Here is a 72,089-nt window from a genome sequence, read left to right as displayed (position 1 = left end):
TCTGCTTCTTGTCGTGGGGTGACAGTGGCAGAGAGTCTTTGGGAGTGTGGGGGCTCTGTTCTGTCGCAGGCATGTCACATACCACCCGCTCCTCAGACACACACAGCACAGGATTCACCGGATGTTAGCTGCATTATCTGGGGGAAGGTAAGGAGAGGGGAGGACTGTGCTTGATATTTTTCCCCTCTCCTGCTGGTATGGCCATCTTGACTCCTTTGAAAGGCCGTTACCTCGTGCTCTGTGTACACATCTTTATTGGAAATGATGGCAAGCACTTGGCAGTATGGGCTAGCCTTCCTTTTTTGCTGTGAGGACTCTCTGCTTCTTGTCGTGGGGTGACTGTGACAGAGTATTTGAAAGTGCGGGGCTCTGTTCTGTCACAGACATGTCACATACCACCAGCTCCTCAGACACACACACAGCCCAGTATGCACCGGATGTTGGCTGCATTCCTTGCGTGCTGCCTGTGAATACGGCGCAGATTTTGGAAACATCTGCAAGCGGCCGGAAGGGTACCGGCCTGGCATAGTCTACACTTCGGGTTCGAGTCTCAGCAGTGCTGACTCGGTCCTTCATCCTTCCTAGACCGATGCATTGGAACGATTTAGAGCATGGGGCTACCAGCTACTGGATACAGGGCTCAAGCCACCTCTCAGTCATGTGGTGTGTTTGGGTCTGTGCTAGCTATGGACGCAGACTCCTTGTCCTGTCCTCTTCCTCTAAACTGCGCAAGGGAAAGTCAAAGGAGTTGATTTGCTTTTCCCTTGTCCGGCATGGGATTATGGAAAATGATCATGGAAGTAACGGCCATGCAGGGGGTTCACAGTGTCTCTTCTTTTAGGCCCTAGGTCCTCCGGTGCTGACGTGTTGCTTTCACGCCTCTTCTCAGACTTGTGGGAAGGGATAGGGCACATGGTGACACATGTCTGTGCTTAGAGGGGTTCTCAGAGCCCCTGGTGCCGGTGGAGGGGATGTCACTTCAGTGGGTTTTCCAGTATAGGCATACCTCAGGTAGGGGGTTGCCTTTGATGTCGGCTATCCGGGATGGATTGCTTTGCCCCGCTTTGTGACAGTACTCTGCCCTTTTGACGCCAGCCTGGTGGCTCCTCTGTCGGCTGAGGGGGCCATAGTCTGCTGGACTTCTGGGCTGTCCATTATCTTCCTTTTGATAGGTCAAATCTTTTTGTGGGCTGACAAGCATGCTGTTATATTGTGGCGCAGGCCTGTTTCAACGTCCTGTGATTTCCCTCTGGTGCAAGTGCAGTGACTGGCGGTTTTCCCTGGCTCCTCGTCTCTATCTTCTCGGAGGTGTATGGGACCGGTGGGGTTCGGCTTCCTGGTTAATGGGATCCGTCTGGAGGGGGTATCAGTTGCCGTTCCTGTCTCCTCCTGTCCAGGTTTGCATGGTTAGGACTTTGGTACCCAGCTCACGGTCCAAGTAGTTGGCCATGGGATCCGTTCTCTCCGAACGGTTGTTGTGGGTTACCGTCTTGCCCGTTCCTCTCCCTGTTCAGGGTCAAGTTTTCTACTTGCGGGTGTTCCTGGTCCCAATGCCTTCTAGGATGTGTCACCTGCTTATGGGTCTCAAGACCCTGCACTGCTTGTCCGGACATCTGGGGAGAGCGTACTCTGGATGTTGTGCAGGGGGGGCGCTTGCTGGCTGTTCTGGGCTGGGTTCTCAGAAGGCAGTATGTCTCGACTCACCTGTTGCTGAAGTTACGGGGCACGTGGCGTCTTGCATGTTTTCCAGTTCCTTGAGCCTGTCTTCGGTTACGTCTCCTGGTGTCTTATACTCTCTCCCACTGGCTCCCGACATCTCGGCTTTCGTAGTTTTGTTTTCAGTGTCCCCAGCGCTGCGAGTGTCCCTGCTATGGTGGCGGGGGGTTTCAGGTCTACAGGCTGAGGTGTGCATGGTCCTTCCTCCTGTGACCTCTCCTACTACCAACACCAGCAGAAAGGGTATACATTGGGGGTCCTCTCAGCTCAAGGGTTGTGAGATCTGGGGAAAGCCGGTGATCATCCAATTGGCAAGAGTTGTGCCATTGTGCAAGCTCTGGTGTACTTCGAGGAGTTGCTGGACGGTCTGCGGTTTTTGGTCCGATCGGACAATACGACGGCCTTGGCATATGTGAACTGCAAAAGGAGTTACGGCTGTTCCTTGAATGCTCTGGCAGCGCTGATAGGCACCTGGGAGGAATCTCATCTGGTGTATCTGCTGGCCTCACGGATCAGAAGGGTGGACAATGTTCAAGCGGATCTTCTCAGACGCCGGTTTTCACTCCTCTGCAGAACTGGTCCTGTTGGCCCAGGTCTTTGCGGTGACCTGTGTCAGATTAGGGTCCTTGGTTCTAGACCTGTTTGCATCCCCGGCCTCAGAAGAAGTTCCCCTCTTCTGCTCTCGGTTTCAGGTTGAGGGGATTGGGGGATGGACGCCCTCTCTGTACAGTGGCCTTGGGGTTTTCCTTTATGCCTTTCCGCCTATTCCCCTTCTGCCCCGGGTGGTTTGGCGCATCTGAGTGTCCAGGGTGACTGTGTTGTTGTTAGCTCTGTTCTGGTGCCGCCGGAGTTGGCTCCCCTCTCTGTTGGAGCTTCGTTCCTAGGAACCTTGGCTGGTTCCGAGGTGGCCGTGTCCCCTTCAAGGGGATCTGCGGTTAGAATTCCACCGGATGCAATGGGCGGTGTGGCTATTGCTCAGTCTAGGTTGATATCTCAGGGGTTCTCAGATCCTGTAGTTGAGTCCAAATGGATGCTCTTAGACCCTCCACTCTGAAGGTGTTAGGCAGACATTGGGGCCATTTCCGAGACTGGTATGGGCAGTCTGGGATCCCTCCCCTGCGTTCTGGCCTCTGCTATCCTTCGGTTCCTCCAGGAGGGGTTTTGACAGGGGCCTGGCAGTTTTTCCAGGCTTTGCTCTCAGCGGGCCTCCATGAAATTCCTTTTGGGGGACTCTGACGGTCACTTGGATGGGGAGGTGTTGGTGGGGAAGTTGATCCAGGGTTTTTCTTCTTCCCTTCCTTGTGCTGATAAAGGGCTTTCCTTTTGGGATCTCCCTCTTGTATTACGGTTCCTTCATGGGCCTCCTTTTGAGCCCATTTCCGAGATTGATATCAAACATCTTACACTGAAATCTGCTTTTCTTATTGCCCTCACTTCTGCCCGTAGGCTTGGGGAGATTGGGGCTCTCTTATGTCACGCTCCTTTCCTGAGGGTGCTGCCAGACTCGGTGGTGCCGGGGTGTGGTCCGAAGTTTCTCCCTTCAGTTGTCTCTCGGGTTTCACACCTCTCAGGGTCTGGTTCTCCCTGACTTCTTTCATGATCCAAGAACGCCTGAGGAGGTGGCTCGGCTTAACATTGATGTCCGGCGGGACGCGTTGGAGTATTTGGCTTGGTTTGCCTTTTCCACCAATCTGATAGTCTTCTGATTGCTTGTGGTCTGGCTGGGGCTGGGCATAACGCATCTGTGGTTTTCCATTTTCCGGTGGTTCCGGGTTGTGATCTCTAGGGCCTATGTGGCTTCTGGCCTGCCTGTGTCTGCGCACAATCAGGGGCGGTCTACCAGGGGTTTCGCGGCTTCCTGGCCCGATGTAAGGAGGGTTTTTCTCTGCAAGAGATTTGTATGGCTGCCGCCTTGGCTGGTCTAGGCATTTTCATCAACCGCTATGGGTTGAGTTTCTCCCACTCGGGGGTTGGTTCCTTCGTGGTTGGAGTTTTTGTCTGTGGGGATGTGATTTAAGAGTTATTGTGGGTGTGTTTTGCTGCACTGTTTTTGGCTCTGTCTCATTGGGACCTTTTCCCCGTTGATGCTTTGGTATACCTCATGAAGTAAGTACTGGGACGAGGAAGAGTGGACGTGGAGGTAATGCTCTGATTACTTACCGGTAATCTTCATTACTCCTAGTCCTACTCTTCCTCGTCACAGTACTGACGACCCTCCTCACCCTCCCTGCGGGGAAGGTCCCATGCTCCGGCTTGGTAATATGAAACTGAGTGACATGGATGTGGGGGAGGAGTTATAGGGATTTAAAGAAATAGAAGAAGGTCCTGTGTCGGAGGCGGGTGCCTCATGAAGTAAGTACTGTGACGAGGAAGAGTAGGACTAGGAGTAATGAAGATTACCGGTAAGTAATCAGAGCATGACCTACTATTTACACTGCAGGAAATGTGACGGGGAAGACATTTTTTAAGACCAGTTCAGCGCTGATGTTATGTTCGGTGGCTAATCCTACCATGTTTAGCTGTCTTTATTTTCTGCGGATGGAATGTCTGGTTTTGCTGATAGGCCTCTGGCGTTGTTTGCACCTCTTGTGGTAATCTAGTAGCAAACCAAGAGAGAGTTTTGTCCATTTTAACAGCATTTGTCCGTTTTGGAATTGCGGGTAGTCTAGCATCCGCAGTATTTACCACTAACCGCTGCTAATAACATTACCACTGATTCTGGATCGTGGCTTAGGTGCAATCCATGCCTTCCTCGAGGGACGCAGGGCCTTGAGGTGCCGGGAGGAGAGGTGATTCCCCGAAAAAAAGTCCTAAGATAGGCACTTTATTTATTTATTTATTTTGACATTTATGTAGCGCACAAAGCCCAAAGGCACCTAGGTTCTTTAAAACACCGACCGATGGATGCATACTAGAACAATGTTTGTGCCAGTGGAGAAAGGGCGTGGAGGGTTATTACCTAATTTCTCCCAATACGCAAATCACACACTATGGGCCTCATTACGAGTTTGGCAATAGCCATGCAGCAATTAGTTCCATGGCTGCCGCCAAACCGGGCTCCTTTACCGAGTACGGAGGGCCCGGTAATTCCGCCCTCTGGGAACCCGGACCTTACCCATTCCCATTTGAGCCCCCATAGGGCTCAATGGAAATGGGAGAGGGAGCTAACAAGGTGCCGATTACGACTGGCCCGTTGTTAGCTCCCTCTTCCCCTCGCGGGACCCAGTAACGATGCCTGGTTTTACCAGGCGTCCTTACCGGGTCCCACGAGGGGACCTCGTAATCAGGCGGAATGGTGTTAACGGGCCCACCACCATTAGCAGAGCCCGTTAACCCATTCCGCCTGACTTGTAATGAGGCCCTATATCTTTGCTCTGCAGGCGGCGCACTGTCAGGTGGGTAGGAGGCTACAATTCTGGGCCGGGACAGGGCATATTCTATCGACATTGGACCTCATTACGAAGTAGGAGGTAGCCATGGTGCTATAAGCACCATGGCTACCCCCTTACCGCATTCCGTGCTGGATTCCCGAAATAGGGACTTACCGGGTCATTCCAACCTTGGAGGACCCGGTAAGTCCCCATTCCGGGAACCATTTCCCATTCCCATTCGCATAGGGATCAATGGGAATGGGGATGGAGCTAATAACGGTACCGCAATTTGCGGTACTGTTATTAGCTCTGAAGTCCCTTAACGGGTCCCTTCCATTACACCTGCTAAAAGTAAAGTGGAACAGGACTCGAGACGAGTTCCATATTATCTCGAATCGTGTGATAACATACACTCAAAGAGGATGGGCCAGTACACCGAAATGTGTAATGACATATACTATGGTTAATGGTGATTTGGCGTTGTGTTAGTGGAGACAAACAAGGAAAGAGAAACTTGTTCCTCTTCGGGCAATGAGACACAGAATTGTGGCGAATGTCCGCCACGGACAATATTAGGTCGTAATTTTGACAATTGGGGAGATTGGCGGAGGTGTATGTAGAGAAAGTTATAAAACCTAATAGAGTGGACTCAGTACCTTTGCAAATAGTGGGGGTTCCAATACAAGTATGGGCGACATTGGGAATTGACGTGATGGGCCCGATGGAAAGTTTCAGCAGTGAGTGTTGATGTGTAATTGTGCTAGAGGACTACACCTCTAGGTGGACTGAAGTCAAATGTGCGGCCACCGTGACCACCAAAGTTGTGATACATTTTCTGTGGGTGGTGCGTGCTGGGGAGGGATTCCCTAAGTACATGGTGAGTGACAACGGAATGCAATTTGTATCCACTGAGATGCGCAATTTCCTGGTTACACGGGGTATTGTTAACCTGAGAACATCATAGTATCATCCGCAGGGAAACAAGTTAGCAGAGATGGTAAACAGATTGATTACAAAAATGTGCAATTAGTATTAGCGAATGGAACGCCGTGGGAGCCAGTCCAGTCGGAGAGGATAACTACATATAGGGATACTGACCCCCCAGATATGATGAGGAGAAAGGGCATCAGGTTGGATATCGGTCCAGTATGGTTAGTGGACCAAGGAGTGATTGTGTTGGATGAAGGGCAAATTATATACACAGAGCATAGTTATTAGTCAGCATACAAGAAGAGATATGATGAGAGGCGGTAATATGATGAGAGGCGGTGATAAACGCGCAAGTGCAGGAGATTGGGTGAGGGTTTAGAAGCCATTGAGGGGGAGCAAAGGGGAGTATGTATATTTTGAGGCCCGTACAGTAGTGCTCCAGGGTGAGCCGCACCGTGTGATGTCTAGTGAATAGTTGGATCTATGATGTTTCCTCGCAGCAAATTGCACCAGGTCCGTTTTGTTCGAGTTTTATTTTGCCACGTTTCACTGCAATGAAATGTGGTGGGCAGAGCAGTTTCTAGTCCATTTGGTGCCCGGGGCGAAACACTAATAATGCACCCCCGTGCACGACATGCGCCACTCCCTAACTACACTCCATGGTTATGTAACTCCTACTCAACGTCAATTAATCATTGCTATACATATGAAACAGGTGTCGGATTCCAGAAACCATCATGCGTCCCGGGAGGATAGCTCAGCGGCAACGTGCTTGCCTTGGAAACAAGACGACATGAAGCAACACATGTTCGATCCCGGGTCCCCACTTAAAAATTAAAAAAACTCTGGGTATTAAGTGCATTATAAATACACAATTAACAGACATAGGGCCTCATTACGACTTCGGCGGTAGCCATGCCGCTATTGGCGGCATTGGTGCCGCCGAAATCGGGTCCGGGTTACCAGAATGGGGAATTACCGGGCCATTCCGACTTCGTAGGGCCCAGTAAATTCCTCCCTCCCGGAACCCGGGCCCGGACCTTCCCCATTCCCATCTGAGCCCCCATAGGGCTCAATGGGAATGGGAGAGGGTGCAAACAATGGGCCGATTACGAGAGGCCCGTTGTTTGCTCCCTCTTCCCCTCGCAGGACCCGGTAAGGTCGCCTGGTTTGACCAGGCGTTACTTACCCGGTCCCGCGAGGAGAGCTTGTAATGAGGCGGAACGGGTTTAACGGGTCCGCCTCCTTTAGCAGAGCCGTTAACCCGTTCCGCCTCAGTCGTAATGAGGCCCATACTCCTGTAACAGCGCCTCAATGTGCCCGGGCTGTGTGAGTGCTTTAAAAATGCAAATTCAATAAAATAAATAAATAAAATCATGAAGGATTTTGGTGCAACACTACAACAAAATGGTGGTCCGGTTCAGAGAGCCTCACGTAACGTTACGTGGGTCAGAGAGGCAGAGGCAGCACCTGCTGTCCTATACTTGCCCACATGCAATCGTCCCCAACAGTGAAATTTCGCCTCCCCGGGCAGATGCGGCCACCGGGCAGCTGCCCGCTTTGCCCGGGCCAAGAAACAGGCCTGCGTGGAGGACAGCGTTCAGTAGTGAAACGTATGGCAGAGCATGGTGAAAAACGAATCTCACACATTTCTTGTAGCTTCCGTCCCCTCCTGCTGAACCCATCCAGCTCAGGGCATCCCATTCACAAGCATTTGCATTTCATCACAGCAATACCTCATTACTCTCGAGCAATCACTCTCGAAACCAGTTTAATTTGATTGTTTGGATTCTGCCATAGGCATGCACGGTTCCTCTGCTCACCAGGAAATTATTAGTGCCCAACCCCCAGGCTGGGGGCTTTAAGCGGGCCAGGGCTAGGTGCAGCAGAACTCCAGCAGCCTGAAAACTGCCTGCAAGCTGGGGTGTTGCTGGGCTCCCCAGTCCCTGAATAAGCACCAGAGTTTCCGTGGTAGGGGTGACCAAGGACTATTGTGAAAGCAGGAAAGCCAGCACTGGACTCCCAAAAGCAGAAGTTGTCCAAATGGTTGTAGGTGACTTAGTTACTGTATTTTGACTGTTCGGGTGCTACATTAAAAAAAACAGAAACGTGTTTCAGGCTTGAATCGTGGTCATAGATGTGTCATATGCGTTTTCATTCATTAGTTCCCAAAATGCCCTTTGATTTTATGCAAAGCAGCAAGTAACTTACATTGGTGTTCTCATGGGTGATATCAAGGCCAGCTGAAGATGCATCAGGGCTCATGCTGCTCCCCCCTTTTTGCAGCCAGTCGCCTAGGGCAATTACCCATACACTCTTTCCAGATTCTACTACCCCCTGCACTTCCCCTCCCCCAAGCACTGCAGAGGATACAATAGAAGACCCTCATAAAAGAGTTGGGAGCACATGAGCTTTGAATAAAGTTCCTTTGATGCTTTGGAGCTATTGATTGTTCTAAGAGACATCTATCTGGCAATCTCTTGCTACTTTGCTTTGAATTTGTAGAGGACACTACAGCCCACGGGCATCGAGGCGCTATAAACGGAGCATAAGAAGGCTTAAATCAGGGTTAGAAAAAAGCTGCCCAGCAGAAGTAGTCTTGGTACAGGATACATGGCTACATATAGAGAGGTAGAGACGGTACAGGTTACTTAGTAGCTTGTGCCTGCGCGGATGGATCATTATTTCTTGCATCCACGGATGCCTTTCTTTTTGCCATTTCTTTTGCATTTCTTTTCAAAACCAGAGGCTTTAGAAGCACGTGATGTGGAATAAAGTAACTTAACTTTAGATTTGAGACATTGGGTGTCTCTTGGAATAATCGGAAGCACCCTTAAAACCTCACGGATGTTTGGACGTTTGTTATATTCTGTTTCCCCTGTCCTTTACAGTGTGGTGGTGGGGGCGGGAGGTCCCTAGCACATGAGCCTGACCAGCCGAGGGGGATGTGCTTTACGTGGGGGCTGGATGAAGTCGCTCAAGGCCCAGTGTCATTGGCTGAAAACAAATCAATAAACCTCAGACACCATTGCAATCAAAGTTCGCCATCCCCGCGCGGGGGGGGGGGGGGGGGGGGGGTGGCGGGGTTACTGGAAAGAATGGCAGTTTTGAAGCATAGGCCTTGCTGAGGAATAACGCTGGAGAAACGAAACAAAAAAGTGTCACAAAGTCAACATACAGAACCTACAGCCGCAACCCGTGGGGCCCGTCGTTACGACCTCTCTTTTATGGGAAAGTAATGTGTTGACAACATTACAAGCTCCTTAACTTCAACCGTTCACTTCAAGGACCTTCTTGCAAAATGCCTATTATTATGTATCCTAATATTACATCACAATAACATACCTCCTCACTATTAGTGGAAAGAGCGCTATAGGTTGTTTACTTGCACCTAATCACACTGCTTACAATTGTGACAGCGTCTCTATGGTACAGGCCCGGCTGAAAGGAAGCAAGGGTCCATTTGAAAATGATGCGTGCCTCACCATGGCAGTCCCTGCAGCGCAGCCCCAGTCTCTACCGCAATCAAGTTTTCCCGCCGAGTGCACACGCACACTTTCCTTGCGTCCGCCGACAATGTAATTCAAAATATTAGTTGGATTTGGGTAACAGCTGTGCACTCGTTATTCAAGCATACCAATGAAACAGGTGTCGGATTACGGAAACCATCATGAATGATTTTGTTGCAATGCTACAACAAAATGGTGGCCTGTGTTCAGAGAACCTCACGTAACGTTATGTGGGTTAGAGAGGTAGAGACAGCACCTGCTGCCTGAGCCTCTCTGACTCACGAAATGTTACGTGGGTCAGAGAGCTACTTGCCCACGAGCAATTGCCCCCAACAGTGACATTTCGCTTCCCAGGGCAAATGCGCCCTCTGGGGCCATGCTGCCTGCTTCGCCCGGGCCAAAAAAACTGGCCTGGTGGTGGGAGAACCCCTGCAACCCTCCCACATCACACAACACCTTTCTAAATACCTAAACCCAAACCCCATCTATATTTGCGGTGAAACCTTGTTAAATAGAATTGAGACCAAATAGGCCTCAAACAAACTGGTCCGGAAGGAAATGGGTTTGAACGGATTAGATGACAGTGTAATAGGCACAGAGTGGTAAAGAGGAAAGGAGATAAGAAAGGAGAAGTGAGTCACAGGGCACAACACAGGATACCTGACCCTCCTTGATGGAAGATCCTAATATGTATGATGGTGTGAGTGGAGCGTGACGAAGCATCAGCGCTAGAACTGCACCTAGCCGATGAAATCACTATGTAATCGAGTGACCTTGGAAAACTGAGTGTACGTGAAGAGTGCTCTTTGTTCAGTTACAGAGTGCATTTCATTTCCACCACATTCATTCTTACCCTGAACACCCATGTGCTTCTTCTGCTGCTTTAGTACAGTTTTATATTTTTATCTTTAGGAGTTAAGTTACATAATTAAGTTTTCCATAAGTTATTCTTTCACACACCATTATATTGTGAGTTACGTCCTGCAGTTACATGTATTCAGTTTTCGCAGGGTATTTTGGGAAGGGCAAATATTAAAATGCGGAACTTGACCCTGTGGGATGTTTTTACCCATGCATCCAAGCCCTACCATAAAACTGTGCAGTACTGGCATGGAAAACATCATGATGGCCAGAACTCCCCAGAGAGTGCACAGGGAAAACATGAAGAATAGGCTGCCACCCATTTTTGCCTATGTTGTGAGCACAGGAGGGCACTGCCTAAAACCACCATTGGGCTACACACACAGTAGCCTGAAACCATTGGGAATGGCAATGCTGATTGCCAAAAAGCAACTCAGAACTGTGGGGAATTCATTTCCTTAACCCCAAAAATGGTTGCAATACCGGTACTCACCACTATCAGAAAGCCGGCGTTTTAAAACCACCAGACTATTGTGTAAAACTGAACAGAGGAACCCAAACCAGACCAAGGAAAGACTTGCTAAGAGGTGGATACAATGTAAAACTTTATACTGAAATGACTTGAAGGAAGTAATTATTTAATGTATAGGTAAAAATTGTAAGTTTGATTTAAACTGGGAACTAAAGTGACATTTAGCTGAATTCTGCCTGACAACTACCCCCGACAGGAGAAACCTGTTCAGCCACTCTTCCCAGGCCTAGCTGCATCCTGCTTCCCCACCAAAAGGAGTTGACACCTCTCTGATTAGATTAGGGGAGGGGCACCGCAGGAGGTTGAACAAAGCCTTGTCCTGGACTCAGGCAAATGTTATATTGGGGGGGGCCGTAAAGTGGCTTCCTCTTGGGAGAAGTGGGAGGAGAAGTGCCTCTGGGAGCCACCCGAGCTGGAGGCGGGGGCAGACAGAAGCTTCCCCCATGTGCTTTGGAACCTAAACCACACCCATCTGGGCCAGAGCATAATTTTAAAAAGATAGATAACTCATAGTGCGGACTTGTCAGAATTATATAAGTAATATCATTATTCTTGTGATTTTTCTGTGGACGTTTTAAGAGGTGTAAGGACCCTGTGGTGTATGCTGGGGGGTTGCTAGCAGAAAATAGGGTCTTACTCCAAATGTCTGCATGTTAAAAATCTGACACTTCATCAATTAATGTCCATACTCCTTGCCCACATGTGTGTAATTTTTGGTAAATGTCCGATATTGGTAAACCAGTCAAAAAGCGCAAAATGTTGTCATTTTTTAATGCAAGCCCCCAGGAAGATCAGAGGCGGACAAGCATGGACCATCAGGAATATATAATGTGTACATGTAATGTCAACCACTTGTGTATCTGGGAAATATGTATTTGAATCAAATATAGATTTGTGGGCAAACTGACCAGGGGAGGATCCTCTGACCCATAAACAGACCTCATCATGATGACAATCCATTTCCTTCCCCCAATCATGGGAGAGGGGAGAATTGGGCCAATGACAAGTAGAGAGGGGCAGGCTCAGTTATGCCACGCACACACCCACTTCCAAAACACATAAAAAGAGACTGCTGGGACAGGTAGAGACATTCAATTCCATTTTCTGCGGGACGCTCTGCCGGGAGACTCCAGACTTCACATCCATCAATCTTCAGAGACCAGAAATTTACTACAGAACTTAAAGCAAGGGCCTAAACCCACAAACTGAGAACTCTTCTCAGCAGGCCTCAGCATCCTTAAAATCATTTGCAAACTATTCCACAGCCGGGCGAGCTGTCTGAATTCTTTTGCCAAGAACTTTGGCCAGTACCCAGAAAGCAGTGTTACATCCAGAATCCACTTGATCCAGACCGGAAAGCAGAGCAGTATCCAGAACCAGAGGCCGCTGTATCCAGAGAGGCTAGACCAGCAGAGCAGAGCTGACCCGGACCGCTGTGAGCAGAACCAGAGTTCTGGATCGCTGTGAGCAGAACCGGTGCCTGTATTTTCTTTTGTAAATTTATATTGTGAGTTCCTAGCAGAACTGTGCAGAACCAATCTCTTAGTTAAAATAATCTAATTCAAGCTATTTTAACCTAAGTAGAGCTGCCTCCTAGAAATCGTGTCATCTGTCATTTTTAAAGCTGCACAACTGTCACCTGTCAATTCTGCAGCTGCAAGCTGTCACCTGTCATTTTGAGTTTTACTTTAAATCCGAAAATCTACCTTTATTAAATCGTCCGTATCTCTGGGACCGTTTGGGCTAGGAAATTTCATTTTAAAGCTGTGATTCTAGGCTTTCCAACGAACCTAGAACCGACTTCCTACTACTCCCTATACTTTTTCCGCAATCGCGATTTACGCACTCGCGAAATTTACCGCGATTTGCGATTTTGGCTCAATTTCTACACTTGTCAAAATAGCAGCTCCATTCTTTCCTTTGTTAAAAATCCATTTGCAACCTGGTAATAACTCATAGAGCATTGCTAAAGTGAGCCTGAACTAATACAAACAAGCATCTCTCACTCACCCTGAATCTCTAGAGGGAATTAAAATCAGTTAGCACATTTTCCCATCCATTGCCATCACATTTAAAAGCATTTTGGGCCCGTGTTTCAAACTTCTGCCTGTTTCCTCTAAGTTTGCGGGCCGGGGGGACGGGGGGAATGAATTCCGTATTGTATTTTATTGTATTCCCGAAGACTGTCAGGCCGATTCATGTAATTCCTTCCAAAAGTGTTGCACGCGGCTGGCGCACAGCGTGCCCATGCGAATGTCTGCGCCAGCCGCGTGCGATAAAATCAATTTCCGCGCACAGCGTATTCATGGATTCCCACCTCCAAAAGCAGACGTGGCGCAGAGTGGCGCAGCGACCCTGCAGCAGCGCCAGTTACGCCCCCAAGAACGCCCTCGCGCAAGGAAAAGCCATCAAGATCGCAAAACCATCGCAAAGGGCTGCGCCAACCCTGTACCAGTGCGAGAAGTAACACACGCGACCTGGCCTGGGGGAGCGTGTGCGTGTATTTCAGGGGTGCGCGAGAAGTTCCACACGCGATTGGCCTGGGCGCGTGTATTTCAGAGGTGCGCGAGAAGTTCCACACGCGATTGGCCTTGGCGCGTGTATTTCAGGGGCTCGCGGGTGGTTTCAAATGCGATCGGGCCTGGGGGAGCGTGTGCGTGTAATTTAGGGGTGCGCGAGAAGTTCCACGCGCGATTGGCCTGGGCGTGTGTATTTCAGGGGCTCGCGGGTGGTTTCACACGCGATCGGGCCTGGGGGAGCGTGTGCGTGTAATTCAGGGGTGCACGAGAAGTTCCACACGCGATTGCCCTGGGCACGTGTATTTCAGGGGCTCGCTGGTGGTTTCACACGCGATCGGGCCTGGGGGAGCGTTTGCGTGTATTTCAGGGGTGCGCGAGAAGTTCCACACGCGATTGGCCTGGGCGTGTGTATTTCAGAGGTGCGCGAGAAGTTCCACGCGCGATTGGCCTGGGCGCGTGTATTTCAGGGGCTCGCGGGTGGTTTCACACGCGATCGGGCCTGGGGGAGCGTGTGCGTGTAATTCAGGGGTGCGCGAGAAGTTCCACACGCGATTGGCCTGGGCACATGTATTTCAGGGGCTCGCGGGTGGTTTCACATGCAATCGGGCCTGGGGGAGCGTGTGCGTGTATTTCAGGGGTGCGCGGGAAGTTTCACACGCGATTGGGCTGCGTGCGGGTATTTCAGGGGTGCGCGGGAAGTTTCACACGCGATTGGGCTGCGTGCGGGTATTCCAGGGGTGCGCGGGAAGTTTCACACGTGATTGGGCTGCGTGCGGGTATTTCAGGGGTGCGCGGGAAGTTTCACACGCGATTGGGCTGAGTACGGGTATTCCAGGGGTGCGCGGGAAGTTTCACACACGATTGGGCTGCGTGCGGGTATTTCAGGGGTGCGCGGGAAGTTTCACACGCGATTGGGCTGCGTGCGGGTATTTCAGGGGTGCGCGTGAAGTTGTACACGCGATCTGGCCTGGGGGAGCGTGTGCGTGTTTACCAGGGGTGCGCGGAAAGTTTTACACGCGATTTCAGCAGGGTACGTGTATTTCAGGGGTGCTGGGGAGTCCTACATGTGATTTGCCAGTGTGGGTCCTCCCAGGTGTTCCCTGTACACCCTCCACGGCCCCTGCAGGCAGCCCACACCACAGGGGACTACCCTGCATCCCTGGTCATGTCCCGCAGGCAGCCCACCCAACATGGGCATGCCCCCCAGCAAAGGCACATGTCTCCTTGCACTAATGATCACCAACTCATGTCCCCTTGCACCCCCACCCCCAGAATTGCGGAGCACCTGCCAGCAGGCCCCCACCCATGTCCAACGCATGTTCCCCACCACCCCCACCCCCCAGCACTGTGGGGCACCTGCCAGCAGGCTCCCACCCATGTCCAACTCATGTTCCCCACCACCCCCACCCCCCAGCACTGTGGGGCACCTGGCAGCAGGCCCCCACCCATGTCCAACTCATGTTCCCCACCACCCCCACCCCCCAGCACTGTGGGGCACCTGCCAGCAGGCCCGCACCCATGTCCAACTCATGTTCCCCACCACCCCCACCCCCCAGCACTGTGGGGCACCTGCCAGCAGGCCCCCACCCATGTCCAACTCATGTTCCCCACCACCCCCACCCCTCAGCACTGTGGGGCACCTGCCAGCAGGCCCCCACCCATGTCCAACTCATGTTCCCCACCACCCCCACCCCCCAGCACTGTGGGGCACCTGCCAGCAGGCCCCCACCCATGTCCAACTCATGTTCCCCATCCCCCTACCCCCCAGCAGTGCAGGGGCACCCTCCACCAGGCCCTCGCCCATGTCCCATCCATGCCCCCCTGCACCTGGGTCCTAACAATCCCCAATCATGTCCGTAATGGCCATCCTCCCCTGCCAAAAGGCCCAACCAACTGTCACATCCACCCACATATCAAAGGCAATTACATGTTACACACCCAATGTAAATAATTCAAATGAACACATGTCTGTCACACACAATGGCTGCAAGTGAATGTTAAAACACCCAACATGACATGCATGAAAGCAATGAGATGATACGACACATTGAAGGATGAAAATAAAAATGTATTGAAAATCAACTTGAATGGAAATGAAATGAGAAAAACCACAAAGCAAAACAACCAAAAGAAGATGAATGTCCATGAAAAAAATCCAAAAAATAAAAAAAGCCATTGAAGAACTATTTACAAGATAATCCCGGGTCCATGAGCCCAACCAAATGAAACCAAATGAAACCTAACTAAAAACTGAACTATATACAAAAATGTGGCGCATTGTCCAATCGCAACCAAATAAAAAAAAAAATTAAAGGAAACCTAACACTAACTATATAACTATATACAAAGGCAGCGGGCTAGTCCGACGGCTCACTGGTTGTTGTCATGGGCCAGGGCATCATCGAACTCCTGTTCAATGGCTTGGAGGCGGGCATGTTCCCTGGCCCCGAGGTCCCGCAGGGATAATGCAGTGTCCAGCTCCAACTCCCTGCGAAGACCCTCGAGGCACTCAGCCCGCCTCAGCGCCCTCCCGCATGGAGACCTCCGCCCTGACCATTATGAGCCGTTCCTCCTCTGCCCGCTGCCGCTCCGCACCTATCTGCTGGCACAAACGCTCCCACACGGAAGCCACTCCCATTCCAGGGTTCTCCTGCCCTCCGGCCGATGCCTGCACCCCTGATGTTGATGGCCCCGAGCCATGATGCCTCCCACGTTGAGCCTGCTGCTGCCTCCGACGCAACTGCCTGTGCCAGCACGACGGCATCCAGGCTGATGGAAACCACCGACGCCGTCGTGCACGTGCCCTGCCCGATGATGCCGTCACATCCTCCATCTGCTGGGGTCCAGTTGCTGTGGTGTCCACCCCTGCTGGACCTCTGACTCCCACTGTGGCAGGGATGGGATCCCCACCGAGCTGGCTGCATTGGTCAGGGCAGGTCCACATGGGGCCCTGGTGGCATCTGGGCCGGAAGACGGCAAGGAGAACGACTGGCGTATAGTCTCCACAGAGGAGGAGAGGGCCGCCAGATTGGCCGACACATGCAGGAAACCCCCGAACATGGACGATCCCAATTGGGCCACGTCGGCACGGTGCTCTTCGTGATGATGTGCGTGCTCCTCCTGGGAAGCACGCACGGCATCACGAATCACAGCCGTGCGCATCACGACCCCAATCAGGACCTTCTCCATACGGCCAGGGGTCCCCTCGTCCGCAGGTGGAGGGGAGACAGATGACATGGACATCCCCTCTACCTGCGGACGGGCCTGGGACGGGGCATCCCTGCTGGTGCATGGTGGTGCACCCACAGGGTCAGGGACAGCGACATGCACAGGCCCCTCCACGATGACCTGTGCTGCCTTCTGCCCCTGCCCCTGGACTGCACCACTTGCACCAGCAGGGATACCCCCACCAGGCCCCATGTGCGCCTCAGTGGCGGCCTCCTCCTCCTCTGTGGAAACCACCAACCTGGATGGCTCCTCACCGTCTACCGCCGTAGCAGGCCCCTGTGGGGGCTCACCCACCCCTTCCACTGCAGCCGTGGGGGCATCCCCGCCACCTTGCTCCACAGCGCCGTCTCCGCCCTCTTCTTCACTAGCCGCTGCGTAGAGGGAGACATAGAACACAAGCATCAGGGTACTGTACAATGGTCCCCTAGACAGGAAGCAATAGCAGATGAGTGCCACTGTCAAAGTACACTTCCATCATGTCACTCCACAACACATGTGTCAGTCCAGGCAAAACACACACAGTGACAGTCATGGTGCATGCCATGGACATTTCCATACATGTCCAATGGACTCTCGAATCATACAATGTAATGGTACTCACATGCATCATGGGTCATGCCTATCACATGCACACACTTCACCTCAGTCACATCCATCTGGCCCCGTAAACCCCAATCACAGTGCATACAAGGATGACTAGGCTGCATCAGTGAATCTGTAAATTGTCACAGACATGTGTCATGCATCCATGGCATTCACAAGTCACAGACACGCAGGTCAGGCACACAGACATGGATACCATATATGTACCTGGCATCAGCACCTATCCCTCACCCCCACCCATGTCCAGGAACAGAGACTGCCATGCTCTCATGTGTGCAATCTGCATAGGGCTCCCATGTCGCATTTAAACACATGCAACAACCGTGCGGTTCACACATTACTGGTCGCACATGCATTACCATGATGTCCCTGCACACATACATGCGTACATGGCCTATGTCACACATGCAGGCAAGTATCAGACAACCAGCACACTGCAACATTCCCTGTCTCACACAGCAATGCTTGGCCACTTACCGCTCAACTCCAGACGGGTCTCCCTCTCAAGGACCTGGGTGTGGAGCGCTGGGTGTACGCGTTCCAGGACCCTCATCTGGATGGAACTCATGCGAGGCGCCGGGCCTTTATGAGGGTCCTGGACCTCAAGTCCTCCCAGCGCTTCTTGACCTTCTGGATGGTGCGGGTTGCCACCCCCTCCGCGTTGATGGCAACCACACAGTCGGCCCAGATCCTCTCCCATCCTTCCTTGTTGGCGCGGGACGATCCGAAGAGGGCATCATACTGCCCCAGGACTTGCTCCACCAGGACACCAACTTCGGTGGCAGTGAAGCTGGTGCCCCTCTGCCCCTCTGGCCGGGGGTTGCCACTGGTGTCAGATGTTGATGTGCCCGACATGGCAACCCCAGGGGCAGGAGTGGGTGGGCAACTGGGTCCTGGGGCTGGGCTGTGGAGCGATGTTATCTGAGTCGGGAGTCTTCTGTTCCAGCAGGGGTGGACACAGCAACTGGACCCCTGCAGATGGCTGATGTGCAGGCACCAAATGGCAGGGCACGGTGGCAGCAGGCAGGCAGGCAGCAGCAGATGGCACGTGGGAGGCTGCTCGGGGCATTGGGGGGCAGTGATTCGGCCTTCTGGGCAGGAGCGGTGGTCTTCCGTGTGTTTTCACGTGGCCAGCTTGATACAGAGTGATTTGGCACGTGAAAATCCTGCACGTCAGCGTGAAATTCGAGGAAAGGGCCTTAGCGCGTAAGCGCGTCAGCACGCGTACGCGATTTTATTGGACCAAAGGCCCTTACAGCGTAAGCGCGTCTGTGGAGTTTCACGCACGGGCGTTGCCCTGGCAGGGCTTGGAGATCCCGCGTGCCTTTACACTGCTCTGTACGTGCTTTTCGTGCGGTGCGTGTGATTTCCATCCGTTGGGGTTCGCACGCTATTAATTCACAGCGGGTGTTGGCTACGCGTTCTTCTACACGCAAGGCAGACGGTGAGTGGTACCCCGCTCCCCCAGACCCGATCGCGTGAAAAACTTCACGCGCACCCCTGGGATACACGCACACGCTCCCCCAGGCCCGATCGCGTGTTGAAACACCCGCGAGCCCCTGGAATACACGTACCCCGCTCCCCCAGGCCCGATCGCGTGTAAAAAAACCTGTGAGCCCCTGAAATACCCGCACGCAGCCCAATCGCATGTGGAACTTTACGCGCACCCCTGGAATACACATACCCCGCTCCCCCAGGCCCGATCGCGTGTAAAAACACCCCCGAGCCCCTGGAATACACGTACCCCGCTCCCCCAGGCCTGATCGCGTGTGAAAACACCCGCGAGCCCCTGAAATACCCGCACGCAGCCCAATCGCGTGTGGAACTTCACGCACACCCCTGGAATACACGTACCCCGCTCCCCCAGGCCCGATCGTGTGTAAAAACACCTGCGAGCCCCTGGAATACACGTACCCCGCTCCCCCAGGCCCGATCGCGTGTGAAAACACCCACGAGCCCCTGAAATACACACGCCCAGGCCAATCGCGTGTGAAAAGCTTCTCGCGCACCCCTGAAATACACGCACACGCTCCCCCAGGCCAGATCGCGTGTAAAACTTCGCGCGCACCCCTGAAATACACGCACACGCTCCCCCAGGCCCGATCGCGTGTGTAAACACCCGCGAGCCCCTGGAATACACGTACCCCGCTTCCCCAGGCCCGATCGCGTGTAAAAACACCCGCGAGCCCCTGGAATACACGTACCCCGCTCCCCCAGGCACGATCGCGTGTGAAAACACCCGCGAGCCCCTGAAATACCCGCACGCAGCCCAATCGCGTGTGGAACTTCACGCGCACCCCTGAAATACACGCACACGCTCCCCCAGGCCCGATCGCGTGTGTAAACACCTGCGAGCCTCTGGAATACACGTACCCCGCTCCCCCAGGCCCGATCGCGTGTGAAAACACCTGCGAGCCGCTGAAATACACGCGCCCAGGTCAATCGCGTGTGAGAAACTTCTCGTGCACCCCTGGAATACACGCGCCCAGGCCAATCGCGTGTGGAACTTCACACGCACCCCTGAAATACACGCACAGGCTCCCCCAGGCCCGATCGCGTGTGGGCCTTCTCACGCGTGTAGGACTTTGGCGCACATTTTTTCCTGCGCAGGGACGCTACCGCCTGCTTTCGTGTGGCGGACATGTATGGGCCTGTGCGCGTCTTTGGCCGTGCGCTGTTTTTCCCTATTCGATTCCATGAATACGTGTTGTAGGCGAGCGTGTGGGCGTTCTGCGCAATTGCCTCCTGTACTTCCCCCGTGACGCCCACATTTTCACGAGTTGTTCCCCATTCTGCGTGTGACGCCCCGTGTTAAGCCTACTTTTGTTATGTGCGCCGCGCTATGTGCGAATTCGCTGTGGCCTTATCGCACGGCGTTCGATGACCTGTGCGCCAGCCTGCGCCGCGCACTTTTTCAGCGCACATCCCACATTTCGCGCGTGCATGGACTTCCATGAATAGATGTGCAATGTTTTCTGTGCGATAATCGCACTTGCACTGCGATAATCGCACTTGCACTGCGATTTTCGCTATTCCACTGCAAATCGCACGTTTTCGCACGCGTGCGCCATTTTTTCAGCGCACGTTGATTCCATGAATCGGCCTGTGTGTGTGTTACTTCCATCTCCTTGCATTGCATATAGGGGGGGTGAATTGCCACCAGGGGAAAAGTGATTACATTGGGCCTCATTACACGGAAGGCGGTAATCCAGGGTGCTATTAGCACCCTGGACCATGCCGGTAAATTACCGGCACCGCCTTGGCGGAAAGGGGATTTACCGCCCCATTCCAAGGTTGGAGGGGCGGTAAATCCCCCTTCCGCCATTGCCCTTCCCCATTCCCATTTCTGCCCCATAGGGCTCTATGGGAATGGGGAAGGCGCTAATTACGGCACCGCAATTTTGCGGTGCCGTAATTAGCTCCGAGGTCCCTTAGCGGGTTGGTTTTTAACGCCTGCAACAAGCAGGCGTTAATTCCTCCAACCCGCAAAGGGACCTCGTAGTACGGCGGTGAGGGTTAACGGTCACCGTTGCCATTAACGGTGACCGTTAACCCTTACCGCCGTCCGTGTAATGAGGCCCATTGTCTTTTGTTGAAGCCATATCAAGTTATTTTCTGTACTGCATTTCATTCATCATTGCGTTTCCTTGAACCATATAAAGCATTCTTTCCCACCTTATTCTTCTGTTCCTATTCATAAGTTACCTCTTGCTGATTACTGCTCATATTCACAAGTGTAATATCCATTATCAATTTATTTATAGAAGTGTGATATATATATTGTTTATATTTCTCAAATAAACCTTTTAAATTTGCAAAACAGACCTACTTCTTGGCTCAGTGGGGTCAGGGAGATTCTAAGAGAGAGGTGTTATATAAGGGTTGTCATCCAGAGTACATGAACTGGACCTAAAAATATATCAATAAGGGTTTCCCTCAGCATCCCAGACTAGGCATGGACTTAGCTGTAGTGTTGATTGAATATCGCTTACAACCCGTGCCGAGTTCCAATGACATATGTAAGGTTCTGGAGGTGGGGGAAAAGACGGTATGGGAATATGAGGATGTCGGTGTGGGCTGCTTAGGATGTTACTTCTATGTTCTTACTTAGTAAATATGTCATTCAATGCCAGCGCCTTAACCCTCTCTCAACAACTTTCTACTGAAACTACCCACTCCAACAAAAATAAAAGCTGCAGGTCTGAGTGTCACATTCCAGTGGGCCCACAAATAAGTTTATTGTAAAAGGACAAATTATGCAATTTGCAAATACAGTTGCACTCTAATTTAAAGTTTGTTCACCAACTGCAAAATCATCAAACTATTTAAATGCATTTTGGATGGCTTGCGAGGGCACAGAGATTGGGCAAAGCCTGGCCAATACAGTGCAATCCATGGCCAGTGGCTACCCTGAGTAGCTTCCAGGTGCAAAGTGGCCGTGGGCACTGCCTTTGCCCAGTGCACCTTACGGTTGGCCTGGCAGTGGCATGAAAGAAAGTCATCCCAGCGGCCAGTACAGAAGCATTGGGGACTGGAATGATGAGCTTGGCAATGGCCAATGCATTGTGTTGCTCACAACATCCTGAGAGCTAAAGCAACAAGGAGTTCTGTTTTTCATTGCGCCAACTGCATTAGAACTGTGCTCACTGCTTTAGAACCAGGGGCTGCCTTTGGTTCTCACCCTCAAATTTTGAGCTGCTGCTTGCACCTTTGAACTAGTTCAATGCCACGTAAGCAGAGCCTGTCACATGTCAATCTCAAGCATAGGCTTGCTGTGAACTGCCGGGTCACCAAACAAAGCATCAAACCACCAGGTCTTCACATCGCAGCTAGACTAATAACAATATCTTGTCACTTGCCAACCCGAACCAACGTTACTCCTCATTTCGAACCAAACTCGACCTTGTGAAATGTATCTTCTGACTTGGCCTTCAAACTGCAAGGACCACAGCTTGAACCCAGCTCAAAGCAGACCTGCCGCTGAGATGAACACGACTGAACGTCTTCAAACGTGGTGCAGTCTACAAGCCTTGCAGATTGAACCAGAGAAGAACTGTAATCAAGCACATTGAGTGCCGCAGTCTGATATGGCCCATTTGGTGGAACCCAACAGATTGGTTAAACCCCCTTTGTACCTTTTTCATAAAGAAACAAATTCTTTTAGGATACTGGGTTTTTTGTCTTTTCTACACTGCTTAGTATCCAGAGTGCTTGCATGATTACATTCTGAATGTCTTCCTCTACAGGGGTGGGTCCCGTTAGAGTTTTCTGTACAGTTTTTATTGCATTCTAGTGTGTTTAATATATATTTATATATATATATTTATATAGGACCTTGAATGGACATTCCTTTGTTTTGGAATGTTGTACTATTGCTGTTTGGGTTGCTACTGTCTCACATTCACATCCCACTTAAGAGTACAGCCTGGCTTCAGCCGACATTCCCACAGTCACCTGATGTCAGTGCAAGGCTCATTCGCTTACATGCCAGGACCTCCAATGAATGATGCCATTTTTTTGCACTCTGCCTACTTACGTGCTATTTCAGACACAGTGATTCCAACATGGAGACTGTTGCAGGTCTGTCCCAAGGCTAGAATCGACCACATGACCATGAAGGAGGTAGGTATAACTCTTGACTGTGCCCGTTTCATCTTTATGATTTGGATCACTTGTTGAAATGTTAGCGATGAGTCGGCGGTTTAGCCACTGTTGATTCTTGTACTCCTTCTGGACCTTAGGCATTTCATCACACCATTGCACCACATGTTGCCTGGGTTTCACCCTAACGCTTGACTAAATAATGCATTCTTCTTTTTCATTCACTAATTACTTACCAAGTAAATTGTGTATGTAGTCCTGCTCAGTGAACTAAGCAATGGTCCCTTTGCTCTCATCAATGCCTCTGCAGTCTACTGCCTCCCACTGTGTTTCATCAACTCAGCCCTCTGCTACAGCTTATTGTTTAGATTGTGCTCACTGTCACTGTGCTACGTCCCTCATATAAAAGGTCTTTGCCAGGTGGCCTCCCACAAAGGTGGGACTATTATACCTTGCTGTCCACGAAAACACACAACGTTCTTGCTTGGCATTCAACCGGGCTACCCTTTGTTCAAAAAGACACATTTTTCATTTGAATGCACGTTCCACCCTCTGCTGCTCTTTCACGTGAGCTGTTTGATTGCTTCACAGAGTACACCTTTCCCTTGAGTCCGAGCATCTGCATTCCATTGATGCCAGTCACCTGACGTCAGTGCAACGTTCATTTGCTTCCATTCCATGACTTAAGATGGCTGATGTTGATTTTGCATAAGTTGCTCCACTGCTGATTACTTAGTTGCTATTTCAGACACTGTGATGCCATCTTGGAGAGTCTTACGGGTCTGCGTTAAGGCTAGCTATTATCATCTGCATGACCATCAATAAAGGCAGTGCTTTAAGTGGGCCGGGTCCTGCCGGGGCCTGCCCCGGCAGTCTCCAAAAAGTAGGACTGAGCCGGGGCCCTGCCGGGGCCCCCCAGTCCCACCTTAACATTGGCGGGATGCATTACCCCGTCGCGGGCGCAGCCGTGACGGGAGATGCGCCTGCCATGAAGTCAGGCGAGCTGACAGAAGTGCCTGCCAGTCAGCCAGGCACAGCGACGCTGAGGCTGGTTGCCACTTCCGTCAGTCATAGTAACTGCCTCTAGTGACCCCTCGCGAGAGGGGTCACCAGAGGCAGGAGAGAGGTCACCAGAGGCAGTTACTGTCCCTTTGTTTCCCCTGGTCGCCGAGATGTCTTTAACCCTCGGCGAACCTGGGGATTCCTCGACATTTTTCGAGGTTTATAAAAGACGGCTTGAAAAGTACACAATTCAAGCCATCTTCTATAAAGCTTTGCCGACGGACAATTTTGTCCGTAGTCAAAGCTTTATAAAGATGGCTTGAATTGTGCACTTTCAAAGCCATCTTTTATAAACCCGAAATGTTTAAAAAGATGGCCTGAAAACTAGGCAAACCGTAAGGTATGCACACAAATATATATTCATGTTATATATCTGTGTGCGTACCTTACTATGGTTTGTGTACTTTGCAAGCCATCTTTGCTAAATATAGAAATATGTTACATATTTCTATGTTTAGAAAAGATGGCTTGTATAGTACACAAACCACAGTAAGGTACGCATACAAATATATAACATGTATATATATTTGTGTGCATACCTTACGATTTGCGTAATTTCTAGGCCACGCCTCTCCCACAAGCCACTCCCCCAAATGAGGGCCCCCCTCGATTTCTTACCCCACTTAAAGCCCTGAATAAAGGTCACCAACTTCCCTCAGGAGCGTTACCATCAGTTGGGAGTGTCTTAGATAATTTCCATTGCCAATGAAGACAGTGAATCCACAGCATACAGTGAAAGCATTTATTAGGTGTAATTTAAGATAATTAACCCAGTCAAAGAAGGATTCCAACTCTCCCTGTCTCACCAATAACCGTCACATCAAGATTGCAGATACCTACAACCTGTTCGACTGTATCACACTGCTGACGCATTTCTAAACTACCACCTCTCCTATCCCATCATACCCTTCATCCATATTGCAGTATCTTAACAGCTCCTCATTCAAAATTAATCAAGCAATGAAAGGCTGAGTCAAGAATCTAAAATAAAAATTCCACAAACCATCCAAGCAATGTGCAAATTGAGAACTAGTTGGGAAGGTCAGTTCAGCGGTGAATCGAACAAGAAGCCCATTGCCCATATCTGCCAGATAACAGAGAAGTTTCGCAGTGAGAACCTTCCTGATGCCCAATCATGGGGGAGAGGTTTCAAGGTCCTTACCTGTAGCCCAAGATGAATTTGTAAATAGACGAATGCATTAGTGTAAACAAAAGTCCTAGGGACAAAGGTTGGAAATGCCTGAAAAATATACAGGACATGTGGGAGGCTGGTACTTTCGACATCATTACAGTGGCCAATGTTAGAGAGTGTAAGGAAATGCCATTTTTTGTTTGACTGACAGTAGGCAAAGCCAACTTTGGCAAAGTATTCCTGTGTGTATGGCTTTTGGATTGTTGTAAAGAGAAACTAAAATTCGGCTGTCCTTTTCTTTACTAATGTGCATGCATCCCAACTTGGTGTATACACCTTATAATTTAGCAATAATACCCGATCTGGAGGGCTGAATCAGGGGGTAATGGTACGGGCCCCAAGCTACAGGCCCGCACGAGTGTCTTACCCATGGGACCTGGTACCGTTTCCACCCGATTTGACTTGCAGGATCCGTTATTATTGCTATTAGCAACCCAGGTTTGCAATCCAGAAACCCGGGGTGCTAAGAGCAAAGTATTTTGTTTCAATGAACGGCACCCTTACTTAAGATGGCCGCCATGGATCAGGAAGGTGGGGCTCCATACAGAGCCTCTCTTCCATTTCTATGGTGGGCAGCACGGCTTTGGGGTAGCGACAGGTGCTGTCACCGCTGAAGTAATCTGGTAAGTGGGTGTGGGAAGGACGGTGTAGAGGAGGTCCCAAATATGGCCTGCACTCCAGCCACTCATGCCAAAATGCCAGAAGCATACTCGCCAAAATATGTGACATATAAGGAGCAAATGAACAAACAGAGAGCCACGGTGGGGCTCTGTCAAGTACCCATCAGAGGGACATGTATACCTATTGAAGCGCCAATAACCAGGCTGCAAGGTACCCACTGAGGCAACCATACCAGCAGCTGATACGAAATGAAGATTACTTGCAAACAGTCCCTGAAGAGTCCCAGAGAGTCCTAATGGAAGGAAGACGGTGACAACAAATGAACACAAATGACGAATGAAAAACAAACATACGAGGACTAAAAACAAAGAGTAATGATGTAATGGACACATAAGAAGAAACAATGGGCCTCATTACGAGTCCGGCGGTAACCGAGGCGGTAAAACCGCCTGGTTACCGCCGGACTCGTATTACCATTCCGCCTCCATGATTCCCCGAATTGCCAGGGCATTACAACCCCGGTTTCCCAGGAATCACGGAGGCGGAATGGTGTTAATCCCCATTCCCATTGAGTCCTATGGGACTCAATGGGAATGGGGATCATGGAAACACCAGCAGCATCTCGTAATGCTGCCGGTGTTTCCTCGTCCGCCTGCAGGCGGTCGGTGTTAAACCCGCCAGGTCATCACCCCCCACCTGCAGGAGTCGGGATCAGGCGACCGTCTGATTTTTAATGAGGCCCAATGTTAGTAAACAGAGACGTAACCATAAAGTAAGATGAAAATATGCAACTAACTGAATACATGTAAAGAGGCTCGGAACGCAAGAAGCTAAGAAAGCGGTACTGCTTGCAATGCTTAGTAGAAGAATAGAGCGGCATGCGCCAATTATATCTCTTCCTCAAAGAAGCACGCTATACAAGTGCGACTCCATTTTGTAAAGCAGAACTAAGACCAGGTTGCAAGGGGGCCACCAACTAAAGCCAGAAGGGAAGAGCGGAATCGAAACTCAGCAAGTAGCTCATGTTTGGAAATTCGAGGTCAACTCCAGGAAGGGAGGAGAGCGGCTACTCTGAAGACTCAAAATGTCAGAGCATGCCTGCCAGCCAGTGAAGGTCGAGATAAGAGGCCCCAGGCAGGTGGCTGGGCTGAACAAAGAATCAAATATACGAAAAGAAGGAAAATGAAGCAGATTCACAGTGAACAGACACATGACCAGCTAAGGGCAAAGAGGTACCAACGTCTGATGTCACCCAGAACCCGAGGATGCCATGACTTTTCCTGATAAGAACTACAGTTTCGAGGCCATCATCAGCCAACTAATTGACGCATAGCCCAAAAGGTTCTGATTGATGGAAGGGAGGCAGGGGGAATCTTGGGGCACTCCGCATCTGGGTGCCCATGCTGCTAATTAAAGTGGAGATTTATGTCTAGGGGTGTAACCCACCCAATCACAATGGACCAAATAATCTAGGGTCCTATAGCTTGTAGAACCAATAAGACGTCGTAGTTGTAGTGACGTCTATCACGAGTGATGTAGTGGGATGGGCGTAGACGCCCACCCGATAAGAGTTATCCAATCTGCATGTTCTGTTACGATATACAGATATAACACCTATACTTAAGTTACCTTTCCGACCAATATAAATTGCATGACAAACCCATGAGTTTTGCACGTCAAATGATGACGGAATTTTGCCCATAAAAGTTGCTCTCTGAATGAAGAAGTTGGGAGTTGAAGCGAGACAGGCGATCGCATCATTGATGATTACCATTTGTTTCCCCGTTTTTTGAACTTGTAATTAAACAGACTTCCCTTTGCCAAACCATCGAGTTGTCCTTATTGAAATGTGTCGGAGTAAGTGAATCCTGCATCCTAACCTCCTCAAGGTGCAGCTATCTTGTCTTACAGGTACTAGAGTGTGAGTTCTGCCCTATGGGCCCGTCAGAGGATGCTCTGCTCTCCTGTACACTTGGTAGCGTGAGGATGGTTCGACCATCAACTATTGATTGATTAATACTAAGACACCCATAGACCGACGAAGAAACTCTAGGCCTTCGGCAATATCACAAGTCCTTCGCCATTCGGCTCAGTAGACTGAGAAGCTTCCCTTGGACAATTATAGCAGTAAATCCATTAAATCTGCAGTATGTCTGAAGGAACCTGCCTTTCTAAGCATAACCCTTCTCATTCCCACGGGCAGCGGATCGGACGAAAAGACCGCAAGAGGCGGTAACGATGGATGGGCTGGTGATCCCGAAGTTCCAGAGAGGAAAAGATGCGAGCGGTGAGTGAAACAATAAACTCATTACTTTGGCAAATGTCTTGTAGGCATTAGAACAAGTAAGGGAAAGGTAACGAAGGGTGGTGGAGAAAAAATAAAAATAGTTAGATGTAGAGGAGACTATAAATATAAGGGGTTAATGACTCGAGTATGATAGATAGATAAAAAAGTGGTTACCGGGATAGACACCCGAGATAAAAAAGTGGTTACTGGGATAGACACCAGAGAGAAAAAGTGGTTACCGGGATAGACACCCGTGATAAAAAAAAGTGGTTACCGGGATAGGCACCCAAGAGAAAAAGTGGTTACCGGGATAGACACCAGAGATAAAAAAAAGTGGTTACCGGGATAGACACCCGAGATAAAAAAGTAAGGTTACCCGGAGGACACCCGAGAGAAAAAGTAAGGTTACCGGGAGGACACCCGAAAGAAAAAGTAAGGTTACCGGGAGGGCACCCGAGAGAAAAAAGTAATGATTCGCCTTGTTCCTGCACTTTAATACAGCGTTCAGAAGAAACGTGAACTCATATAATAGGGGACGATTAGGCTACGGTGATGATTAAAGACGGCACAAATGGAGTTCGTTTAAACCCCATGTCGGGGTATTGATTAGAAGGCAGGTATATGTGTGTCCAGCTGGTGTCCGTCTAGTCTGTCAAATGTCTGTCATAGTGTCCTGTTATATGTCAAATGTAAAAAACTGTGTCATTGGTTGTTTGAAATGAAGTTTGGGTTTTACGCGATTCCGTATCTAAGAGGGAATCGCCAATGAATTGATGTTCTTGAGTAAACTGGTAGTATAAAATTTTGGCGGGAAAAGCCTGGATTGGAGCTTGCGTATTGGTGCTCGCTCATACTACTGAAAGGATAAAAAAACTGCATAAGTATTGTTGGTAACGAAATTGAGAATGGAGGAGGTTACCCCAATTGCACATCTGTGTAAGAAGTTACCCAAGCATGCACCTAAGCTTAAAAGGTACAGTACTGAGTGGGTTAAGGGTACCGCCCACAAGATGTTTATGCCGTGGCCACAAAATGTGTCCTTATCTAAAGCCGTCTTACAACACATGACGACTTACCTACATGCCACATACACAGGCAAAAAGCTAGAGAAACGCCTCGCTGTTTTAGAACTTTGGAAGATGTTCGAACAGGCGAAGGAGGAAGACCCACCCGCAGACTGGATATTAAATGAATGCACAGAGGGGGTGAGACGCCTACTGCGCCACCAGCCCCGTCTGAGCCAGTCATCGAAGGAAGTAAGTCAGAGGGACTCTACCCGCTAAGAGAACTAAAGGCAGCCACGGGGTATAGCAACCCCACATATGAGTCACCTAAGTACAGTAGTGACGAAATCAAAGAGAAGGACCAAGAAATTAAACTTGCCTCCGCAGTACCGAGGGACAATGAGAGACGCGACTATGAAGGGAAGGACCAGGCACAGAGTTGTGCACCTCTCATTAACGAGAGAGAGGTAAAGAAATGGAAAGGAAGTGAAGACAGAACAGATGAGATAGCATTTGCAAAAGACGAATGGATGGGAGGACAGATATTGTCGAAACCTGATGGAAAAGGAAGTGATGATGTGAGACCGAGAGAGAAGTCTGATGAGACGCAAAGAAGGGAGAGAGGAAAGGAAAAGGAAATGAGGGATGAAAGAATAAGAAGAAAGGATAGGCTGAAGCGAGAACTACTATATCGCAAAGAGCAAGAGAAACAGCTTGATCGCAAATAGAAGGCAGCCTATCACCAGTACAGACAGAATAAGCAAAGGTTGGAAGAAGAGCAAAGAGTACGTGAGAAGAGGGTGAACAGAAGAGAAGAGGAGGAAGTTAGAAGGGCAAAGGCACGTAGAAACGAAAGGATGAGGGGAGTAGATAAGGCTAGAGAAGAAGCGAGGAAGCGCAAGGAAGTAGATGAGGAAAAAGAACATAAACGCAGACAGAGGGCATGAGATCTGGAATATTTGGAGCGGGAAGTTAAAAAACTCAATCCTGTTGTAGAATGGGAAGACATAGAAGAATTTTTTCCTGCAAATGACTCGGTACCAGGCACAAGTGGGACAAATATTGAGGATGACTTCGACACCAGAAGCATCGGGGAAACGATCAATAAAATATACGATGAAATGGGGCTGGAACAGATTTCCCAAGGAGAAAGGGAAGATGAGCGCTTGGAAAGCACTCAGCTGTATGACACTGAGGATGTCACCCGAAGTAGTGGGAGCAGGGGACTGTCCCTGAATAGGCTAGAAATTAGTAAGAATGAAGAAGATGCAAGGAGTTGCATGAACTGGGAACAATCAGCGTCCGACTCCGGTGGGGAAACGGAGGACGAGACACACGAAGAAGGGAGACAGCGCGAGAAGCAGCTCGCAAGGAACCAAGGGGTACGATGGTCAGACACTAGCTAGTCCGCACCTAGGGTATCGGGGTTCATCGCGCAGCCTGGCTGACATGAGGGAATACCCCGCGGTCAGAGGGGGGAGCCAGCACCTGCCTATGTAGACAGATTGAGGACATTGCCAGGTAGACGGCGATGCGGGAATGTTACCTCATCGATAGACAGGAGAGCTATGGGGAAAGACAAGGAAGACTGCGCATTTCAGTTCCCGCTGCTAGAAAAGGGAGGCGCAAGACCACAATATATTCCAGGGCCACACATGGATCGAGAGAACTTGAAAAACAAGCTTCCAATGCTGACTTCAGCTGCTGGGAAATGGATACACAAGTTAGAAAAAATGACAGGGGGTGTTACGTTGGCTATAGGGGACATTAAAGGTCTCCTGATCGCCATACTGGGTGAGAGAGCAGACGATGTATGGAAGCGGGCTGGGTACCCTGGGGTAACCATAATTAACACCACCCATGACGGAGCACCATTCAACAATTGTAGAGCAGCAGTGTGGAAAGCGCTACCAGTGCTGTACCCAGACACTTCCGATATGGGAGGTATAATGACTCGAAAAATGAAAGAGTCAGAGGATCCGTTGCTTTATATCTAGCATTTTCAAGACGCATGGGTGCTCTAAATGCATGAATCTTGGTCTAAATCCATCCCAGTATTCTACCACATATTGTGCCAACGGTTGCCTGAACCAGTGCAAAAACAGCTCAAAAAATTGGTTGGAGTAGAAGCTAAACCATGGGCCGAAATACAGTTGACAATTGCACACTACTGTAGATTGTTACAAGAAAAGAATCGGAAAGAGGAGGCAACTCGTAAAGGTGAGGAAGCAAAGCTGGTGCAAAAGAAACTCTCAAAGTATGCTCTCGAGGGAGATATGATGACAAACCCAGCTTTGCCAAGCGTGCAACAAGTGACTAACCCATTGCAGAATAACCAGGGTAGCGCAGGTTTGTACCCGAGGGGTAGGGGATTTGAAGGAAGAGGATGGCAGAGTAATCCGGGAGGATTTCTAAGTAATCAGGGAGGTTTTCAGAATAATCAAGGTGGCTTTCAGAACACGCAGATGGGCAGTCCAGCTACGCCAGATTGACAGATGGCCCGACCATCACCAGTGTGCTGGCTGTGTGGCATGACAGGACATGTGGCGCGCATGTGCAGAAGCCAAGGCATGTGGCAAAATGGCTAAGGGATGGGAACAGGCATGATATGATATGATATGATATGATATGGCATTTGTAACGCGCCTATACACAAGTGTTTCAAGGCGCGACGAGGCAGGGAGGGGGGAACAAGGGGAAGACAGACAACGATCCTACTAGGCCAGGTGTCATTCAGACCGCGCAAGTGCAGGGGTAGGGGAAAGGGAAAAGTGCAAGGGGAAGGGGAGGGGGGAAGTGCAGTACAAGTAAGTAGAATAAGTAAATAAATAGGGCCAGCTGGTGGCAAGTGCAAGGTAAGTGCAGACAAGTGCTGGGAAAGGGGGGGCTGTAGGGATACAGAGACAGTCCCTCAGTGCAGGGGTTGCCAGGGAGGCAGTGCAAGAGGAGAGTGGCTGGGACCAGGACCGAGGTCGGTGAGAGTGGCCCAGTTGCAGATTCGGTGCAGATTCAGTCGAGACTTTAGCAGGGGAGAGGGAGAGAGAAAGCAGAAGCAAAGAGGAAGGTTTTGAGGTGCTTCCGGAACCGGAGATGGTTCTCCTCAAGTTTCAGGGAGGCAGGAAGGCTGTTCCAGAGGGAGGCCCCTGCCACGGCGAGAGATCGACCCCCAACCTGTGCTTCGAGAAGCGGCTGACCCTGAGGGAGTTGGAGATGGATGAGCGAAGGGCTCGGGAAGGAAGATATTTAGGAAGAGAGAGTTGAAGGTATTTACGCCCCAGGCCCCAGAAGGCCTTGTGGACAATGCAGAGGGTTTTGAACTTAATCCTCGCAGCCACTGGGAGCCAGTGTAGAGATTTCAGTCCTGGAGAGATACAGTCCCTGGCCTTGAGGCCAAGGACAAGTCTCGCAGTTCTGTTCTGGATGAGTTGCAGGGGTTACAATAGAGGCTGTTACAATAGTCCAGCTTCGAGAGAACCAGGGCTCGGGAGACAGTGAGCTTCTGGGGGAAGGAGAGGAAGGGAAGAATACCTCTGAGGATGTGCAGCTGGTAGTGTGACTTCTTAGAGACGTCAGATATATGAGGAGAGAAGGAGAGTGTGGAGTCGAAAATGACCCCGAGGTTTTTTGCCTTGCAGGTAGGAGCAGGAGGAGTGCCAAGCGAGGCTGGCCAGAGAGCTACAGGAAAGGAGGGAGTGGGTGTGCCGATGAGTAGAATCTCAGTCTTACTAGCATTAAGGCAGAGGTCATTGGCGGCACACCATTCCTGGATGGCAGACAGACAGTCAGAGATGAGGGAAGGAAAGGAGGAGGCCGAGGGTAGCCTGAAAATGAGCTGGGCGTCGTCCGCATAGCACTGAAAGTAGGGGCAGAGAGCGGCGATGCGGTGGGCAAGGAGTGCCAGATACTGGTTGAACAGCCAGGGAGAGAGATTAGATCCCTGGGGAACACCACAGGTGGAGAAAAGGATGTCAGAGAGGAAGGACCCAAGTTGGACCTGGAAGGGTCGATTGGAAAGGAAAGAGGTCAGCCACGCCAGAGCCTGACCAGTGATACCCAGGTCATCACGGAGACGGTTGAGCAGGATGGCATGGTTGACAGTGTCAAAGGCAGAAGAGAGATCGAGCAGAATGAGAACACACGGAGTGTTGGAGTCGAGGTTCAAGTGCAGGTCCACACGGATGTTCAGGAGAGCAGTTTCCGTGCTTCTGGCCGCTCTGAAGCCAGATTGATGGTCATGGAGACTACTAACAGTTTCAGCATGGAGGTTAAGCTGGGAGATGGCCAGTTTCTCCAGGAGTTTGCCCAGGAAGGGAGTGATGGAGATTGGGCGATAGTTAGCCGGGCAGGAGGGGTCGGAGGAGGGTTTCTTAAGAAGAGGGTGCACAAGGGAGTGCTTGAGGGGGGATGGGAAGACTCCAGAGGCGAAGGAGTGGTTGCAAAAGTCAGCCAGGGCAGGAGCCAGGGAGTCGATGTGGTCCTTGATAGTTTTGGAGGAACAGGGGTGAACCTGTTTAGACAAGACTTTCATAGATCGGACTTGTCTGGAAACCTCGTCAGCAGAAAAAAGTGGAAAGGCAGAGAAGGAGGGAGGAGGGGTGGCTGCAGAAGGGCCAGAGGAAGAGTCGGGAAGAGAGGGAGGGAGGTGATAGGAGGAGAGTGATGACAGGATGTCCTGAGTTTTTGAGATGAAGTGAGAGGCCAGTGCAGTGCAGAGGGCCTGGGAGGGGACAGGAGAGGTAGAGACTGCAGCAGGGTTGGCAAGCTCCTTGCAGATTTTAAAGAGTTCAGCCGAGTTGTTGGATGCCGCAGAGATGCGGGCTTGGATAAGGGCTCTCTTTTTGGTGAGAACGGAGAGACGGTATTGCCTTTGGAGCAGGCGGCAGGCCAGTTTATCAGAGGATGAACATGAAGCACGCCATTTCCTCTCAGCCACCCTGCACTTGCGTTTTAGGGTGACGAGATCAGAGTCATACCAGGAGTTACATTTGGCTTTGGGCTTCATGCGGATTCTCATGACAGGGGCAAGGATATCAAGAGTATCAGATATAGCAGAGTGGAGCATGGAGAGGGCTGTGTCAGGGTGGGAGTCAGCCGAAGGGGGAGGGGGGGGCGAGAAGGTGGCAGCGAAAGCCTCAACTGACACGCGCTTCATGGGTCGGATGACCGAGAAGGTGGGTGGCAATGATGAGGGTGGCTTTGCCTGTGGGGTAGGGAGGGTGAGGTGGGAGGTTAGGAGAAAGTGATCACTCCAGGAGAGAGGAGTGGAGAGAGGGATAGAGAGGGGAAGGTCAGAAGAGATCAGAGCATCAAGAGTGTGCCCTGCAGAATGAGTAGGCCCAGACGGGAGAATAGAGAGTGAGAGAGAGTCGCAGAGGTCACGAAAGAGTCCAGTGGGGGGACAGGAGGCATCAAGGTGGATGTTGAAGTCACCAAGAAAGAGGAGTTGAGTGGTTGAGGACAGGAGTGAGGAGGAGAGGTCAGCCCACTCAGAGAGGAAGGAGGAAATTTGACCAGGTGGCCGATAGATAGTAGCCACAGTAAGGGAATGGCTAGGAGAGAGAGAGAGTCGGCAGACAAGACATTCAAAAGAGGAGTAGGTCTGCGTAGGAGTGACAGTGGCAGGAATGCACTCAGGGAAGATAAGGGCAACACCCCCACCTGCACTGTTGGGCCTGGGCACGGAGAAGTTCTTGTAACCGTCAGGTAGGAGTGTGTCAAAGCTGGTGACAGAGCTGGCTGTGAACCATGTCTCAGTGAGACCGAGGACGTCAAGGTCCAGTTCCTCAAGAAGGCGACAGATATCAGAGGAATGCTTGATGGCAGAGCGAGAGTTGAGAGTGGCAATGTGGAGAAGGTTGCCAGCCTTGAAGGACTTCCGGGGGGGGGGTACAGATCAGAGGTACGCCCTGCGGAGGTGTAGAAGAAGGAGGTGAAGAAGGAGCATGAGAGGGGGCAGGGAGGGAGGGTAGAGGCAAGGTAGCCGAGGACAGAGCAGGGCGGACAGCGGGAGAGGAAAGGAAGTTGATGAGGCGAGGGAAGCATCTATCAAAGAGGTGAAGGTTGGCCTGAGGACCTTGGACCAAGACGGTCCCATTAGCATAGACTGATGAATCAGCCTGCCGTCCCACAACAAGACGGTGCACAGAATCACGCAGTGCACCAGCTGGCGCCAGGCTTGCAGCAGGGTACTCCGCTAGGGGTTCAACTCTCGAATATGGGGACTTTGCCACAGGGGCAATCCCAACAGGCACTGCCGCAAATGTCACAGGGCACTAACTCCGGAGGGGGAGTCAACCCTGGAAATGGGGGAAATCCACAAATATATAGTGGACCAAACCTATATATACAATAGCACAGCTCACGGGAAACTCTGATGTGCTCTATCCTATCAGTGACACCAGACCCTAACAGGGAACCTAGCGTAAATGTCATCATAGGGGGGAAAGAATATTCCTTCTTAGTTGACACGGGTGCAACACGCTCGCGCATATGAGAAGGCAAGTTTTCCTTGTCCGGCCAGGCCATAGACACTCTATTTTACAGGAGCTCACAGCAGAGTTCCCTTTACGGACAATCTCCCAGCCTCTGTGGGGGAATGTGAGATGAATGTGCCCTTGTTATATTCATGCCAGACCCCAGTAAACATTTTGGGTTGAGATTTAATGACAAAGTTGAATATGACTATATCATTCACAGAGGAGGGCATAGTATGGTCCACTCCAGGAATGCATTATTCTAACATGTACGAAATGATCAGAGCATACTCCGGACGCACAGCCATGAGAGCTATACCATTAGAACCGGAAGTCTTCACATATGGCGTGCGTGTGCTTATGGCGGGATTGCCAGGCCTCGCAGATGGAACTATGAGAACCCCTGATGAGTTTCTATTCAGACCAAGGATACCTATGCATGAAGAAGAAGGACAAGTATTTCCCTTATCGATACATATTGCAGCAGTACGAGGGAAGGTAGTAATGGTCTAAGGGTACGATGATGAAGGCAGACAATGGTGTGCAATTATCGCCATTGAAGAAGGGTACCGAGTGACTGACGTCACTGATGATGATCTGTTCGAAGAACACCCTGACTCAGAAGAGACAAGGATGGAACTAAGTCTCATATTTTGGGTCAAAATGATCAAACGAGAAGTGCCACAGAGAATGATGTTAGTGCTGATCCGCCCCGCATACTTTGATGACGACATGGCCCAGGTGCCTGTCTCAGTATGGACTACAGGACCCTATGACGTAGGACTCCTGAAAGGAGCAGGAGAAGTGAAAATTAAATTGAAACCAGGAGCAATTTTACCAAGATCTCGACAATATCCCATGTCCAGAGAAGCGGATGAAGGGATTGGGAAGACAATTTCCGCCATGATGGAGCAGGGCATCCTTGTGACGTCAGAATCACCATGCAATACAGTGATTTACCCCGTCAAGAAATCAAAGGGAGGGTCGTGGCGTTTAATCCAAGGTTTAAGAGCATTAAATGATATTGTTGAAGCCAAGTTCCCTATAGTCCCTAATCCATCTACGATCTTGTGTAACATCCCGATGGAGGCAAAATACTTCACGGCGATTGATCTGAAAAATGCTTTTTTCTCAATCCCGCTGCACCATGACTCACAAGATCTGACGTCCTTCACGTTCAGACAAATGCGCCTAAAAAGTACGAGGTTGCCGCAGGGGTACTGTGAGTCCCCATCCATTTTCAACCGAGTCTTGCAAATGGACCTAGGCAACATTACAGTAGACAGTGTTGTTTTGCAGTATGTGGATGACATTCTGATCTGCAGTACCACTGAAGAACAATGCAGGCGCGATTCTATCCAGCCTCTGAATATATTGGCTGAAAAAGGATATAAGGTTGACAAGGAAAACTTACAATATTGTCAACAAGAGGTGCTGTACATAGGCCAGCTAATCTCGTTTGAGGGGAAAAGGATCACCCCAGAAATAGCTGCAGCTATCTCGCACACGAATGGCCATGTTATGACGGCAGTACTTGCTCAAAAAACCTTGTTGGGGTACAAGCCCCTGGCGTTTTACAGTGGGAATCTGGACCCAGTAATAAGAAGCCAGTTCCCATGCGAACAAAGCTTAGCTGCCGCAGTGTTCCCCATAGAGAAGGCAACAACCATTGTAATGGGGTGCTCCATGACATTATATGTTAAACACTCATTATTTGCCATATTAGAGAAACCAAAAGGTACATTGACATCTCAAAGGGCCTCTGCCCATGAGGTGATCACATTGAATCCATCGATCAAAATAGTGCGATGTAAAACGGGTGAATCCAGCCTCATTCATATCTGAACCAGTCACTGAAGCTGAGCCGATACATGACTGCGCAAACTACGAAGAATTATATGATGAAATCCCCAGGGTAAAAGAAAATGCCCTGGCGGGAGGTGAGATCGTTTTCATCGATGGTTTTTCGAGAATCGTCCAAGAAGACGGACAAAGATATACGGGCATTGCCGTAATAAAACATATGGCAAATGGAGAATTTCACGTACTCGTTAGTGCACAAACATCATCTCATTATTCAGCGCAGGCTGCAGAATTATTGGCATTGATACTCGCCATAGAGAATCATGCAGACCACTAAGTAACGGTGTACAGTGACTCCGCCTATGTGATGTCCACAGTGCATGCAGGACTAGCGCGCTGGAAGAAGACGGGCTACCTCCGAGCAGACGGCACGCCAGTGCAGCACGCAGCCTTATTGTACAGGCTGATCAAGGCACTACAGCTCCCAGTGGGCATAGCAGTCATGAAATGCGCTGCCCATACTCACGGGACAGATTTCGTGTCACGCGGAAATCACGCAGCAGACACGGAAGCCAAAAATGAGACAATCATGGAAGTAGAAGTGGCACGTACCCATGAGCGTATGATGATAGCTCGAGCCACTCCAGAGGCTTACAGTAATATGGGGCAAACTCAATTGATGGAGCTTCAAGGGGAGGCACCACAGGACGAAAAGAACCTGTGGAAACGTCGAGGGTGTTCTTTAAACCCCTCGGATGGATTGTGGAGACAAGACAGCACTGGTAAACCAGTAATGCCTGTAGCCCTACTAAAGATATCACTAGAACAATTACACTACCCGTTCCATTTGACAAAAGAAAATCTAGCCGCAATGCTCGCAGAAGACTGATTCATACCGAATTTAGCAGAGCAGGCTGCATTTTTTATAGTGAACTGCACAATTTGCCAGCAGTTCACAGCTGGGCACACATTAAAAGTAGTGAGAGGAGTCATCCCCCGGCCAAATGGGCCATTTCAGCACTTACACATCGATTATGTCGACATGATTCAAGTATGCAACGGGTACAGGTACTTAATTGTAGTGGTGTGTCCATTCTCTAGATGGATAGAAGCAGGTCCCTGTACACACCCAGACTCAACCTGTGCTGCTAAATTCCTGGTAAGGGAAGTATTCCCTAGATGGGGGGTGTGTGAGGTGATGAGATCAGATAATGGGGCTCATTTTGTAAATGTAGTTTTTGAACAGATTAGCTTGTTGCTTGGTACAAAGCACAAGTTCTCATCGGCGTATCATCCAGAGGGAAATGGTATATGTGAGAGGCTCATCAACGGCTTGTTTAAGGAGAGGATAGCCAAGTTGAAGCTTACTCTAAAGAAAGGATGGCTGCACTGTCTACCACTGGCATTCTATGCACCTCGGAACCAACCAGGCTCCGACCGTCATCTTATGCCGCACAAGATAGTCACGGGAAGGAGAATGAGGACCCCTCCTTACCCCTTGCGATAGAGCTAGATGTAATGCCCAGTCTACCAGAGAGGTCCTGGGAACTGAATTGTCAGAATATCTGAACTGCATGACATCAAGCCTCGCTGTCATTTCAGACCAACTGCAGCGACGACGAAAAGGGTGCAGCACAACACCAGACCCAGAGGGAGATGCTGAAACAGACAAAGCTCAAGGACTACGTACGCCAATCATCTTCCCTGGTGACACAGTTCTTGTGAGAAAACACACAAGGAAAAGGTGGGACGAGCCAAGATTCAACGTCCCATTCATCGTGGATGGCTGCACTCCCTCAGCTGAGAAAATGCAAGGCAGGAGAGCTTGGATCTTCCTAAATGACATTAAACCTTATATCAGTGAGATCCCCTTAGCTGCACCCCACCGCAAAGAACCTACAGACAACGAGGAAGAAACTCAGCACGTGCAGACGAGAGCTATGATGAGGAAGAAGGACGCATGAGCAGGAAAATCAAGACAAGGAGCCTGGATGCAAATTGTGGCTTAAAACTGGACAGTTCCTCCAAGCAAAGGGGGATAAGGACATTACGAACACTCTGTGAATTCTTGTTGCAGGGTAAAGAAGAGAATCGCACATCTAAACCACATCACACTGATGATACATACTTTTGAATCAAGCCATATCCAAGCATTTTCAGCAAACAAGACTTTGATGAACTAAGAGCAAAAGTTAAGAACATTACACAGTCACCTGAATCAACCAACACCCAGACTTTGCTTTGCAGAACGTATGACATCCCCCAACAGAAATATCACAAGGGATGTGCTGTCCTGTTTGCAGTTAGGACTAGAGACATATCCATCACTTGTAGGGAGAGTTACCAGTATCACAGACCTTGTCCAAGATCCAGCCAACAAGAAAATAATCTGGCAACTACTGACTGTCATCGCGGAAGCCTTCATTGTACTGCCCGAGTACTGTGATAAGGACACATATGCTTCCACCACAAGTGATCATTGATGAGCTGACATACACACTTTTCATTCGCATCATAGAGGAATGCCCAGAACTTGTAGGGAGAACTACGGATACCCTGACATTCATCAGAGATCCAAGAAACAATGAATACCTGAACCAAGTGTGTATGAAGCTAAATTACGTAGTCGCAATCCACGCAGCAGGAAAGTGCAGAGACTGTTCTCGTCAAAAGAAAGGCCTGTGATCCAGAACCCAGCCAAGCAGGACAAATGTCCCAGTCGCCCGAGGACAGTCGCCTGGCGCACAATGTTCTGTTCCGTCTAGTCACTGATTATCCAGAAATCGTGGGAAGGCCTGCAGATGTTGACGTCATCGCCTTCCTCAGAGACCCAGATAATGTTGCACATATGAGCACACTCCTCCATGGAATCATGCTCCAGGTGGAGCTATCCAATGTTCAGCGAGAATACCTGAGGAGATTCCAGTTAAACTTTCCGCCGTGGGACACATCGAGAAGAGCAGAGAAGAGAACTTCACTGTTTTGATTATTTTTATTTTTATGTTTATTTTTTATCTTTTGATTTGATTTTGCATGGTATTATTTTTCCGTTTTCCATTTTCCATCTTTTACCATTTTTTCAATTTTTCTATTGTTTCCAATTTTTCTATCTTTGTCGCATTTAAACAAGATTCCAGCATGTCTTCCGGACTAAGGCAAATTTGGGGGATGGACTGGGAATTGACCTATTTTGAATATGCTCAATGAGTGTGACTCACCAAAGAGGCAAGTCTAATCTTTTCCCATAGTCTAGCAAGGGAATTGCATCCCACAACCAAAGACAATCGTCACCCTCGAGAGGGGGGACTCTTACGAAGCACAAGACACTTTACGTCCAAGACCTCCTATAAGACCATAATGGAGTAAATGAGAAGAAGAGATCGTTATAGAACTTTAACTATTGATATGATTGAAATGGGGGCCCAGAACAGTAACCTAGTCCTCCCACAAGCGGGGGGTGGGGGCGCCCCCAATTTCCTGGAAGAAAATGCTGCAAATTGTCTTATCGAATGATAATGTGCATATGAATAGTTATTATTATTGTTTTTCTGTCATTGACAATCAGAACTGCATCCTTTATTGGTGCACGAGGCACTCCAATTTCAGTGCACCCACCAGATAATGTACGTACGAATCCCACGAACGCACCCAGACCCTGTATAGTCATTCCGATTCCTAGAAAATCTGACGATAAAGTAAACGAACTAGAATTAAATATAATTAGCAGTGATTCATACACATTTGAGGTAACGAATGAAGAGAAAAGCTGGAAACAGGGTCAGCACGGAATGAATGAAAATGTAGCAATGACCACTACACACACACACTCTGAATGCACACGAACAAGGGCAAGTGTCAATGGCTACAGAACCTTGAATGATGGCAACAGAAAATAAGAGACTGCCTACCGAACAACCAGTTCCAGAAAATAGTGGAAGCAACCAAGAGGAAGCAAGCGAAAGGCCAACTGAAAAGGATATAACCAAAGCACTCAAGAAGACAGAGACTGCTACAAAAGAATTTGCTGCAAAGACACAATTGCTGATAGACTATTTGTTCCCGTTTATAGCCACAGCAAAGAAAGTGCATAAGGAGCTGAAAAATAGAACCACAGTGACTATCCCAGCAAGCACATCAGTTACCACAAGCACCAGGCCCACCATGAGCCCACACGTTGGACAGACGATACACAGATGTTGGTTAAAGGAGCCCTACAGGAGAATGCAAGAGGAGAAGAAATACACAAAATCTTCTCCTACCACAGCGATACAGGTAATGAAGCCTGCTCCTCCAACAAGCATGCCTGAGCATCCTCCAGCAAGAAAAAGTCACATAGATGCATTTAGAAATGTAGTAATAGCTAACTACAAAAATACATTAAGAATCAAGAGAAACCCACATGAAGACAACAATGAACTAAACGATTACCTAGACAGCACAGCACATCTAGGAAACAACATTTGGTACCAACACATGAAAGAGGTTGGAAGAAGAGAAGCTGAAGGAGAAGGCTACGTCTGCGCACTCCTACCGTACAGCATGAAAGTCCAAGATCTTCGTGGCTGTAGAAATTGATGTCGCAACAGCACACTGTTTGTCAAACGTAGCTATGTGCAACATTAGAGGACAATTCATGGGGAGAGATGCCTCACTTATATTTGCAACAGAAACGGCATACCCTGATGAAGATGACTATATCCAAGACATCAAGACAAGAAACAGCGCTCACACCAGGAATCCCGTGATTAGGTATGCAAAGCCAGAAGCACAAGGAACAGGAACAAGATGGTAGATAAACACAAGACTGAACGTCCAAGGGAAAACTCCAAAAGAGGCGCAAATATGGAAAAATAGAGGCCAGATGCAGATTTGGGGAACAGTGCTTTCCCCAGACGGATGAGAAGCAGGAGTAGTGATATGACGAGCATGGATGGTCCTTGGAGCCTGGAAGGAAGCAATAGAAAACTCTCAAAAACTGTGCAAACCCCTATGGCCAAAATTGGTGAAGTTACTAACATGGGTCAAAGATAGAGGGGGACCCCTGCAGGTAGTGCCACTGGAAAGCCCGAAATTATGCTTTAGGAAAAATGGCACAAGGAAGATGGGAGAGAATCAAAACTGGGGACGAATCTTTGAAGCCCCAGGAATGACACAAGGGACCGCAGTAATCATGGACCATTACTGGGCGTGTGGACCCAAGGCGTGGTAAGACTACCGAAAAATTGGGGAGGCATATGCACATTAGTAAACGTCCACGTTCCTGCACTAGTGATCCCAAAAAAATGACCTGAGTATTTACAGTTTCCCGAAAGCAGATGCTCATCTAAGGAAGAACAGATCTGTAGAATTGGTATCCCGGATGAAGAGAGAGAATTACTTTTCTGTCAAATCAGAAGAAGCATTCCATGCACTCCCTGTTTAGCCTCACCTCAACAGTATTCACAACATTGCTCTTGCCCCACGTCCAAGTTGGAGTAAATACGAAATGGTTGCAGATAACTAGGTGGGAGTTATTGCAGACCATCAACACTACCATAAAAGGATTCAACGCAATCAAAGAAGAACTGAGAGCAATCCGATTGATGACCCTCCAGAACAGATATGTACTTGACATGATCACAGCAATGGATGGAGGTGTTTGCACAAAAATCAGAGAATCAAGCTGCACATTTACACCTTCACATGATGAAGAAAATAGAACCTTAACAGAAGCCATAAGTATGCTGACAGATCAGCAGAATCAGATGATCAAGGAAACTGACATAGTGGATGATGACAGCTGGTTTGGAACACTGTTTCTATGGTTCCCACAATGGATGGCAGACATATTCAAAATTCTGGGAGCCCTGCTAGTAATGATACTACTAGGATTTTATGTTATCAAGAGAATCGTAACACAATGCCAGAAAATGGTGAAGAAGACCATTGGGATGAAAATTATGGTTGATGTCAAACCAGGATGGAAGCCCAGAGACCTAACAGATGAGGAAATAATAAACTTTGTGAAGGCCAGTGAATTTGCGCCAGAAGGAACATGCATACCTCAGAAAACGAAGAAGGTATGAAGGGAAATGGATTTACTGCAGCCCAAATGGGCAATGCCAGCTAATAACCTGGAACAAAGACGAACACATAAAAACAACAGGAAGTTTGAAAGGAGTGATAAAAATATGGACTCCAAAGATGCACACGTTGACAACATCATGTACAAACCCACATGATGAAGAATTGGATATGGAAGAACCGAGCAAGAATAATCTAAAGGAAGAAGAAGAAGTGGTCAATAAACCAACCAGAGGGGGGTGTGTAGAGGAGGTCCCAAATATGGCCTGCACTCCAGCCACTCATGTCGAAATGCCAGAAGCATACTCGCCAAAATATGTGACATATAAGGAGCAAATGAACCAACAGAAAGCCACGGTGGGGCTCTGTCAAGTACCCATCAGAGGGACATGTATACCTATTGAAGCGCAAATAACCAGGTAACCGTGGGCTGCAAGGTACCCACTGAGGCAACCGTACCAGCAGCTGATACGAAATGAAGATTACTTGCAAACAGTCCCTGAAGAGTCCCAGAGAGCCCTAATGAGAAGGCAGATGGTGACAACAAATGAGCACAAACGACGAACGAAAAACTGACACACGAGGACTAAAAACAAAGAGTAATGATGTAATGGACATATAAGAAGAAACAATGTTAGTAAACAGAGACGTAACCATGAAGTAAGATGAAAATATGCAACTAACTGAATACATGTAAATAGGCTCAGAACGCAAGAAGCTAGGAAAGTTGTACTGCTTGCAATGCTTAGTAGAAGAATAGAGCGGCATGCGCCAATTATATCTCTACCTCAAAGAAGCATGCTATACGAGTGCGACTCCGTTTTGTAAAGCAGAACTAAGACCAGGTTGCAAGGGGGCACCAAGGCTGAGATTCATATTCCAACTAAAGCCAGAAGGGAAGAGCGGATTCAAAACTCAGAAAGAAGTAGCTCATGCTTGGGAATTCGAGGTCAACCCCAGGAAGGGAGGAGAGCGGCTACTCTGAAGACTCAAAACGTCAGAGCATAACTGCCAGCCAGTGAAGGTCGAGATAAGAGGCCCCAGGCAGGTGGCTGGGCTGAACAAAGAATCAAATATACGAAAAGAAGGAAAATGAAGCAGATTCATGGTGAACTGACACGTGACGAGCCAAGGGCAAAGAGGTACCAATGTCTGATGTCACCCAGAACCCGAGGATGCCATAACATTTCCTGATAAGAACTACAGTTTCGAGGCCATCCTCAATCAACTAATTGACACATAGCCCTAAAGGTACTGATTGATGGAAGGGAGGCAGGGTGAATCTTGGGGCACTCCGCATCTGGGTGTCCATTCTGCATGCTGCTAATTAAAGTGGAGATTTATGTCTAGGGGTGTAACCCACCCAATGACAATGGACCAAATAATCTAGGGTCCTATAGCTTGTAGTGACGTCTGTCATGAGTGATGTAGTGGGATGGGCGTAGAAGCCCACCTGATAAGAGTTATCCAATCCGCATGCTCTGTTACCATATACAGATATAGCACCTATACTTAAGTTACCTTTCCGACCAATAGAAATTGCATGACAAACTTATGAGTTTTGCACGTCAAATGATGACGAATTGTGCCCATAAAAGTTGCTGTCTGAATGAAGAAGTTGGGAGTTCAAGCGAGACAGGCGATTGCATCATTGATGGTTACCATTTGTTTCCCTGTTTTTTGTACTTGTCATTAAACGGACTTCCCTTTGCCAAACCATTGAGTTGTCCTTATTGAAGTGTGTCGGAGTAAGTGAATCCTGCACCCTAACCTCCTCAAGGTGCAGCTATCTTGTTTTACAGGTATTAGAGGGTGAGTTCTTACCTATGGGCCTGTCAGAGGATGTTCTGCCATCCTGTACAACGGGAAATTGCAAGTGAAGTGAAGGGAAGCTGGGGGAAGATGGCAGGGTGGGGTAAGCAGTCATCAGTTTGCTTGAAACGCGGGCTTGCATCAGTAGATTCAGCCCGCGATCCAAGTAACCTGATTGGTTGCATCCCCTGCCCTGGGTGCTGAATCAGTTTTTGCACACATACGCTCCACCTTGTGGCCAAAGCAGTGTTATAAATAAGACAGAGTAGAGAAAGGGTTTTAAGAAGCACTCCCCCTTTATCACAGCCCATCATGACAGTCATTCTCTTTTGTCAGTCCCTCATCACAGTCCATTGTCACAGTTCTCCCCTCTCTTTTTCTAACATTTCTTTTGCATTATTGTCCTTCTCCTTCATCACAGTTCTTCTCCTTTGTCAAAGACCTTCTCTTTGATCACAGTCCCTCATCACTCGTTCATTACTGCTCTCCTTTCTTCTTCATAATAGTCCTACTTCATCACAGTCCTCCTTTGCCACATACTTTCTCTGTCACAGTACTGCTTTGTCATACTCCCTGTCCTTCTACATAGTCCATCATGACAGTTTGTCTGCTTAATCGCAATCGTTGATCACAGTCCTCCTCATGACAGTCCTTCGTCACATGCCTTCAGGCTCCTTCATGACAGTCTTCCTTCATGACAGTACTTAGTCACACACCCTGAATCTCCTTTATCACAGTGCTCCTTTTGTCATAGTCTGTCTTTCTCATCACACTCCTACATCTTCACAGTTATTCATCTTCATCACAGTCTTTCTGCTTCATCAAAGTCCTTCACTTTCTCCACAGTCTTTCCTCATCATAGTCCTTTTTCTTTGTCATTCCTCCTCTTTCATCACAGTCCTCCTTTATCATAAGTCTTTTGTCACAGTCCATTTGCTTTGTCATAGCCCTTGTTCTTTATCCACCCTCATTCTTCATCACAGTCCTTCTCTTTCGCCACAATGCTTTTCTATTGTAACCGTCCTTCATCACGGTCCTTCTCCTTCATAAGATTCCTTCTCATTCATCATGGACCTTCTCCTTTGTCATATTCCTTCTCATTCATCACAATCCTCTGTCTCAGTCCACCTTCATCACAGTCCTTCTTCTTCACAGTCCTTCTTCATCAGAACCCTTCTCCTTCCTCACGGTCATTCTACTTCATCACAATCCTTCTCTATTGTTGCACCTTCTTCTTCATCACAGTCCTTCCCCTGCATAGGCCTTTTCCTTTGTCATAGTAATTTGTCACAGTCCTTCACCTTCTCAATACTCCTTCATTGAAGTCCTTCTCCTTTAGCACAGTCATTTTCATTTGTCACAATATTTCACCAGAGTTCTTCTCCTTCATCAGAGGCCTTTCAAAACTGTCCTTCCCCTGCATGAAAGCCCTTATCCTTCATTGCAATCATTCATATCAGACCTCTTTTGTCGCAGTCTTTCTCCTTCACCACACTCCTTCTCCTCGTCACAGTCGTCATTGTGCTCCACCTTTGTCACAGTCCTTCATAAATGCCATTCTCGTTTGTCACAGTCTTTCTCCTTCACCATAGTCCTTATCATTCTCCACAGTCCTTTTCCTTTGTTAGATCCCCCCTCATTGAAAAAGATCTATGTGCACTTCATGTCTGCAACGTTACACTGGTCCCTTTCCTCCTGACTTCTAATTTCAGTGCCAACGTCTAGATTACAAGGCCAGCGTGTCTTTTTTCAGTACGGTTTTTTTTCTTTTTCCTGGACCACAATTTTTCACCCAGCTCCACTAGCCCCATTTTGCCTGACTCTGGTTCGCAGATGCAGGCCCCCTAAGTGAGTTGTACGCTGAGCACCACTGCTGCCGATGCTTGTACTATGGTGGCACCTTCGGGCATTAATAAGCCGGCCTATTAGGAGGATGATAGTGGACTTTAAATAATTCTGAAAATATTACTTACCAACATGCTCATTCAAATTTAGTATTTTTCAAAAATGGAAACCATAAAATGTCACCCTCACTTGGTTTTGAAACGTTGTCAAGTGTGTCAGTGTGAGTGCTGTGCTTTATTTGTATGTATATTTTAGGTTTTAGCCACAGTTGTCTTAGTTTGAAGCTGGCTCAAAGCGTTTGATTGTACACCCTTTTACTCTATGGTATAAAAAATCATTGGGGTGCAAAAGGCTGCTGCAACAGTTTTTGGGAGTCAGTGTCCGGGATGAGTCAGGGAGTAAAAGGGACGGGTACTTGCCCAAAATGCTGGTGAGTATGTCTTTCCATTCATTCACACTCCCTCACCTCTCTCTCTGCCTTTTCACTTACTGTTATCTACTCGGTCCATGTCATTTGTTTCCTTTCCTCCATCTCCTGCTCAGCCTCCCTGTTGTTCTTTAAGCCTTTTCACTCTGTTTTCCCTTCACTCTATTTTCTCCCCCTGTCATACAGTTGGTCTGCCACAGGAGTTTAAGGGGGCCTGGGCTAGTCTGGGAGAAGCTCTAGCAGTTTCCAAAAGATTTCTCCGATATATCCCCAGAGAATGAGCCCAGGCCAAGGCTTTTTTTTATAAAGCCTGATGCTCTCGCTCATGTGGGAGAGCTTCCGACTTTAGAACAACATTCCCTTTCTTCCATAATTGAGGCAAACCACCCTCCCCCCGCCCCGTGCCTGGCGGTGCCTGCACCACAATTATGAAAGAAAAGGCAAGGCTGCTGAAAGTCAAAGCCTCTTTTTTACTCAAGCCTGAAACTCCTGCTCATGCGTGAGAGCTTCAGGCATTAGGAAAAAAGTCCATGACTTCATCTTTTGTTCCACAAAGGTGGTGCTGGCCTCCGCCAGGCATCCCTTTAACTAAGAGATGCAGCAATCACATCACTACTTCTCTTAGTTAAAGGGAAGCGTGGCGAGGGCCAGCGCCATCATAAAGGAGGAAACTGGGGGGTGCCGATCCCAGCCAGGCATCTTCTTAACTAAGAAATACAGGGATCAGCAAGCTCTCCCCTTGGGTGTGAGGTCATGATCTCTGAATTTCTTATAGAAAGGGATGCCTGGTGGGGTAAGCACCACAATTAAGGGCAGAAAGGTGTGATGCAGACACCCAACAGGCATCCCTTTAGTTAAGAGATGCAGGGATTATCCCCCTCGCACCTTGGGTGAGAGGGGGTTGATGATAGCTGCAAAGGGATGCCTGTCGGGGTTGCCTGCTGCCCATTATGCCATGCCCCCTTGTAGGCTTCATCCTCTTAATGAGCCCACTTAAACCCCCGGTCTACCATTTTTCATGCTTGTCGTAACATATTCTCTCTCTCTCTCTCTCTCTCTCTCTCTCTCTCTCTCTCTCTCAATCTCTCTCTCTCTATGCCATAACCCTTTCTTTCTGTCTCTCTCTCTCTCTCCCTCTCCCTCCACACTCCTACTCACCTGTTTGCAATTGGCCTGGCAACCTTAACTCTCCTAACAGCCCCCACTCGTCATTACCTAATATCTCTTCCTTAATCCCCTCTCCACCATTTCTTTTTGTCTCCAAAACCCTTTACCTCTGCTCACCCTCTCTCCCCCTCTCTCTCTCACTCTCTCCATCTCTCGCTGTCTCTGTCTATCTTTCCCTAGGACTTCTCTATGACGCTACATTTCTCTCCCACTCTTTCACCTGCATCCTCCTGTTTGCCTGAACCCTGCTCTATTTTCCCTCCCCTTCAGCGTGTCTTTTGTTCTCCCTGGAACGCATCACCCTGCCCATGTCTCCATCACTAGTGCCACCCTTTCTCTTTCATTCAGAATCCCGCTAAATTGTCTAAGGGAATATTATCTGAAAAACACGTATTAGTAAATCATTTCAAGAAGTTAATGCTTAGTAAACAGATCCATTGAAAACACTCTCCAGAAAGACACAATAATCTACCGTTTTACAGCAGTGATGATAGATTTATTTCCATTGTTTATTTATTTTGTGTTCTCTTTTGCAGTTTACAAGATATATAGTAAGTCTTCAAAGCTGTTTCCTTTTTTAGGGCAGGTTACATTGGCCTTGCCAATGGAGAACATGAACTGAATACAGCCGCCTATCAATACAAATGTAAGCCGAGGGCAGTAAACAAACTTTACATCTTTGCATGCCAAAATGAGACCACATTCCTAATGCCAATTTGCGCCAGGAAGAGACCTGCCAGGTTTGTGTCGACCCATTATGCTTTATTAAACACCGCAGCTGGTGAAAACAATCAAAGGTGGCAGAGTCAAACTCTCCTCCTCACTAGCACCCATTGCAAGAATTCAGCAACAATCCGAGATGGCCGCCAAACAGATCCTAAAGCTAAGCTTGGCACACTTTTTACACAGGCCTGACTGGGCCGACTGAAATGGAAGTTATTGAATGCGGCCCTCGATATTGTGAATAGATCTATATGTAATGGATTGATGATGGTGAGATAGTGAGCGTGTGAATGAGGACTGGTTATAGTACTAGTGAGTAAGGGAGGTACAGGATGATTTGTGATTTTGAGAGAATGAGTGAGTGAGGAGGGAACGTTTCGAATGGAAGTATGTGGTGAGTGATTGGTCCATATGATGTGAGAAGGTTTAAGTGACTTACCTGTAACTATTGTTCTCCAGGATGGGTCTGGCGTGGATTCACATGGTCATGAATATTCCCTGTCGTCAGGCTGGGAATCCTTGGTATAAGAAAAAAAAAATGTCACGTTTACTAAAAAACTGTATTTCTCCTCAAAATCAATCACTGTCCTCTGGGTCATACTGCCCCCATCCAATAACAGTCATCTCCCCAAGCCCCTCCTCTGGCAGCCATCTTCAGATTTGCTAAGCACGTAAAGTGGCAGTATGACTAAGAAGAGCCGCAGAGGGGTTGGAAGGAGGGTTTGCATGTGAATCAAAGCCAGACCCATGCTGGAGAACAATAGTTACAGGTAAGATACATAAACCTTCTCCAGCATGGGGTATGGCATGGATTCACATGCTCATGAATAATGAATACGTAGCAGTACAACATTACAGAACCACGGGAGGTGGCAAGGCTCAACAGAAATAATTAACTATTAACTTTGGAATATGTTCACCTCAAGCGAACAGTTTGCGTAGCACTGCTTGGCGGACTGTGGACTCCTACCTGGAATCCCTGTCGACACAGGAGAACTTAGTGCAGGTGTGCATGGACCTCAACGTAGCTGCCCTGCAGATATCCAGCAGGAGCACACCAGACAGGAATGCCGTCATTGCAGTGATCGCTCTGGTGGAGTGGGCTCTCGGACGGCCTGGCAGCAGTCGGTTCACTAACCTATGACAGTGTGTGATGCAGCCAGAGAGCCTTCCCATGGTTCACAGGACGAAAGTTCACAAACACTTGTTAAGTCTTCCAAAAACACTTTGTGCGTGTTACGTAGAACTTCAAGGCACAAGCAACGTCCAGCGAGTGCAAGGCCCTTTCAACCACCGACAAATCTTTGGGGAAAAGGACAGGTAACACCAGGGGCATGTTGAGGTGGAATTTCGACGGAACCTGTGGCATCAAGGAGGGGTGCGTACACAGCAACACCTTCAATTTGTGGAAAGTCATACACGTTTGCTTGCAGGATAGTGCCTAAATCTCACCTACCCTTCTGTCAGAGGTGATGGCCACAAGGAAAGCCGTTTCCACAAGAGAAACTTGAGTGGGGCTTGGTGCAATGGCTTGAAGGGGCCCCATCAGCCTCGCTCAGAACCAAGTTGCGTTCCCAAGCTGGGGCTGAAGCTTTCACCAATGGGAAATATCTGAAAAGTCCTTTGAGAAACTCCTTGGTGAACATCTTCCTGGTGACCTGGTATAGCGGGAGAGCCTCCAGATGTACCTTGATGGAGGCGTGTACCAGCCCAGCCTTGGCCAAGGATAGCAAGCACGGAGGGATCTGTAGGACGTGACCCTCAGAGGGGTAATCTTCTGTGACCGGCACCGCATAGCGAAACGCTTCCACTTGTGACTGTAGCACTTCAAGGTCGACAACGCACTGGTCTTGGTGAGGACCTTCCTGCAGTCCGCGGGCAACTCATGCACTCCAAACTCTAGGACTGCATGAGCCAAGCCATCAGGTTCAGCGATCCTGGGTCGTGATGAAGGATTGCACCTCCTTCTCTGGTGAGAAGATCAGGAACCACTGGCAGCTTGACCGGAGGAGACACTGACAGGCTGAGAAGGTCTAGATACCAAATTTGTATCGGCCATGCTAGGGCAATGAGTATCATCTTGCATTGACACTGTCTGAGTGTGTTGATGACTCATAGCAGGAGAGGGAACGGAGGAAACACGTACAGAAACAGGTCTTCCCATGGGAAGGAGAATGTGTCTCCCAGGCTGCTCGGCTGGTGGAATCTGCTGGCAAACTTCTAGCATTTGGAGTTCGCAGCTGCCGCAAACAGATCGATCTGGTGTATGACCCATTTGATGAATAGGCGGTCCACCTGATCCTGACAAAACTCCCACTCGTGGCAGGAACGCAGTTCCCTGTTGAGGGAGTCTGCAATGGTGTTCTTGACTCCCGCCAGGTGGAGAGGGACAAGGAACATTCCCTGTGTAACTGCCCAGCGCCACAAGTGCCACAAATGCCCCTCTGCTTTCTGAGATAAAGCATGGTGGTGGTGTTGTCTGTGAAGATCCTCAAGACCTTGACTTTCAGAGATGGGAGGAATGACCTGAGGGCCCAGAACACTGCCCGTAGCTCCAGGATGTTGATATGAAGATCCTTCTCCTCCGGCAGCCACAGGCCTCCTGCGGGCAGGCTTCTGGTGTATGTTCCGCAACCCTCCAGAGAGGCGTCTGTTGTGACCATCTCCTGGTTTGGGGGGTTTTGAAACCTTGTGCCTTGGGGGATGTTGAAGCGGATGCTCCACCATCCTATCGCCCGATGGAACTCTTTGTTGAGAGGGATCTTGTCCGTAAAGCTTCCGGGCACCTGTATCCAGCGGGTGTCCAGGAATTCCTGAAGGGGTCGCATCTGAAACTTGTAGAGATGGACGCAGTAGATGCAGGACAACATCATTTGCAGTAACAACTTGATGGCTCACACTGTGGCTGTCTTCCTCAATGACAGCCATTGCACCTTTCCTTGAATGGCTGCTAGCCTCTCATCCGAGGGCGACGACAGGCAAGACACCGTATTGAGTCTGGCACCTAGGAACAGCGCGTTCTGCGATGGCGTTAAGCAGGACTTCGGATAGTTGACGGAGAATCCCAGATCTGTTAGTAGCCGGATGGTCATATCTGTGTCTCCGACGGTCAGCTCCCGTCAGCAGGTGATAATCAGCCAGTCATCCAGGTATGGCTATATGTGTATGCCCTGTAGACGCAGATGGGCTGCCACCAGTGACAGGCATTTTGTGAAAACTCATGGGGCCAACTTCAAGCCAAAGGTAGGGCCTTCAACTGATAGTGCTATCCCTGCACTACAAAATGTAGAAACGTTTGCTATTTCTTGTGAATGGGGACGTAGAAATAGGCATTCTGGAGGTCCAACGACATCAAGAAGTCTCCTTTTTCCAGTTGGTCGAGCACGTGTTGCAATGTGACCATCCTGAACTTTTGGGACTTTAGGTATTTGTTCAGTCGTCATATGTCCAGGATGGGCCTCCAGCCACCTGTCTTCTTTCTGACTAGAAAGTATCTGGAATAGATTCCGAAGCCCCAGAGCCATTGGGGAGCCAGCTCTATTACCCCTTTTCACAGTATGGCTCGTACCTCTTCCAGAAGCTGAGGGATGTGCTGCTCCTGACGAGGAACAGGAGGGATCCGCGGACTCCTGCGTTGGAACTTCAGGGTGTGTCCTTTCGGGAAGAGTGTCCAGCACCAATCTGTCGGTGTTGATCTTTCTCCACTCGCTGACAAACCTCATGAGTCGGCATCCCACTTGGGTGCACGAGTGGGGGCATGATGTACTGCTTCGGCGCTGTCCTCTGCTACTGTAGGCATGGGAACAGCCTCCATAGGCTTCTTGAGTTGAGGATGTGGAAGGCTGTCAGTATGATGAGGATAACCCTTTTGAAGATCTGTTCGACTTTCCCCTGGAGGAGCAAAAATAAGATGGGCGGTGCTGCTGGAAAGTGCCCAGGGAACGGACCGTCTCCGTATCCATCTTGATGGCCTGGAGGGAATCATCAACGGCCTTCCCAAACAGATTCTCTCTGTCTAATGGCATGTCCAGTACCTTCGCTTGGACTTTCTGATGCAAATTTGTGGCCTTCATCCAAACTTGTCGATAAAGGCAGACACCGTTACCCATTTGCTGGAACCCCGTTTCGACAACGTCCAAAGCCACTGTGATGACCTCCATCTTCTTATCAGTGGGGTGGAACTCCAGTATCAGTCCCAACTTGTACCACAATTCTATGACAAGACAGGAGGCTCGCATTATGCTTTACTCACTTTAATTACTGCCATTCAGCATTTTCAACAAAACATTTAAAACCGTAACATTTGCTCTTTTTTTCCTTCCTTATGTAAAAAATACCAAATATGAGAGGCTTTTAAAGTTCTAAAGTCACTGTTCTTTTCTGCACTACCTCCCCCATGATCCTCCGGGGCTTAATAGTCTTGACCTCTCCTGATCCACCTATCAGGGAGCAGGTCGCAGTATAAGAACCCGCCATGATAGTCCTCTGCCTCTTTCTTTTTGCTGCCATTTTGAGATAAGTACCTGTATCTTATTTCATGATAAGTTTCGGGAATTACTTCAATATTAGCAAAATGATTATTTGTATTACACCTGTGGTCTTCTTGACTTATTTAATTTAATTTAATGAGGAATTAGTGCTTACCTCACTGGAGTTCAGCGCGCGTACGCGTCGGTAAAGTATATGTATTTATTGACATGCAAGTGCTATCAGGTGAGTAAACTTTGGATTTTAATATACCAGGAGCGGGCGTCGGAGCCGCGAGTGAACGCGCTCGCCTTAGGCTGCTGGCCCCGCTTTGTCAGGAGACGCCGAGAGCGCAGCGGTCTCTAGGACCCAGGGGAGCGGGAGGAGTTATGCTTCCCGGCATTCCCTGGGGACACCTCAACGCGAAACAAAGAGTGACAGTAAGCCTCCACAGCACGGGAATTCCAAGAAAAAAAAAAAAAGACAACTGATTTTTACCGTGCAGAGGGGAGAAAGGGATTACCTGCTAAAGCAATGCTGACTCCGAACCTGTAAGGCTTTTACTTCCACTACCTGTACAGCGTTACCACTCCTCAGTGCTGACAAGCTGATAGTTGGCAGTGCCAACAGCAGTGATGGCTGCATACAGAAGCCCTGGCCGAACGCCATGAACTTCTCCAGAATGGAGTGCAGAAGAATGGGAGGAGGATCCCTCCCACCAGGAAGCTGATTTATCTCAGAGCTTTGGGAAAGTGCTAGGGGACTCGCTTACTCAAGCAGTCTCGATAGGAGTACAGCCTATAACACAAAGGCTCGAAATATTGGAGGCGATGATGGCAGAAAGGCAGAGCAGGTAACTGCCAAGAAAAGGCAGGCAGAGAGCCCAGAGGCAGGGCCGTCAGCCAGACATCCCACAAACAGGGTTGAAACAAAGGGGCGTAAGGTAGCTCGGAAGAGCAAACACTCTTTGACCCCCCCGAGCACTAATGAAGGGGAAGATGCAGCTCCCCAAGATGTAAGCGACCCTGTCACTAGGCTAAAAAGAGCCTTCCTGGAGAAACAGAAAGAGAGCCAGGACAGACCCTCTACCCAAGGGGTGAATAATTTAGGGGATGATGACGAGGGCTACTCGCCCGATGATATGGGGGAAGGAGACGAAGACACTGCACGACACTTTGAAGAAAATGGCGACCATCAAGATATGGAGAACACCGCTGACATGTTCGATCCAGAGACTATCAGACACCCAAAATCTTCAGAATGGGTGCCTTCACCCAGGGTGTCAGCGTACATGTCCCAGCACATAAGAAAGCCGCTGGATAGAGAGGTGCGTTCACGCATGAGGTCAGAGTACCCTAGGCCAGTGTTACCAGGGAAGCTGGCAGAAACTCCAGACCTAGATCCCAAGAGGGTCACGTTTGTGACTAAGTCAGCGCGTGATATTAGGAAAGGAATTGACTGCGCCTGGAGAGGATGCCAGGACAAGCTGTTAGACATAGCAGGCCCACTAGCAAAAATAATGGACCTGGCTGAAAAGGCAAAGGACACCAAGATTCCGGTAGACCCCCTCACTTTAGGAAACTGGGTCCAGAGGGCAGTGTGTCTTCTGGGAAATGCTAATCGTGCACTTTTGTCAGAAAGGAGGAGAGGAGTCTTATTGAAGATTGACGAAAAATTAAGCGATCTAGCCTCTTATGAGGCAGGGGAAAATGCCAAAGGCCTATTGTTTGGCAAAGCTTTCGCTAAAAAGATGGGCCAGTTTGTGGGCACATACTCGGCATTAGAGAGAGCTCAGAGCTCAATAAAGAAAATCTTCCCGGGACGTGTTTTTTCCGGGACCGGACAACACAGGGGCCGAACATCCGGTCGCTACAACTACCAGCGCAGGCCCCAGGGACAACGAGCCCAATACTGGGAAGTGAAACCTCAAGATACCTTTTTCCCATCCAGATCCAGATTTCCGAGAGGTCGGAGAGGGAGAGGATCTTATCGACAACCCAGTGCCTCTGCCGGTGAGTACAACAAGCATAAGAGTAGGAGGGAGAACTCTCCAATTTTGGAGCGAATGGCAAGCGTTGTTGCACGATGCATGGGTAATACAAACAGTGGCAGGGCTGCGGCTGGAGTTTGTAGAAAACCCCATACAGAGAGTAGAACCTTGCCCCATATATATGGCAAGCGAGGAGTTAGAGTTGTTGCACAATGAGCTCTTCAGTCTACTAAACAAAGGAGCTATAGAGCGAGATATGCAAGAGGAGCCAGGTTTCCTCAGCAACATGTTTCTGGTCCACAGGGGAGACAAGACTCGGCCAGTCATAAACTTGAAGAGTTTGAACACATGGCTCGAGTACAATCATTTCAAGATGGAAGGCATTCACCTTCTGCGAGATCTCCTCCGCCAAGGAGACTACTTAGCACGCCTGGATCTCAAGAACGCTTATCTTACAATTCCGATAGCTCAGGAATTTCGAAAGTATCTGCGCTTTCGGTGGAAAGACCACATTTGGCGTTTCTCTTGTCTCCCATTTGGGTTGGTGTCCGCCCCATGGGCCTTCACCAAAGTGATGAAACCGGTGGCAGCCGCCATAAGAGAGAGAGGGATACGTATTATCATATACCTAGATGATATTCTCGTACTAGCCGCAGACAGAAGTACTCTCATCAAGAATGTACAATGGATCTGCGCACTGTTGGCCTCTCTAGGGTTCTTAGTAAATTGGGACAAGTCACAACTAAGGCCAGTTCAGAGACTGGAATTTCTGGGCTTCACCATAGACACAGTGAAAGTGACCCTCGAGCTCCCTCATCACAAAGTGAGTGCGATAAAGAAAGAGCTCAAAGTAGTGATAGCGAAGAAAGTTATTTTGCACCGAGGTCTAGCTAGAGTAGTGGGATTGTTAGCCGCCTCGATTCAGGCGATATTTCCAGGCCCACTCCACTACCGGGCTCTTCAAGATCTCAAGATCAGGCATCTACAAGGGGGCGTAGGGTATGACCAACTGGTGACCTTGGACAGCGAAGCTCTCACCGAGCTTCATTGGTGGCTTCAGAATATGGAGGTGTGGAATGGCCTAGTCATTTTCGAAGACGCGCCAGAGTTAGTTATATAATCAGACGCAAACAGGCCAGGCTGGGGGGCCAGATGCGAGCACATAGAAACAGGAGGAAAAGGGTCAGATCAAGAGTTGCAGCTGCACATAAATTGCCTCGAGTTGTTAGCAGGTTCATTTGCAGTGCAAGCCTTCATGAAGGGCAAAGCAAGGTGTTGTGTCCTGCTCAAGATGGACAATATCTCCGCAGTTCATTACATAAAGAAGCTGGGAGGGACAAAGTCCAAGCTACTAGCGGAATTAGCGAAATATTTCTGGCATTATTGCCTGAAACATCATATTGCAGTCACAGCGGAATATTTGCCAGGAGCTCTCAACGAGGTAGCGGATTGCAACTTGAGGTATCTGATAGATTGAAGCGATTGGAAACTTCACCCACAAGTTTTCGAGAAGCTGCAGAAGCGCTGGGGCCCAATACACATAGATCTATTTGCGTCCAGACTGAACGCTCAAACGCAGACATACTTCAGTTGGAGGAAAGACCCGGGAGCAACGGGTACGGACGCATTCCTACAGACTTGGCACGGAGCACTTCATACGCATTCCTGCCATTTGTCATGAACACGAGAGCGTTAGCGAAGGTTCTCAGAGATCTCGCCAAACTTGTGATGGTACTACCGCTCTGGAAATCCCAGCCCTGGTTTCCAGTAGCGATGGAACTTTCTTTGGATTTTCCAAAGATAGTTCTGCATCAGCCGGACCTTCTACTAGGACAATCCGGCCAGAGCCATCCCTGATAGCAACAGGCAGGCTGCAGTTGCTGGCATGCAGGATTTCAGGAGAAAGTGGGAATTGCCAGGAATTTTGCGAATCGCTGCAGACTGCATCAAAGATTCCTGGGCGCCTTCCACCATTAGGAGCTATAGCACTGCATGGAAAGCCTGGGCGCGATGGTGCACAGACCAATGTCTGGATCCCATTTCAGCCTCTTTAGTGCAAGTTCTTAATTTTCTGGCGACTAAATTTCAAGAAGGGGGAGCTTTTAGAACGATAGGTGTTTATAGATCAGCGATCTCAGCGGGACACGATAAAATAGAAGGGATAGCAGTAGGCAAGCACCCAGCGGTCCTGAGGCTTCTCAAAGGAATACAAATAAGAAAGCCCCCAGAACCGAAGTACGCAGTCTTATGGGATGTTAGAGTAGTGTTCGAACCTTTCCTTAGATGGCCAGTGGACAAAGATCTTTCCCGCTCGCAGTTATCAGGTAAACTGGCAATGTTGTTGTGCCTTGTCTTTAATAGAATGAAGACATCCTGAGCTGTTAGCGTGGGCAATCTTTATTCTATGTCGTACCTGGATAGAATCTCCATGTGCCATGCATGGTGCACCATGGGGATTACAGTGGCATGTTCATAGCTGCTGGGTGCATGACAATGCTACCTTCGTTTCAATGCACTTTTGATCCAATCCACGAGTCTCAGTGAAGTCTGCATTACCTTGCACCTTCCAGTTGCCTCCTCCCTTGTGTGTGCATTTGTCTTTTGTCTCTGTTTCTCATTACTTTGTCATGTCTGCTTGTGTGTTTCATGCTAGTTACCTCGGTTCCCAGCATTCCGGTCTGACATCTGCCTCTGTGAAGTGCTGCCTTCTGCAAGATCCTGTCTACAGTGCAATTGGTGAGTATTTGGGTTCATACGTTCTTGGGCTTTGTATCATCAGCTTCCCTGCCAGTGTTCACTGCACTATCCCAGTGCTACACTGATGATGGCATGAAATGTCATGGCATAGGAAATACTGCCAGGGTGATTCAGCCTTTTATTCATCTCAGTGATGTACTTTTTGTGGGTCCGATCATTGTCATGCTGACTGTTGCCAGATGCGTGTGTTGAGTATGTGGCATCAGCTTGATAATGTGGTAGGTGTGACATGGCAATTCACTGCATGGCCTTCACTGTGGCCTTCTTCCATGAGCTCTCCCCCTGCTCTCCCTTGGGAAGCCAGAAACCTTGGAGTCATCTTCCACTCCTCGCTCTCCTTCCTACCTCATACTCAGGACATTGCCAAAAAGTCACACTTTCAGCTTTTCCTTCTGAAAGGAATTCCAATGTTACCCGGACTCTGGTTATTTCTAGGCTTGGCTATTGCAAAAGCCTCATCCTTAATCTACCTTTGTCCTCTCTGTGACCCCTCCAGCTAATCCAGAATAGGGCAGCAAGACTTATCCTTGGCCTCAAACCCAGGGACCGCGTCTTTGCTTCCCTACAAAGTCTTCACTGGCTCCTAATCGTAGCACAGATTAAATTCAAATCCCTATGCCTCATCCACAAGGCTGTCTGGGGCCAGGGCCCACTCTATCTGCAACTCTTTCTGACTTAATATTCCCTCTCTAGACACCTACATTCCTCTGGAACCAACTCCTTGTGTGTAAAGCGGTTTGCTAAACAGAGAGCAGGTGGTCGATCGCTTTCCTCAGTGGGCTCCCTTCTTTGGAACAGCCTCCCCTTCCCTCTTCATCTTGAGCAGGACCTCCTTAAATTCCAGAAAAGCCTCAAGACCTTCCTCCTTACCTCTTCCTTTCCTCCTTCTCTCCCCTGCTAATCACACATTAGCTTGATTGGTGTGCAGGGCCCTTATGCATCCTCGGGGCCCTGACCGACCACATTTTATCATCCCTGCTGCTGTCTATCTTTGCACTTGCCTCGGCTCACACTCCACCACTGGAGGTTGCACTTCCCTTTCTTCATAGCACTTCACCTGCTGCTCTCCATGAGCACCACAGCACCTATCCTATACCCCTCTCCCCTCTGCACTTGCACGATCTCAACACTCACGAAGCATAGTGGGTTTGTCACCTCCGACCCATTGTTTCTTCTTATATTGTTGTATTTCATTATTTAACATTGTTGTAATTTCATTGACTATCATCCTCTGTCCCTTCCCTGTTGCCTTGTGGGTGCTTTGAAACAGTATTTGCTTCCTGTATAAGCACCTAACAAGTGAACAATAAATAAATAAATAAATAAATGGCACTCGGCAGTTCAGGCAGTGTGTAGGTTGTGAGTGGGTGTTTGTCAGTGTGTTTGTTTTGTGTGTTGGATTTGCATGCAGTATGCAGATCTGGCTGCATGTGTGCCAGGACACTTGTTGATGGTTGGCATGTGAGTTGTTGTTTCCATTTTTTGCGTGTCACTCAGGGGGGCACATATTGCTGTATGTTTTGGTGCATTGATGTGTTTGCTGCGCTCACATTGATTTGTCTTTCTCTGCAGATCCATTCTTCATGATGTGATTGGTGATGGGACTGAGGGGATACTTGCAGTCGCATGCATGCACAGGAAACAGGTAAGATGTGCATTTCTCTTGCAGGGCACTTTTGTTGGTCTTTCGTTGTTCATATTAAAAATGACTACTTTGATGTCACTGAGTATTGTGTGCTTTGTTGCAGTCAGGGAATTGGTTGGCCATTTTTTCTCTGTAGTGTACCACGCATTGTGGATCGAGGGCTTTCCTTGCATGGGTTCATTGGCTTCAGTGAAGTAAGAGTGTTGCGCTGTGTTGGACTCTTGGTGTTTTAGTGGAATAGAGTCTTTTTTCTGTGCCTGTGATTTCTGTGCTGACTGGGTGGAGCTAAACAACTAAAACCCCTGTTCTACCGTGGAGCGTCACAGAGTGAGGCAGGAGTGTTGCGTTGTATTGACTCTTGGCGCTTTGGTGGGATAGAGTCTTTTTTCAGTGCCTGTGGATTGCTGTGCGGACAGAGTGGAGCTAACCAGCTAAAACCCCTGTTCACCTGTGGAGTGACACAGAGTGAGGCAGAAGTGTTGCGCTGTGTTTAGCTGGGTGTCGTGGGAGAGTGGACATAAAGTTTATAAGCCTGGAACTACAACAAGGAACTGAACTTACTTTACCTTACAGCTGACGAACGCCACCTGCGAGCTGCCTATCTGGACTAGTGTGCCTCGTTCCACACAATGGACGACCCGGATGAGTCACCTGATGAATTATGTATGCCTGAGGGTGATTTGAGAGCTGTCCCTAGCAGCCCGGTTACACTCGATACAGCTGATGCATTTGAAAGTGGTGAGCACAGTGGGACAGGAGAAACAATTGTATATAGCATCCAATGGCCCAATTCTCAACAGCTATCCCGCACCACGGTTCCTAACCCTTTCGACATATCAGTGACGATGACGGCTTCCACCGCTGCATTCATAGACCTGCAGAAAGAGAGGGTAGCATTACTTCCGATTGAAAAATGTTAAGGGAGTCCTGTTTAACAACGACACAGACAGGTGGAGGACTGCCTATTCAGAACGGGAGAGTGCAGACACCCGAAACCCCACTCCCTCAAATGAGGAACAAACATGTAAAAAGCATCAAATTAAAACTGGTTTGGTAAACCGTTGACTTTGGGCTCCGATGAGTTAATAAAAAACTATAGATTCTTTTACCGCAAATCTTCTATTGATGGGGGCCCGAACCTGACAGCTGCTTCCATCAAAGGGAGCTCAAACTTGCCAGCAGCTCAGAATCTATGGAAAGATTCAACAAATGTGAGCAGGGACATCAACAATGAGGACCTTTTGGAAAGCTCCAGAACGATGGAGGCTTCCTTACTACCTTTGTTTGAGGCATTGTTAACCCCCAATGGGGTTGCTGATCCATCTGCCACGTATAGCGAATCTGTAAGGGAATCCCGGGACCCTATTGAGTGGGACAAAGCTGAGCTGGATCCAGGGGTTGTCCCTCTATTTAGTGGTCTTACAGCACTCGAGGTTTCTCCTTTCAAGGAAACACCTATGATGGTGATTGAGTCAGCATTCCCCGTCATGGGAAGAATGACCCGGCTTTCTTCTGCAAGCCCTGCAGCCAAATTGCTTGCCCAACTAGAGTGGGGAATGTGGACAAGCTGACTTCGGTTACGCTAACTAACCACATCAAAGCCGATTCCTCCACCTGGTTTGTTAAGAAAAGTAACAAAAGAACAAGAACTTCAGCAGACTGTTATGCAGAGTCCGATTTGAGGGATGGGTGTGATCAATGTGCTTGCTGCCATCACACATGTCCGACTAGCTAAGTGGAAGAACCATTGCCTCAGGGTGCTAAGGCAGCTGGAATTATTATCAATACAGTAGCAGCCTTGGCTATAACCCTAGCCCCCTTTACTAAGTTATACAAGAGCCTAAATGACCAACTTAAAGACCACACTACGATGTTGGCAATGGTCCACACCAAGATGCTGTTTTTAGAGGCTTTGTGGTAGCTATACAAGACAGCCTAGATAAAAGTTCAGCACAGATCACTAATATACTCCAAAGTATCTTGGATCCGATCATTCAAGAAAAAAACGAAAGTAGAGCCCAGAGGAAGCTAGTGGTAACATCTATTAGACGGAAGAGGTTGTTGACTTGCCAGAGTGAACAAGGACAGAACCCCCAAGGGTGCACTCTGAGGCTCTCCAAAACCTCAAGTTGCAGCACCAGGAAACAGTCAGGAGACCATTACTGTGAACAAATCGGGAGAGGAGGGCGATTCGATCCTGGAGGGCCAGCTCATCTGTTCCTCTATTGAGGAGAACGAAGTACTGCGGGAGGAAGAGCGAGAGAATTCAGCCCCACAGACATTGAAAGAATACACAATTTTTACAAAAAAGAAACAGGATCTAACCATGGAAAGAAAAAAGTCTTTTGAGAATAACAAGTTGCAAAATGTGACTCAAGGCAAAAAAACAAAAAAATCAAAACACTGCGCACATATTGATATTGATACTGATATTTAATTTGTATCGTGCTCATACATAAGTGTTTCAGAGCGCGACGAGGCAAGGGAAGGGAACAAGGGAGAACAAAAATAACGATCTTACTAGCCCAGTGACATTGAGAATGCGCAAGTGCAGGGGAGAGGCAAGGGGGAAAGTTCAGAGGGTAGGGAGGAATGGAGAGTGCTGAACAAACAAATAAAACAACAAGTGGTACTGCAGCCAGCTAGTGGCAAGTGCAAGGTTTAAGGGACAGACAGGAGGTGTCTGAGAAGTGTAAAGGAAAAGTGGGGGACTTTAGGGTTACAGATACAGACCCAAGTGCAAGGGTTGTCAGGAGGCAGTGTGGACGTGTGGCAGGGTGGGAAAGTATCTGGGCCCGAAATCAGAGGGTAACCAGGTGCACAATGCCAAGCAGAACAGATCAGCGGGGGAGAGGAGGAGAGAAGGCAGAAGCAAAGAGGAAGGTCTTGAGGTGCTTCTGGAACTGGAGATATTTCTCTGCATGTTTCAGGGTGGCAGGCATGCTATTCCAGAGGGAGGCCCCTCCCGGAAACAGTGATCTACCCCCAGCTCATTTCTTTAAGAAACAACGGACCCTGAGGGAGTTGGAGGTGGAGGAGCGAAGAGTTTGAGAAGGAAGGTATTTATTGAGGGAGAGTTGTGGTAGCTATACAAGACAGCCTAGATAAAAGTTCAGCACAGATCACTAATATACTCCAAAGTATCTTGGATCCGATCATTCAAGAAAAAAACGAAAGTAGAGCCCAGAGGAAGCTAGTGGTAACATCTATTAGACGGAAGAGGTTGTTGACTTGCCAGAGTGAACAAGGACAGAACCCCCAAGGGTGCACTCTGAGGCTCTCCAAAACCTCAAGTTGCAGCACCAGGAAACAGTCAGGAGACCATTACTGTGAACAAATCGGGAGAGGAGGGCGATTCGATCCTGGAGGGCCAGCTCATCTGTTCCTCTATTGAGGAGAACGAAGTACTGCGGGAGGAAGAGCGAGAGAATTCAGCCCCACAGACATTGAAAGAATACACAATTTTTACAAAAAAGAAACAGGATCTAACCATGGAAAGAAAAAAGTCTTTTGAGAATAACAAGTTGCAAAATGTGACTCAAGGCAAAAAAACAAAAAAATCAAAACACTGCGCATATATTGATATTGATACTGATATTTAATTTGTATCGTGCTCATACATAAGTGTTTCAGAGCGCGACGAGGCAAGGGAAGGGAACAAGGGAGAACAAAAATAACGATCTTACTAGCCCAGTGACATTGAGAATGCGCAAGTGCAGGGGAGAGGCAAGGGGGAAAGTTCAGAGGGTAGGGAGGAATGGAGAGTGCTGAACAAACAAATAAAACAACAAGTGGTACTGCAGCCAGCTAGTGGCAAGTGCAAGGTTTAAGGGACAGACAGGAGGTGTCTGAGAAGTGTAAAGGAAAAGTGGGGGACTTTAGGGTTACAGATACAGACCCAAGTGCAAGGGTTGTCAGGAGGCAGTGTGGACGTGTGGCAGGGTGGGAAAGTATCTGGGCCCGAAATCAGAGGGTAACCAGGTGCACAATGCCAAGCAGAACAGATCAGCGGGGGAGAGGAGGAGAGAAGGCAGAAGCAAAGAGGAAGGTCTTGAGGTGCTTCTGGAACTGGAGATATTTCTCTGCATGTTTCAGGGTGGCAGGCATGCTATTCCAGAGGGAGGCCCCTCCCGGAAACAGTGATCTACCCCCAGCTCATTTCTTTAAGAAACAACGGACCCTGAGGGAGTTGGAGGTGGAGGAGCGAAGAGTTTGAGAAGGAAGGTATTTATTGAGGGAGAGTTGAAGGTATTTTGGACCCAGGTCCCATAAAGCCTTGTGGACAATGCAAAGGGTCTTGAATGTAATCCTTGCAACCACTGGGAGCCAATGAAGAGATTTCAGGGCTGGAGAGATACGATCCCATGGCTTAAGGCCAAGGACAAGTCTTGCAGTCCTGTTCTGGATGAGTTGCGAAGGGCGGAGAGTAGAAACAGGTAGATTTAGAAAGAGGCTGTTACAGTAATCCAACCTGCAGAGAACCAGGGTTCGAGAGACAGTGAGCTTCTGGGGGAAGGAGAGGAAAGGCAGGTGCAGTTGGAAGTTTTACTTTTTAGAGACATCAGAGATTTGGGCAGAAAAAGAAAGCGTGGAGTCGAAGATGACCCCGAGGTTCTTAGCCTCACAGGTGGGGGTAGGAGGAAGGCCAAGGGAAGCTGGCCAGAGACTGACAGGAAAGGAGTTTGAAGGTGTGCCAATGAGGAGGATCTCCATCCTGCTGGCATTAAGGCAGAGATCATTGGTGGCACACCACTCCTGAATGGCAGACAGGCAATCAGAGATGAGAGAAGGAGAAGAGGTGACCGAGGGAAGCCTGAAAATGAGTTGAGTGTCATCCGCATAGCACTGAAAATTGGAGCAGAGAGAGGCAATGCGATTGGCGAGAGTTGCAAGGTATTGGTTGAAAAGCCAGGGTGAGAGGTCACACCCCTGGGGAACACCTCAGGTAGAGAGGGAGATAGAGACAACGTTCAAATAGATACCGGCAATTTGTTAGAAATCTGACTCTTCCTGTTAATCCTATGTCGGTGGCCTCCCACAAAGCGACTGCAGCTAACGTGGACCAAAAAAAAACAAATAACAGGAAAGACATTCGAAACGTCATGGAAACTGAGATATTCCATCAAAACTCCTTCGAAGAACTGATGAATCTTTTATATATTCAATCTCCGATCCTGGCTCTCCTGAGGAGACAAACGTGGTTCCCATCTTGATAACCAGAAGACTTTGGTGCCTGGGAGTGGATGTTCTCACAAACTAGTGTGAGTAGTTATGGATCCAACAAAGTGGAGGAGTTAAACTCGCCCAGGCAAGACCAGACCCAGGAAATAATCCTCAACAATTTGTAATGTTGTTTGTATTTATTTGGTAATTATATAGCGCCTTAATCCAAAGTGCTTAACAGAGCAAGAGTATAAAACGGTACGATAGTAAACAAAATGAAGCTTGACATTGGGAGGCTGGGATCAGCCCTGCTGGATCAGATGAAGTTTCAGTGATTTGTGGAATAAGGAATAGGTAGTGATAGAGCGTAGAGAAAGAGGAAGATCATTAGAATGCAGGGGGGCAAGGAGAGCAAGTGTACGAAAGTGTGATTGGGCACAGGGAGGGGCTGGAACTACAAGACAAAACCGAGACCTAGAGTGAAGGGAACGGGAGGGAGAGTAGAATGAGACCAGTGAGTAAAGATAATCAGTGATTTGAATACCATGCAAAGAAAGTTGAATTTAAGCTCTGCATGGAAAGGAAGCCAGCCAAGAGTGAGAAGAGCAGAGGATATTGATTCACGTGAAGTTACACAAAAGAGTACCTGAATGGCAGCATTGAAGACAAATTTTAGAGCAGCAAGTTTAGAGGTAGAGAGACCAAAAAGTGTAGTGGAACAGTAAAAGAGACATAAAAAATTAGAGGGGATGTAAGTAGATTATTTGTGTCAAACGTTAAGAAAGAGCAGACTTTTAAAATATGAAATAGATGATAAAGGCAAGCACAAGAAAAAAATAGAAATGTGATGTTTGAATGATAAGGCAGAGTCAAAGTAGATTCCCAGATAGCGAGCAGTAGATACAATGGGAAGTGGAGAAGGAGGAAATAAAATAAATGGAGGAGGAATAGGAAAGGGAATGGTAGTAGAAGGGAAAAAGAGGAGTTCCGTTTTTGTAGTGTTAAGTGTGAGGTAGTGGGAGGACATCCATGATTTGATGGCCATCAGGCATGATGACAGCTGAGTATGACTGAGAAGGCGGAGAAAGAAAGAAAGAGCTGGGTGTCGTCAGCATACAAGTGGTGAGATAGGCCATATGAGGAAATAACTTTGGCAAGAGGAGAAGTGTAAAGAGAAAAAAGAAAAGGCCCTAAAACCGATCCTTGTGGGACACCATGAGCAAGAGGATGGGAGTCAGAAGTTGACCCACCCCAAGAAACAGAGAATGTCAGTTGGGACAAGTAAGATTTACATCAGGAAAGAACAAAACTGGAAAAACCAAAGGAAGATAAGGAAGCTAGCAAGAGTGAATGATCAACAGTGTCAAGGGCAGCAGAAAGGTTTATATAATGAGGATGGAAGAATGTTTGGAGTAGCACTTCTTAAGTAACGAGTTTAGGACTGAAAGAAGAGCGGTTTCCGTTGAGTGCATAGGTCGGAAACCAGATCGAAAACGGGGGAGAATGGAGTTGGTAGAGACAAATGAGGAGACCTGTAGATAGACAAGATGTTCAAGTAACTTAGATGAGAAATAGGATGAAAATTAAAAACAAGAAAAGGGCCAGCAGAGGGTTTCTGTAAAATAGGAATAATGGAGGCATATTTGAAGGAGGAGGGGAAAGGTGAAGTTAGGAGTCCTCCTTTTGGACTTATCCACAGCGTTCGATCTTGTGAATCATAATGAACTCTGCGCCACCCTATCTAGAGATTTCAACTTCTCCACAGACGCCGCCAAGTGGGTCAAATCCTTCCTTGCGGAACGAACATCTATAGTTTCCATAGGCAAAGAAGCTGCAGACCCCATACCAGTCCCTATTGGCGTCCCTCAAAGATCCTGCCTTTCTCCCACACTCTATAATGCATGCACAAAGCTTCTCTTCTAAGCTCTAGATGACATGGTGTCATCTATACCAACTTTGCAGATGATACCCAGGTCCTTATCCCACTCCCAGGGAATTACCCTCAAGACACCCTGATTATCAATAGATTCTACTCCATAATCCAAAACTGGATGGCATTAAACAGCCTCTGCCTAAACAATGAGAAGACAAAGATTCTCATCGTGGGCCCCCAATCCAAAATAAGCACTCTTCATCCAGACTACTCTGCCATCAACATAGATGGTACCACAATACCAGTACTCAAACATGTAAAAACTCTAGGAGTCTACTTGGACACTAACCTTTCCATACTAAACACATCAGCGCACTCTCATTGTCCACTTCCTACACCTCTAAACTTATCTCCCTTAGTCGCCAATTCCTGACCCCCACCAACTGCATCACTCTAGACAAGGCCTTGATTTTATCAAGACTTGACTATTGCAACGTACTATTACTCGGTACTTCCATCTCAAACCTCAACAAATTACAACTTATACAAAACAAAGCCCTTCGGGCAGCCCTTGGAATAAGAAAAACTGACCATATCTCCAAAACCAGAAGAGAGCACAACTGGCTACCCATCAAAGCTAGAGTCATTTTCAAAACCCTATGTATCACCTTCAAATGCCTCCATAAAAATGCTCCTATCTACTTAAACCATGCAATTGCCAAAAAAGAAATCACCAGATCCCTAAGATCTAACAACCATTCACTATTAGCAATACCCTGTTACAAAAACACCAGAGCAGGGGGCAGTAGCTTCCAACACCTAGCCCCAAACACTGGAACTGTCAACTGCTCACCATCAAAAACGAGGAAACATTCACGGATTTCAAAAAATTGCTAAAAACCTGGCTATTCAATCTATACCAATAATAATATCCATCATAACATTGTAAATAGTTCTGCACGTGTATATACCCCGCTGCATTGTAATTAACTGTGTTCTTCATTTTTTTACCATGTGTTATTTTTGTTATTTTCCTTTCTCTGTTAATATAACTGTGCCATAATGGCCCATTTGAATGTATGCATTATCAAGTTGTCTGTAACATCGCTGTGATACCTAAGGGTCTGGGCGTGTAACAAATGCAATAAATTAATTAAATAAATAAATATTAAAGAAAGATGTGAGATAAAATTGAAGAGAGGGATAGACCTTAGAGATAAGGATCGATAGAATGAGATCAGTGGGTGCAGCAGCAGGATGAGCAAGAGTCATTGGAAGAGAGATGTCTTCATTTGTGATGGCAGGGAAATGAGAAATAGAGATAACCGGAGGAAGAGTAGATGGAAGGGATGATGTTCACCTGTAAGACACGGCACTCTTCATATTATTCTTGTGAGGACACTGGTCATTGTTTGCTTATTTTCTCTTCATTTATATTGTGTTCATTACTATTTACGGGGATGTATATGTGGTATTAGTATAACCTGCCACAGCTTTTATTGCATGTAATGTGTATAATCGTTGTGCAGTCGAGGACAGATCACTGCTATGGGGAGGAGGAGCTGTGGCATCATACCCTCTTCATGCTGGTTAAGCATCCATTCTTTCATATCTGGCTCCACCACGTCTTCCCCAAACATTTTCCAAAGCTTGAGTATACCTAACCTATTCCGTAACTATTTTCCCTTATAAGCGGCATACAAATATGAGCACATGTGTTGATGTACTGTCTTCGAATGAGTGCCTTCTTCTGGCCAGGGCATAAACATCCTGCCGGCTGTGTCTTTAACTCGCCAATTACATTAGCCCTCATTACGAGTCTGGCGGTAGCCGTGCCAGTAAAAGCAGCAGGCTACTGCTGGAACCTTAGTGAATTAATGGCACCGGACTTGACGGATTTACCGGGGCATTACAACCCCGGTGGTCTGGTAAATCCTGTGGGATATGTTGACACACTCAGATGTGCTTTACCACATCACTTTGCTGCATTGGTGCAAGAAGCAGCAAAATGGCTGTGCTAATTCCTGTGCGCGCCAGGATCTCAAAATTGCATTTTTACAACCACCAAAGAAAATGGCTGCATCACCCTGCGACACACATTTCAGGGGATAGGGGGACAGAGTACACACCACAGGAGTGTGCCTGTGTGCTCTGAAATGTTTAACATTGAATTAAGTGAAATAGGCAACATTTGCTGCTGAAAACCCAAAAATTCCCTTTAAAATTACACCTTTTCCAACCTTTAAAAATTCTGTTTTGAAGCTAAATCCATCCATGTACTATGAAACTGCTGTTATTGAAAAGGCCTGGCCATGCCCAGGAGAAGTCATTGTGCATTCTCAAAACCATGGGCCTCATTACACGGTAGGCAGTAGGGGATTACCGGCACCGGTAAGGGCACCGGTGCCAGTAATCCCCTACCGCCCTACTACGAGTTCCCTTTGTGGGTCCTCCCTTAACGCCTGTTTTTTCCAGGCATTAATGAAAGGACCCGCAAAGGGATTTTAGAGCTAATAACAATACCGCAAATCGCAAATTCCCATTGAGCCCTGCAAGGGCTCAATGGGAATGGGGAATGGCCCTGGTGAATGTGGAATTACCGGTCCCGCCAACCTTGGAATGGACCGGTAATTGCTCCATTCACCAGGGCAGAGTCGGTAAGGTTTTGGAGGCAGCCATGGCGCTATTAGCGCCATGGTTACCTCCTACCATGTAATGAAGCCCCATGTCTAGTTTGTGAATGACAGGCCTAGTCATCTTAGCTTGGAAAGAAATCAACCAGAGATTTTCTTTTTCAGTTTACACGGGAAACGCGTCTATTTGCTTTGCAAAAGTATCTAAAAATCAGCTGTTCAGAGAAAGACTCTAAATAGCTGGGCCATGCCTGTTTAAATGTATCAATGCTGCAGAACAACTCCATCATTCAATTGAAAAACCATAGCTGCATGTCAGTGTGTCAATTTGCTGGAGATGAAAATCGAACTTAGAAGAAAGAAATGTTAGCAGTTTTTAACCACATGTTTTAAAATGGGCTTTGCTGACTGAAGAAAAATGGTCTATTCCAAAGTAAATTGTTGAGTGAAGGCCTGCTTACTTAGCAATGTAAAGGGATTATGTGGCTGGTGATAATACATGCATAGGCTATTTTTATTCCACAGGATTGTTAAATCAAGACTCAGAAATCAGGAAATAAAAACTTTTAAATCAACTGGGCTGAGTTGGCAAGCTCTAAAAAAACTTGGTCTTCCAGTTCTTTAAGTTCCACAACTTCCAAGTTCCTTTAGGAAGTGAGGCACACCATAAACTTCCAGGACATCAAAAGTGCTAATTGTCAGCTTGAAAAACTTTGTATGGGACAGGATAATGGGAGTTCACAAGCTCATCAGACATTAATCTGGTGCTCCAGGCTGGGACAATAGCAGTCTTGGGACACTCACCTGTCAAGTGTCAAGGGCAATAAAACCTTCAATTAACAGAGAGGCCTCCCATCCTGCTTGGAAGAAACTGCCAGTTGGTGTTAGCTGGTAAGAAAGAAATTACAGACAATGACTCCCATTTGTCTTAAGACTATCTTATAAAGAACTTTTAAAAGACATATCTCAGCTGTCAAAATTGGTAAAAATTTTGAATTTTCACTGCGTAAAAGTGGAATTTCAAGCTGTGTTTGAAACTTTGGTAGAATGTCGTGACACACTCTGGACAGAAATGGTGATATATGTTGTATTACCAGAAAAGCATCCATGTTGTAAATGTCAAATTTTGTACATGCATCCCTGGGGACAATTCGCATCTGTATATAAAATGGGGGGATTGTGGGCCAAATCTTTAATGTGTAAAATTACCAAAATGTGTCAGAAAGGCGAAACAAGGTCACACAGACTGGAGGTTTGGACTAATCTGTGCTGCACAAAATATGTAACCTGTGTATCTGATTTACTAAGAGGTGGCAACTGCATAAATATCTTTTTTTGGCAAAATCGGATTTTCAGTAAAGTAAATGTGGGAGTTTCTAGATACAGTAAAAATCAGTCATAAACACGACATCACTTTTCTGATATCCAACCAATTGTGAGCAAGGCGAAGACTATTCCCTTGCCCAATCCTTTTGTTAGGGGCATGGGTAGTTTATCCTGCCCCTGTCATATACTGTAATGATGTCATCTGTCATTATAAATAAGGGCCCCTGACTAGCACTCAAGACACACTGATTCCTGAATGATTCCTGACTCTCTTCCTGAATTTCTGCATGTTGTACGGTTCCTGTTTCCTTCATCCTGTTTTGATACTGATTCCAGATTTGCCTGCAAAGCCAAGGCCTATGAATTGCTGACCCCATTCCCAGCAAAGCCTCAATCTGAAACCTCCATTCTAAGAATCCCATTAACCAAATTGTGGGAAGCTTCCTAAACCAGATTGGCCCACCGCCACTACATGCATGCCTGCTGCAAATCTGACATCCCACTGATCTGTAGTATCCAGTAACCAGAAGTGCCAGTCCAGTACCATCCGGTGACCAGAATTGCCCTGCTGATCTGTCCCGCTGAGTTTGTCCGGCTGTCCCGTGTTAGGCCAGATCCGTGTGGTGATCCAGAGCGCTGACTGTACAACATCCAAATTAAAAGTGGACTGTGAGTATCAATAGGAACCATATAACCATAGCATAACCTGCCTTGCTTTGTCCTGTCCCAATCTCTAAACCATCCTCTCCTTACCTTAATAACTTGTAACATTGTCAGAATACTTATTGCAACCCTGTCATTGATTTATCTTGCTAAACACCATTTCTTTAGTCATTTTTATCTTGTCTTGTAAATCCTAAGCTATCAATCCTATTTCGAGTGATCG

This window comes from Ambystoma mexicanum, chromosome 3q (assembly GCF_040938575.1).
Source record: "Ambystoma mexicanum isolate Mex_15411 chromosome 3q, UKY_AmexF1_1, whole genome shotgun sequence".
Classification (NCBI taxonomy): Eukaryota; Metazoa; Chordata; class Amphibia; order Caudata; family Ambystomatidae; genus Ambystoma; species Ambystoma mexicanum.
Note: the sequence above shows the minus strand (reverse complement) of the source record.